At 44.9% G+C, this 51,340-nt stretch overlaps 1 protein-coding gene across 2 annotated transcripts; it reads left to right on the top strand.

The window, feature by feature from the left end:
• The first annotated feature begins 11,990 nt into the window (after nt 1-11,990).
• LOC141271779 (uncharacterized) lies at nt 11,991-50,700 on the top strand. 2 transcript variants are annotated; one of them, XM_073681915.1, is made up of 9 exons: nt 11,991-12,109; nt 12,195-12,308; nt 23,697-23,774; nt 24,255-24,376; nt 24,506-24,685; nt 24,769-24,892; nt 24,976-25,073; nt 27,611-27,698; nt 45,070-50,700. In XM_073681915.1, the coding sequence occupies exons 4-9, from the start codon at nt 24,281-24,283 to the stop codon at nt 46,572-46,574; spliced, it is 2,091 nt and encodes a 696-aa protein (XP_073538016.1). In that variant the 5' UTR covers nt 11,991-12,109; nt 12,195-12,308; nt 23,697-23,774; nt 24,255-24,280; the 3' UTR covers nt 46,575-50,700. The 2 variants fall into 2 exon arrangements, with proteins under 2 accessions (XP_073538016.1, XP_073538015.1); XM_073681914.1 differs by lacking the exon at nt 23,697-23,774.
• The last annotated feature ends 640 nt before the right edge of the window (nt 50,701-51,340 follow it).

Below are 51,340 nucleotides of genomic sequence, written 5' to 3'. Positions count from 1 at the left end.
CCCACATGGGCAGAGAAGGAAGGGTGAGACTGTGTAATGTTGTACCATCTTGGGTATTTGCTGGGACTGTTTTGTGTGTTTATTGTTCGCTTTGTGGTTCAAAAAAGTACTGCCATGCTGTTTTACCCTCACCCTGTGTTAAAAAACCAGACAATGTGAACTGAGGTCTAAGATGGCAGACATACAAGAAACAGAGGCATGTTCACACTAGCAAAAAAGAAGCAAGACAAAAATATATCTCATACCCTACCATAATTATATATAAATGTAAAAAAATAGTTCACTAAGTACCCTATATTTATTATGCAACTTTGCTTTACATTTATATATAATTATGGTAGGGTATGAGATATATTTTTGTCTTGCTTCTTTTTTGCTAGTGTGAACATGCCTCTGTTTCTTGTATGTCTGCCATCTTAGACCTCAGTTCACATTGTCTGGTTTTTTGACTTGTTTGCATTCTGTGCAATTTAAGGGTGTGGCATGCCCTTTGTTGAGCTGATTGGTATATATGTAGCTTACCACGGGCCTAGGTGGTCTGGAGTTGGGACCCGGTCCTATTTGTCTACCCTTTTATATGCATTATTTCAACTTTGATATACAGTAAGGTTTTTAATATAGGCAGTATAGGTACCGTCCCAATTTAGGGTCACCTTGCCGCTGGTGGGACGGCTTGTATACTTTTTTTGATCAAAAATAGTTCACTAAGTACCCTATATTTATTATGCAACTTTGCTTTACATTTATATATAATTATGGTAGGGTATGAGATATATTTTTGTCTTGCTTCTTTTTTGCTAGTGTGAACATGCCTCTGTTTCTTGTATGTCTGCCATCTTAGACCTCAGTTCACATTGTCTGGTTTTTTGACTTGTTTGCATTCTGTGCAATTTAAGGGTGTGGCATGCCCTTTGTTGAGCTGATTGGTATATATGTAGCTTACCACGGGCCTAGGTGGTCTGGAGTTGGGACCCGGTCCTATTTGTCTACCCTTTTATATGCATTATTTCAACTTTGATATACAGTAAGGTTTTTAATATAGGCAGTATAGGTACCGTCCCAATTTAGGGTCACCTTGCCGCTGGTGGGACGGCTTGTATACTTTTTTTGATCAAAAATAGTTCACTAAGTACCCTATATTTATTATGCAACTTTGCTTTACATTTATATATAATTATGGTAGGGTATGAGATATATTTTTGTCTTGCTTCTTTTTTGCTAGTGTGAACATGCCTCTGTTTCTTGTATGTCTGCCATCTTAGACCTCAGTTCACATTGTCTGGTTTTTTGACTTGTTTGCATTCTGTGCAATTTAAGGGTGTGGCATGCCCTTTGTTGAGCTGATTGGTATATATGTAGCTTACCACGGGCCTAGGTGGTCTGGAGTTGGGACCCGGTCCTATTTGTCTACCCTTTTATATGCATTATTTCAACTTTGATATACAGTAAGGTTTTTAATATAGGCAGTATAGGTACCGTCCCAATTTAGGGTCACCTTGCCGCTGGTGGGACGGCTTGTATACTTTTTTTGATCAAAAATAGTTCACTAAGTACCCTATATTTATTATGCAACTTTGCTTTACATTTATATATAATTATGGTAGGGTATGAGATATATTTTTGTCTTGCTTCTTTTTTCCTCACCCTGTGTTGTCTGAGTAGTGTTAAGCCCACGGAAGACCCCGGGTCTTCACAGTATAGAATGGGTGAACAGTTCTACAGACTCGTCCATCTGTGGTTCGCTACAGTCAGTTGGGCACTTGGACAGTTGTTATGCGGGGAGAAGCAAGGGTAATTGGGGTGCCACCTCTGTGGACTGTTCTGTGTGTGATGTTGAGGTGGAGGAAGAAGAGGAGAGGGCAGTGGAAGCAGTGCTTGCCATGCACTGGAGCACCTGCTCTTTCTAGCTCTTATCAACAAGGCATATCGCTGTGTGGCTGCCAAAGAAAGGGAGTGGAGTAGCCCATCCGCTAACAGAAGTTGTCAGTTGTCTTCGGATAGAACATGACAGTGTTAGTTCACTAGCACTTTCACTAACATTACCACCTACCCCACGTATACCTTGAACACCAAGCCTATTCCCCCTTCCACCGCGACCTCTCTTTTTCCCACTCAAAAAAACAAAACAAAATAAGATTTTTTCCGCTGCAACAGCTCTGCACACACCTGAATTTCAGCGGCACTAAATGACAAGGTAAGAAATGACTTGCTGTATAACGTTACTAACAGAAGAAAGTATTTTTTTTGGTGTGGAACTGTGGATGAGGCCTATATAACATACAAGATATTTTCCAAACTATTTCAAACTGAGATGTCCCCTGCTGTATAACGTTACTAACTGAAGAAAGTATTTTTTAGTGTTGATGAGGTCTATATAACATACGAGATATTCTCCAAACTATTTCAAACTGAGATATCCCCTGCTGTATCACATTAGGAACAGCAAAAAATAGATTTTTTTTACTCTGCATACAGCTGAATTTCACTGCCACTAAAGGACTAGGTGGCTTATAGCAGAGCGTAAGACGTTTGCGACAGAAAAAATAATTTTTTGGACTCTGCCTAGCAAGAGAAAAAATCTATTTTTTTACTCTGAAAGCAGCTGAACTTCAACGCCACTAAAATAGTAGATGGCTTTTAGCAGAGTGTATCACGTTTGAGGCACAAAAAAATCTTTGGTGGACTCCGGCAAAAAACAGTAAAAATATTTTTTTTTACTCTGAAAACAGCTGAAGTTCACTGCCACTAACGTAGTAGATGGCTTATAGCAGAGTGTATCACGTTTGTCACGCTAAAAAATATTTTTTGGACTCTGCCTAGCAAGAGAAAAAAATCTTTTTTTTACTCTGAAAACAGCTAAACTTCAACGCTACTAAAATAGTAGGTGGCTTTTAGCAGAGTGTATCACGTTTGCGACACAAAACAATCTTTGGTGGACTCTGGCTAGCAAGAGAAAAAATATATATTTTTTTTACTGTGCATATGTAGCACCCTGAGGATTCGGCTGCTACAGGGGTATTGCACCTCAACCCAGAGGTGTGATATTCCACTCCCGGGTAAGGATGGAGTGTGGAACTGGGCTCGGTAGGCTGCATGCACTACACACATCCCATTTCCGGGGAACAGACCAACGGTACTCCCACTTAGAAATGTGCAGGTACGACCGAGTCTGTTCCTGGCTGGAGTGGGAGGGGGGTGGTACATCCCAAGTAGTGTAGGGGCAGATAGGGGGAGCAGCCTGGGTAAAGATAGGAGCTCATTGGGTGCTGGTCACCTGAGCTCACACATAGAGGGAGTATTTAAGGTGGGCACCATCAAAGATCAGGGTCAGTCTGTCAGAGTCAGTGAGGAGAGCAGAGGAGCAGAGCGGCCTGAGCCAGAGTGAGAGAGGAGAAGAAAGAGAGACCCAGAGGGGGTAAAAAGAAAGGACTCTAAGAACTCAAATTCAATCCCCGGGTGAAGAGTCGGCAATTGGGTACCGGAGCCCAAACTGGTGGGGGCAAAAGCACACCCTAGCCAGAGACCGGAGGCCGTGGGCAGCGTCTGCCACGGCCACCCACCACATCCACCCCGAAGGCAGACCACGTGGAGGGTCAGGGAACCCAAGGCCAAGGGTCTCCCAACAGAAGGCCCGAGGGAGCTGGACCTAGGTGGATCACTAGTGGGGACGGCCAGAGGAAAGGACAGAAGGAGAGCTCAGGGTCACGCTCCGGACTTGCTTGGGGGTTGGCTGGATCCAGGACCTGGTGGACGCAGCACGGCTCGGGTGGTCACTTGAAGCTGGAGTGACCGGAACATCAGCAGTGAGTAAATACCCTAAACTGCACAACCCGACTCTGTCTTCATTTTACATCTACGCTGCACCACCACAACCCCCATCCTCTGCACCTGACCCCCTGAGGCTATACCCCACCCGTTGGGGGTTATACCATCAAAAGCTGCACCAACACCATCAGCCTCAGCGGACCCTGCTGCAGCGGCGGACATAGTGACCGCAATACAACGGGTGGCGTAGTCGACATTAAGAACTTAATAACATCTGTAGGACTGCCACATACAACTGAGTTTGACACCCTGGGCACGGACCGGGTCACAGCCACTCGGAAGACTACAACCCCCATCTGATCCGGCTCCGGGTATTCCCCTAAAGAATATGGCCCAGGGGGCGCGTCACATACAGCTGAATTTCACCCACCAAAAAAATGACAAAGTGGGCTGCTATAGCTTGCACTATCACATTAGCAAATGTAAAAATATTTTTTTTGTGCTCTGCACTGAGAAGCTCTGCAGAGTCTGCATACAGTTCAATTTCAACCCCCCAAAAATTAAAAGATGAGCTGCAAGGGCTTGCTAGCTTTATCACATTAGCAGATGAAAAAATGGATTGAAGACATACTCGTGCATGGAGCACAATACAACCGATGCACAACACAGTTTATTGTCATGGGCCCTGCTCTTTCTGTCAGAATCTCAGTAATTTCACAAGAAAAAAAAATGTGCTGCAACATCGATTTCACAGGTACACGGGACTTATCTACACTATCTGACTTCCACACAAGCGCCCATCTATCTATCTAATTTGATGTGTGAATAAATGACTCTGTTCTCCCAGGAAATCGATCACTGTTTGAGTCTGTGTTGTTATTCACTGCACTAGCATGTATTGGTTTGTGGTTGGTCTATAGAATACGTAAAAGAATAGCTGAGCTGAAGGATTGGATTCCCATAGAAATTCTGCATTGGTTGTGAGCAAAGGTTAGAAGCAAAGGTTAGAAGTCCCTGCTGATCCCTGTTGAGCCACACAAAATTAAAGAGTTAAAATTCCTAGGTAGGATGAGAAAGGGAGAGAGAGGAGGCCATAGCCCTGCAGCTGCCTTGCTTTGAAATTCTGGAATAAGAGCACTATACAATTGTTTTCAGAAGAAGTAAAGAAAAAAGTAAGATGGGAAAACAACCTGCAGAAGGAAGAAGATGGGGATGAAAATAAGGAACGCCTTCGAGTGGTGTTCTAAATGATGTTAAATGGGAAGGAGTTATACACAATAATGGTGGTTGGTTTAAAGATCGCTGTTTGAAGGGCATCACCCAGAGTTGGTTGAAAGTTTTAAAGGATGTGAACAGGGGTGGTTACAAAGAAGTTCGGACGGGCAATAGGTATTGTTATCATGTATATGACCCCCAAAAAATTTATCTGACTGCCACTCCAAGTAGCCTTGTTGCCAGCCCTGCTCCCCAGGTGCCTCCTTTGTTCAATGGACCGTTGGAACTGTGGACTACAGAACCCAAACTGCAGAGATGCTTGCTCTGCCTGTGGTGTTTCCCGACATAAGACGGCAAAAGGTGTATACCCGACAAATACTGGAAGTACTGCCCACATATACCCACTGTACACTAATTCTCATGTCTTAAAAATAGATTCCCCACAGCGTGGACTAGACGTTTCTTCACCCACTGCTACAAAAATGACGGCCCTGGATCAGACAGGACAGCCGGCAGATGACAGAGATGTGAAGGGTGAGACTTCGACCTCTTATGAAATACCCAAACTGGTGTGGGGTAAGGGCGACACAAGGGAGGTTAGGGTGACTGAATACTGTCCATGGAGCCCAGAGGACCAGCTGGCCATGACTTTGAATTTTTTGTGGACCGTTCCAGATATGTCATAGATGGGACTTTCCATACAGGTTATGCAATCACTATGGATCACACAGGCATATAAGCAAGGCCACTTCCAGCACACATGTCAGCACAGGAAGCAGAGTTGAATGCCCTAGCTGAAGGTTGCACACTAGTTACTGATCACACTGCTAACATTCATACAGACAGCAGATTCGGGTTCGGCATAGCACATTACTATGGACTCATGTAGAAGGCTAGATCTTTCCTCACAGCAATGGAAAAACTCATTAAAAATGCAGGCAGTTATGAAACTGATGGAAGCACTGATGAAACCTTGCAAGGTGGCCATTATCAAAGTGAAGGCCCATACATCTGCCAAAATGTCACAGGCCAAGGGTAATGCACTAATAGCCCAGACCTCTCAAACAGCTCAACCAGAGTCAACAGTCCCGATAAGTCTTAGGCTTCTTCTCAAATTTCAGTCAGAATCTGAGGAGGAAGATAGGAAAAAGTGGTCAGACCTGGGAGCAGAGTTCAGGGTAGATGGGCTATGGCAAAAGGAGGGAAAAGCTTGCCTCCCTGAGATGTTGTATCCCCAGATGGCTGCGCTGGTGCATGAACCAACCTACGTTTACAAAACTGCTATGCGCAATCAGGTAAAGACATCCTGGGTAGCCCCTGGATTTGGCACCTTGGTAGCAAAATATGTCCAGTCAAGCCTGGTGTGCGCTCAACACAATGTAGGCCAAGTAGTAAAAACTAAGAAGAGCACACCCAAAAGTCAGTACCCATTCCAAAGGCTACAAATAGACTACATGCAGTTACCTAAAGTAGGTACTTATGAATACGTGTTAGCTTGCATTTACCTGTTTTCAGGATGGGTAGAGGGCGGCATATCTTGTAACCAAGGCTACTGTGAAAAATACTGCTAAGAAAGTCCTGGCATAGGTGTCTGAAAGATATGGGATTCTTGAGGTGATAGAGAGTGATAAGGGTAACTACTTCACTGCAGAGGTCCTACAAGAGATACTGACCTCCTTAGTGGTAGAGCAAGCCTTCGACGCCAATTACCACGCACAGAGCAGTGGTAAGGTGGAGTTGCTGAATGGTAGTTTGAAACTGAAGATACAGAAAGCAATGGTAGAGACAGGGAAGCCCTGGACAGAGTGCATACCACTTTCCTTGCTTTCTGTAAGACACACCCCGAATAAAAAGACAGGATTGACACTCTTTGAGATACTCTTCAGGAGAACAGAGAATACAGGATTGTATTTTCCTCAGGTTCTTACCTTCAAGTATGATGATTTGTTCTGTTATGTGCAAAGTTTAAACAATAAGCTAACATCTCTGCACAAGCAGGTCTTTTCTTCCACTCCGGACCCAAACAGTCTAGAAGGGACTCATGATCTAAACCCTAGATATATGGTTATGGTAAAAAGACACTTGAGGAAATCGCTGGAGCCCAGATACGACGGTCCATACCAAGTTCTGCTGACCACATCCACTTATGTGAAGTTAGAAGGAAGAGCCAATTGGATTCACGTTGTGTTCACTAAGTTGCGTGTTAACAAATATGGCTTATTAAATAGAATACCCATTAAAACATAACATTTATTGAATCATTAAAAAATAGTCAAAAAAGCAGAGAAATATATACTTATCAAGCAAATTAAAAACACAGAAAAACTAAGGGGAGCTTATGGAAGAAAGGTAAATAGAGAGTATGGATTACCCTATTGATGCCCTAAAAGGTTATTCCTTCCTTGCTGCGAAGGTTGGCACCCTAGCTTGGATGCAATGTGGCACCCCCGCTCCTCGACAACTCCCCTTAATAATATCTCATGTATACCCTAGGTAAAGTGTGTAACAATGACCACAAATAATGATAACAGAGGAGATCAAGACCAAATATGTCCAATAAATCCGTATACGTCTGTAGCATTGATATTGCTGTATCACATATCTTGCTCCACAATGTGCGTAAAGAGGAATGTACGACAGACAGGGTATCCCATAAGTACTGTAGTACTCAAAAGAACGGGTGAGAAGAAAACACAGTCAGGGTAATTCATTAATTGATCCCACCAGTGAAATTGTTACGCAGAGATGCTTAACACTTGTTGGCCCTTTTGCCTTCACTCTGTGGTCCAGCTCACCCCAAACCATCTCGATTGGGTTCAGGTCTGGTGACTGTCGAGGCCAGGTCATCTGGCGTAGCACCCCATCACTCTCCCTCTTGGTCAAATAGCCTTTACACACCCTGAAGGTGTGTTTGGGGTTATTGTCCTGTTGAAAAATAAATGATGGTCCAACTAAATGCAAACTCAATGGAATAGCATGCCGCTGCAAGATGCTGTGGTAGCCATGCTGGTTCTATTATGCCTTCAATTTTGAATAAATCCCCAACAGTGTCACCAGCAAAGCACCCCCACACCATCACACCTCCTCCTCCATGCTTCACGGTGGGAACCAGGCATGTAGAGTCCATCCGTTCACCTTTTCTGCGTCCCACAAAGACAAGGTGGTTGGAACCAAAGATCTCAAATTTGGACTCATCAGACCAAATCACAGATTTCCACTGGTCTAATGTCCATTCCTTGTGTTCTTTAGCCCAAACAAGTTTCTTCTGCTTGTTGCCTGTCCTTAGCAATGGTTTCCTAGCAGCTATTTTACCATGAAGGCCTGCTGCACAAAGTCTTCTCTTAACAGTTGTTGTAGAGATGTGTCTGCTGCTAGAACTCTGTGTGGCATTGACCTGGTCTCTAATCTGAGCTGCTGTTAACTTGCGATTTCTGAGGCTGGTGACTCGGATAAACTTATCCTCAGAAGCAGAGGTGACTCTTGGTCTTCCTTTCCTGGGGCGGTCCTCATGTGAGCCAGTTTCTTTGTAGCGCTTGATGGTTTTTGCAACTGCACTTGGGGACACTTTCAAAGTTTTCCCAATTTTTCGAACTGACTGACCTTCATTTCTTAAAGTAATGATGGCCACTCATTTTTCTTTACTTAGCTGCTTTTTTCTTGCCATAATACAAATTCTAACAGTCTATTCAGTAGGACTATCAGCTGTGTATCCACCAGACTTCTGCACAACACAACTGATGGTCCCAACCCCATTTATAAGGCAAGAAATCCCACTTATTAAACCTGACAGGGAACACCTGTGAAGTGAAGACTATTTCCGGTGACTACCTCTTGAAGCTCATCAAGAGAATGCCAAGAGTGTGCAAAGCAGTCATCAAAGCAAAAGGTGGCTACTTTGAAGAACCTAGAATATAAGACATATTTTCAGTTGTTTCACACTTTTTTGTTAAGTATATAATTCCACATGTGTTAATTCATAGTTTTGATGCCTTCAGTGTGAATGTACAATTTTCATAGTCATGAAAATACAGAAAAAATCTTTAAATGAGAAGGTGTGTCCAAACGTTTGGTCTGTACTGTATATCCTTTTATGTATCCAAAACGTATGTGTGAACCCCAGGTCAAATGGTGTTGGAAGCATTAAAAATAATCAGACTTGTCGTGAAAAGGCATACGTTAATCAAAGGGAGGGTATAGTAACCATTACCATAGACAGGGCTGCCACCACTCTACTCTAACCTATTAAACATTTCTTATATTACCCAATATTCTTTTTGATATATTTTTCTTTATGGGAATGTGTCAGATACATTTTTTAAAAATGACTAATAATACCACATACAAGGAACAAATACCGCCACAACATAGCCAAACGACATATTACCATCACATAGTGACTGAATACTACAATACTGAGCATTAATAAAAAAACACAATACTAATATTACCATAAGTGCCATTACACACAGGAGCTCTGAATATAGTATACAGTGTATAGTGTAAGCTTACAGGTAATACAGGGACTCACCAGTGACATTATACATAGGAGCTCTGTATATAGTGTCAATGTACAGGTAATACAGGGACTCACCAGTGACATTATACACAGAACCTCTGTATATAGTATGTAGTGTATAGTGTCAGTGTACGGGTAACACACCGACTCACCAGTGACATCATATACAGGAGCTCTGTATATAGTGTATAGTGTATAGTGTCAGTATACAAATAACACACTGGCTCACCAGTGACGTCTCTAGTTGAAGTCCTTCATCTTCGCTTTTCTCCTTCATCCAGCACAGACCATCACTTCTTCCAGCCAGGTCTCGTCTGCAGAAAATAACACAGTTATCCAGAGCAGTTTCCAGAGCACAGTCCCCAATTTTTCCCCAACTTTTACACTACACCAGATAAAGAAAAAAAGTGACATAGTGCCGCCCTGCACAGTAACAGGACCCCCCTCACTGAAACCAGTTTCCTCAAAGATAAAATACATCCTGCCCCCACGTGTCTCATCACCACCAGCCTGCCCCCATGTGTCTCATCATCACCATCCTGCCCTATGTGTCTCATCAACACCAGCCTAACCCGCGTCTCATCACCACCAGCCTGCCCCCACGCGTCTCATCACCACCAGCCTGCCCCCATGTGTCTCATCACCACTAGCCTGCCCCGTGTTTCATCACCACCAGCCTGCCCCCATGTGTCTCATCACCACCAGCCTGCCCCCATGTGTCTCATCACCATTCTGCCCCACGTGTCTCATCACCATCCTGCCCCCATGTGCCTCATCACCATCCTGCCCCCATGTGCCTCATCACCATCCTGCCCCATGTGCCTCATCATCATCCTGTCCCCATGTGCCTCATCACCATTTTGCCCCCATGTGCCTCATCATTATCCTGCCCCCATGTGTCTCTTCATCATCCTGCCCGCATGTGCCTCGTCATCATCCTGCTCCCATGTGTCTCATCATCATCCTGCCCCCATGTGCCTCATCATCATCCTGCCTCCATGTGTCTCATCATCCTGCCCCCATGGTTCCTTCGTTCCTTGCCACCGCTCCAGCGGTGACTCTCCTCATCCGAGGTGCGGACGCCAACCAGTCACAGGCCGGCAGTGACATCATACGCCAGCGATGTGTGCACTGACGTGAGGCAGCTGCCAGCCTGTGATTGGCTGGCGACTGTTAACTATTGCCTGCGTGCGAGGAAGGAAGTTCAGATCGCTGGGGCCCGGTGAGCAGAGGAGAGGCCCAGTCGGGGCCCCTCTGCTCACCTGGCCCCATACGCCAGTAAGTGCAGTAATGCCCTGATGGCGGCCCTGACCATAGAGCTGGATATAAGCTTAAATTTGTGTACCAATTCTCCGGTAATTCACAAGAGGACCCTTTTCTGGTTGTTGACAAATGTAACATAGTAACGTAGGTTGAATAAAGACCTAGGTCCATCAAGTTCAACCTTTCTCTCCCAATTGTACTCCCCATACCAACACTACACTAACTTACTGGAACTAGGCCTCACAAATAAAAATGGTAATTCATTTGTAACATTACGGCACTATTACAATTACAAATAAACCAGTTTATAATTTTTTAATTAGTTTCATTTTTGTATTACTGTTAGGCTGCGTGCCCACTATGCGTTTTTCAAGCATTTTGCCGCGGAATTTCCGCAGCGAAAACGCTTAAAAAGCGCTTGGTAATACGTGCCCCATGGTCCCCAATGATAATCCGCATGTGCTGTGCACATGCAGCGTAAATTTCCGCTGCGGATTATCATTGCGGAAAAATACGCAGCATGACCATTAATTTTGCGGACACGCAGCGTAATTGCCGCCATTGACTTGCATTGAATCACTTAATATCCGCATGACTACATGTGCACATGCGAATATTAAGCGATTCAAAATGTGCGGATGGTACCCGGGTCTGGAGAAGAGGAGACTCTCCTCCAGACCCGGGTAACATAGTTCCTGTTAAAAAATAGAATTTAAAATAAAAAATATACATTATACTCACCTTCTGATGACGCCCGGTCTCCTGTACGGTGCTTCCTGGTGCGTCCTGGCTCCCCGGCGGCTTGCGATGGTGTAAAAGGACCTTCCATGACGTCATTTAGTCATGTAACAGGTCAAGCGACTGCTGACGTCGGCGGTTGCATGACCTGTCACATGACTAAATGAGATCATGGAAGGCCCTTTTACACCACCGCGAGCCGTACAAGAGACCGGACGCACCGGAGGAGACCGGGGGCCATCAGAAGGTGAGTATAATGTTTTTTTTTATTTTTTACCATTTTTATTCTTTTTTTAACTATTAACTTGGTCCGGTTGCATGGATTTATATAGTGTGACCAAGTTGTATGACACCACCTCCTGATCTGTCTGCCACCCCCTCCTGAGCTGTATGACACCACCTCCTGATCTGTCTGCCACCCCCTCCTGAGCTGTATGACACCACCTCCTGATCTGTCTGCCACCCCCTCCTGAGCTGTATGACACCACCTCCTGATCTGTCTGCCACCCCCTCCTGAGTTGTTTGCCACCTCTCCTGAACCGTACTCCATGTGCTGCTGATACTTGGTTATCTAATGTGTGCAACCAGCTACAGTCAGGTCACAACTTGACAGTGAGTGCAGGGTGACACAATGGATGTTTCTAGCACATTTTGAACAAACCTTTTTGGTATTTTAAAGACGCATTATTTTACTTAGGATCCCACTTTTCCCTTTCTGGAATACTAAGCTGGGAACTGACCTGAAGATAATCTTCTTCACACCAGTTGACATTTCTCCTTCCCTTCAGACTGAACTGACAGGAGTGTGACGGTAAGCCAATATTTCTCCTTTATTCTTACTCTTATCTTTTTAGTCCCCCTAAGGGACTTGAACCTGCAGATGTCTGATCGCTTGGAGAATATACCACAGTATTGCAGTATATAGAATAAATAATGATCTTCAATGTGGCTCATTCTTTGGCAGCACTTTATGGGAGTACAAAGATCACATACCTTAGAGGGGACGAGGGGGCATTTATTGCATTGTGGGACCGTCCATCAGTTAAATAATATATCTGTTAACTTTCACAGTTGCAGCTCTGATATTTCCATTGCTGTAATGATGGCACGTCATCGCTGCTGCTATATTATCAGCACTGGAGAGACAAGTATGTAACAGATGAGAAAAATGGAATTTTCACAGGCTCCTGACAGATTATTTTTTAGCTATAGATAACCCCTTTAATTTAGTTTTTTTGAGACATAAGGGCAATATGTTAAGGTGGTGATGCAGGGGTACGGTTTCTAAAAAGGAACGGGATGTACATCTTTAAATACTTCAGGTCGCCTGAGGTTTTTAGTTCAGTTTTCCAGAAATAATTGAAAAGCAAGTTGGTAACCCTGACCTCACACAGTAGGATCCATGCGTATGATGCCCCTCAAACAGTATGATGCCCCACACACACAGCCAGTTCTATCCACAGTGTTCCCATTCTAAGATGACCTCACCGTTCAACACACACAGTATGATGCCCTCCACACATAGTATAACTCCCCCATATTTCCCCCATGCAAACATCCCCTCATAGCCTCCCCACACACGGTATGAGGTCCCCACAGTGACCAACACAAACACAAACAGCTCTCCAGAAGGTATAATGACCCAACAGTCCCCCACCAAACAATATGGTACTTCTCACACACAAAATGATACCCTCACAGTCCCCCCCCACTGACACAGTATGATGCACTCACACACATCCTGATGTCTCTACAGTCCATCCATTCTAATATACCCCCACATTTCACAACATTCAGTGTGATGCCTCCCACACATAACAGAATGCCTCCGCATTTCCCCCATACAAACATGCCCTCACAGACCCCCACATACAGTATAAGGTCCCTACAGGTCTCCACAAAGTATGATGCCCCCAAAATTCCCCAACACACAGTGTGTTGCCGCGACAGTCCCCCACACAGTATAGTACTTCTCACACATAGTATGATACCTCACAGTCCCCCTACAGACACAGTATGATACCCCCATAATGGTACCCAACATTATGACACTCCCTACACATAGTATGATGACTCCACAGCCCACCACAAACAGTATGATGCCCCTTACACAGTATGATTCCCCCACTGTCTCACCCATACATAGTATGATATTTCTCCCACACAGTATGATGCACCCAAAGTCCCCCAACATACACAGTATGATGCCCCCACAATGCCTCCCACACACAATGATACTCCCCACACACAGTATGATACCCACAGCTGCCTCCCCGCTGTATCTGGGATGGTTGTAAGACATGGTGGATATATGATGGTCTGTTTTTTGGTGGTCTGAACTGTACACTGTAATGGAAGTGTTTGGGATACATAGAATTCCAGAAGCTAAAACTTTATTTTGCCAGATCTGTATTGCAGCTTGTTTTACTTTTTGCTGTGATTTATATTGGAGCAAATTCTGGGTCACCTTTGTACCATGGAATTCCAACCTGGATACAGGAGTCAATATGCAAATATTTGAGCAGAGCTATCGGTGGCAGAAAAGGTTTCAAGCCATTTGTTAGATATTGGGGACATTTTTCAGTCTATTTCATGTAGAAGGGTCGAGTCGAGATCCCGTAACATCTGGGTGACCTATTACAGTGGAGCTTACAGGTTTTAAAATTAAAATAAAGATCTTATCTTATTTTTGAACCTTAATGAAGACACATCAAAATCCAAGATCAAATCATTTTTTCCCCAGTTTTTATGGCACTAGTTGTGCTTTTAGTCCCACTTTTTGGGGGTACATATATTTGACTATGTGATGGGTCCAGGATCGGACTGGGGTGTCTGGAGCCCACAGGGGAAATTGACCCTAGGGGCCCACCCTATAGCTATATGCAAATATCTATTAGCCGTTATCCCCATTATAGTGGAGCATCAACAGTAAAACAGAGGAGGCTCTAGCACATCTACTGTGTGCCACCATAACTGTGATGTACAATTAAGTACTTTAGTTAAAATAAGTTATAATAATGCCACATACAAGGGAGAAATACCGCCACACCATGACCAGACCACATATTATCCACGTGATCGAATAATACCACATACAGGGACAAATACGCCACATCGTGACCAGACCACATATTACCACCACATAGTAACCGAATAAAACTATATACAAGGGACAAATACCACTGTACCTTGACCAGACCACATTATGACCACATAGTGACCGAATAATACCACATACAAACAACAAATGCTTCCACACCATGACCAGACCATATATTACCACATATAATACCACATACAAGGGACAAATACCACTACACCGTGACCAGACCACATATTACCAACACATAGTGACCGAATACTACAATACTGATCATTGAATAAAAACCACAATACTAATAATACTGTTATTACCATCAGTGACATTATACACAGGATTGTATAGTGTACAGTGTAGTGTACAGATAATACAGTGATCACCAGTGACATTATACACAGGGGCTATGTATATAGTTGTGACGAAACATCTTCTAATCTTAATCAGCCAGACATCTAGATTTGTTAAGACAAGAAAAAAAGTATTGTGTTGACTTGTGAATGTACGCTTTTTCTGTGGCTGGTCAAGAAGGACATACTATTATGTGTATAACCCTGAATGTTGACTTCTCTTAGTCTGGAAACAATAATGTTTGTTAATATGCTAATTGCATATTGTACTAAAGCCAGCTAGATGTTGATTTACAAGAGCCCCCATGCTATACCAACTATGTAAATTGATTAAATGTTCAAACAATAAGACCTGAGCCCTGTGGAATAATACCCTCCCTAATCCTTGACCTGTGGATGTGTGCTTGAAAAAAACAATTGTGAACTATTTAAGGAACAAGGCCTCTGTAGCAGGCAGACTTTACAAAGGGAATTAAATATCAGACATTCTTCAGGGCAGCAGATGGATAGCATGGCCCCATCCAGAGAGACACAGATTTGGATTCTACAGGTTTCCAGCCTAAGGGTATATGGCCCTGACTGGCAGGATACAGATCTGCTACATTGACCATCAGATAACTCATGGATACATTTGGGGAAACCATGTAGGGACAATGAGGTCACCTGGCCCTATGGATATGTTGTTTGGGGTTGCCAGGTGGAACCCTCTGGTCGCCTGGAACCTATGGAGACATTCAGAGAAGCCAGATTGTGACCAGCCGGTCATCTGGCCCCATGGAAACTCTCGGAGAAGCCAGGGTGGGACACTCGTGTCGCCTGGCCTTGTACCTCGATGGACTGTCAGCTTTCTAGGGTTTGCCGCTACTTCCTCTCTGTGGGGGCCCACCAAAAGCGGGGGGCCACTGGTTGAGGTAGTTGGCCCCGGAAGTCCCAAAGGTGCAGTTGCACTATTAGTCCCAACGTTGCAGTTGCTCTATTCCCATCAGGCCAGCGAAAGGATGAAACTATGTAATTTTGCACCATCTTGGGTATTTGCTGGAACTGTTCTATGTGTTTATTGTCCGTTTGGTGGTTCAATAAATAATTGCCAAACTGTTTTACCCTCACCCTGTGTTTTCTGACTAGCATTATGCCCATGGAAGACCCCGGGTCTTCACAATAGTGTATATTGTACAGGCAATACAGTGTTCAAAAGTGACATTATACACAAGAGCTCTGTATATAGTGTCAGTGTACAGGTAATACAGTGATGACCAGGGACATTATGCACAGGAGCTCTGTATATAGTGTCAGTGTAGAGGTAATACAGTGATGACCAGTGACATTATACACAGGAGCTCTGTATATAGTGTCAGTGTACAGGTAATACAGGGATCACCACTAACATTATACACAGTAGCTTTGTATATAGTGTCAGTGTACAGGTAATACAGTGATGACCAGTGACATTATACACAGGAGCTCTGTATATAGTGTCAGTGTACAGGTAATACAGGGATCACCACTGACATTATACACAGTAGCTCTGTATATAGTGTCAGTGTACAGGTAATACAGTGATGACCAGGGACATTATGCACAGGAGCTCTGTATATAGTGTCAGTGTACAGGAAATACAGTGATGACCAGTGACATTATACACAGGAGCTCTGTATATAGCGTCAGTGTACAGGTAATACAGGGATCACCACTAACATTATACACAGTAGCTCTGTATATAGTGTCAGTGTACAGGTAATACAGGGATCACCACGGACATTATACACAGTAGCTCTGTATATAGTGTCAGTGTACAGGTAATGCAGTGATCACCAGTGACATTATACAGTACACAGGAGCTCTGTATATACTATATAGTGTATAGTATAAGTGTACATGTAATACATTGACTCACCAGTGAAGTCTCTAGGTGAAGTTCTTCATCTTCGCTTTTCTTCTTCATCTGGCACAGACGCCTTCAGTTCTTTCAGAAAGGACTTGTCTCTGCAAAAAATAAGACACAGTTATCTATAACTGATTGCTTCTAGAGCACACTTCCCACTTTTTCCCCAATTTCTACACTATATCAAATGAAGAAAAAAAGCGACATAGTGCTGCCGTGCACAGTAACAGTATCCTCAAAAGTAAATTATATTACAGCAGTAATGTCCCCTAATAGGCCCCTACAGTAATTATGTCCCCACTTGACACCATTAACTAATAATGTACATACTTTAATTAATAATATCCTCCATCCTGGGCCTATTTGTATCCCCCCCATATCATGGGGTCTTATGTATCACCCCCATATCCCGGGCCCCTATGTACCCCCCCCCCATATCTTGGGCCCCCAAGACCTTTTGACATCACTGCTATACGCTGAGCACTGACATCAGTGCCCGATGCATAGCAGTGACATTCAATGCCCGCTGGCCTACAGGCCCCTGAGGGCCCCACCTTCTTGGCTCACAGACTAGGCCCCTCTTCTATGTGTAGAGCAGGGTAGGCCCCCTGGGCCCCTGCAGAACCCGAATGCCGGGAGAGCTCCTTACTACACCCACAGGGCAGTGAGGCGCAGAGAACACTGGCTGTGTGGCCCCAAGGACCCTCCACAATCAGCAGAGGCCCTCAGGCCCGGCTCCTGGCAGAGCATAATCCTGCTTTGTGAGGAGACAAGGCTTCAGCCTCCCCAAGCTGCCACACAGCACCCCTCCGCGACCGAGCGGGTCCCATTCTTCTCTGCCAGGCCGCTGCTCCCTCCCGGGGCCACGTTCTCTGCTCACAAGCCGTTTCCTCCCCGCTTTCCCCTGATGCACCTAAGTCCATGGTGGCCGCCATCATCCTGAAACGCGTGGCCTTTGGTTGGCCAACGGCCTTGAACCGTTGCTGCTATGCGCCGCATGATGACGTCAGCGCATGGTGCACAGCAGTGACATTCCCGATGGCCATCACGACAGTGGCTGTATGGAAGCGTGCATCCTCTGATAGTCTGGTGGAGGGCCCCCACTATATCCAGCATGGGGGCCCAACAAAGACTCGGGGCCCACCGGAGGATCGTCCGGTGTCCTGGTGGGCCAGTCCGATGCTGGATGGGTCCATATTTATCTCATGTGTATGGGGGGCCTTTTAGACAGCCTCTATTTCATAAAATATTCTGATCAGTTGCTTGGACCATGGGAAGTCACATATTCATTTCTATCTACCTAACAGAGCCCATTTACAGTAGATACAAGCAGTGTCTGTCTAGAGTGAAAGGGCCCACCGGTAACATAATATTCTGTGACCCTCATTCTCACATATATTTATGCTTTTACATAATAGTAAGATGGGTTGTTTGTTAAATAAATGATGAGATGCTGCTTTTGTCTGTACATAGTAAATCAAGTGTATTCTGCCAACTACTGCCCTTATAGGGGGAGTAGGGCCACTTGGGGATTACCCTGTTCTCCCATATGCCAGTCTAAGCCGGGATACAAGTCAGCCAAAGTGGATGATTTCAGCCATAACGAACATTAGTCTCCTGTATCGGAGAAACAAACAATTTCAATCTTTGACCAACCGGTGAACTTTCCTTGTCATCAAAAACAAGGGATCGGCATGCTTGAATTTTTTCTGCTGATCATAAGCATTGGTGGCATCACTGGCTGTGCAAAATCTAATATTCGTTAATGAGGTATGAAATGCATTTTGGACTGTTGACAAATGATAGTTTGTTGGCCAATTTTTATCTAATGCTATGGAGGCCTTTAGAGCTGCCATTTTATCTGAGCATTCACATATCTTTATTAAGCTGAAAATTTAACATTGAATTAGACAACCAGTCAATTTTAGGACATTTAATTTATAAGGTTGACTTTAGACGTCAATGAAACATGATCTAGATATGGACCATGATGTATGGAACAGCCTGCAAGGGTGTTTAGTATAGGTCAGGAGACTCTCGGCCAGCTCAGCCTTTGCGTAGTAGTCAAACTACCTACAAGTGTCTGTGGGATACAATCTTCTGAGAGGATGTCCTTTACCCAACTCCACAAAGGCTAATGGGTTTTTACTAGACGGCCAACTTTGTAACTATGATGTCCACTTCTTCCAAGAGTTATAACTTTTTTTTATTTTCCATTGACAGGGGAGTATGAGGGCTTGTTTTTTTTGGAAGACAACTTGTAGTTCCACTTTACCATAAATGTACTGCAGTACAAATGGTAAAACAAAAAAAATTCAAAGCGCAATGAAATTGTGAAACAAATGCAATTTTGCAATTCTGTGTTAAGGGTGGTGGACTGTGCTATCGCGTTCCTGCCTCTGCAGGTACAAGGTCTTATGAACGCTTCCTTTATAGTATGAAGAATTTTCCACACAATATTCTTTGTCTGTAGTTTACTTCAGGGCTAGTGAGGCACACTGTTTCTCACTACTTCGCGACAACCCAGCTTTAACGCTAGTCTTGATCAGCTATTCTCCTTACTTGCTCAGCCCTAGAATCCTTGCACTCGGGACCCCCACTAGTCCCACATACTCAGTCCTGTTTAGGCCTGTTACCTTCTGCGTTACAAGCTCTACGGTTCATGACTCAGTGTCCCCTCCAAGCAGGGCCGGCGTCAGCACCCGGTTCACCCGGGCAAGTGCTGGGGCCCTGAGCAGGCAGGGGGCCCACTCGTGGTCGGGCACCCTGCCGGGCTATGGCCGGAGGAGAGCGGTGCCAGCGCCCACCCTTATCCCCGCTTGCTTAGGGCCCCGGCAGACGGATACTTACTTCTCCCCGTGCCTCCGCCGCAGATCTGCTGTCTTCCTGCTGTGAGCTCCCTGTGACATCTCAGGTCAGAGGGTGTGGTGATGTCTTTCCACCGCGCCCTCCCCTGAGCCATCACAGGCAGCGCAGAGCGGGAAGACGCCGGTGACGCTGGAGCAGCATCAGCAGGTGAGGAGAAGTGAGGTAAGTATTTGATTTTTTTTTTTTTAATTTATGGAGGCATGGCGCATTATATGGGGGGTGACATCCTGCATGGGGCATTATATGGGGGGGTGACATCCTGCATGGGGCATTATATGGGGGAGGGACATCCTGCATGGGGCATTATATGGGGGGGAGTGACATCCTGCATGGGGCATTATATGAGGGTGACATCCTGCATGGGGCATTATATGGGGGGGAAGGGACATTCTGCATGGGGCATTATATGGGGGGGAAGGACATCCTGCATAGGGCATTATATGGGGGGAGAAGTGACATCCTGCATGGGGCATTATATGAGGGTTGGCATCCTGCATGGGGCATTATATGGGGGGTGACATCCTGCATGGGGCAATATATGGGGGAGAGAAGTGATATCCTGCTTGGGGCATTATATGGGGGAGTGACATCCTGCATGGGGCATTATATGGGGGGGTGACATCCTGCATGGGGCATTATAAGGGGGGGAACAGCCTGAAAAGGGCATTATGTGGGGGGAACAGCCTGCATGGAGCATTATATGGGGGCCAGTATCCTGTATGGAGCATTATAAGGGGACCAGTATCCTGTACGGAGCGTTATATGGAGGCCAGTATCCTGTACGGAGCGTTATATGAGGGCCAGTATCCTGAACGAAGCGTTTTATGCGGGCCAGTATTCCGTATGGAGCGTTATATGGGGGCCAGTATTCTGTATGGAGTGTTATATGGGGGCCAGTATTCTGTATGGAGCATTTTATGGGGGCCAGTATACTGTGTGGAGCGATTCACCGGTTTCTGAGCTATTCTGGAATTTACAATAGATATCACTCATGTAATGTAAGAAGTGAAATCTTTGCATTGTACTATACCTATATTTCTCTGCGGTTTCTGTGCATCATGTGTGCTAAAGGGGCCCACTGAGACTCTTTCGCCAGGGGTCCAGAAAAACCTGTAGCCAGCCCTGCCTCCAAGGACCCATCTCTGGAAGGCCACTCTGTGTCGTCAGTCACTTTTCGTCAGGATCTCACTATCTCTCGTCTTTAGTCTCCTCTGACTCTGGATCACCCCTAAGGCAGCTGTGCTCATATAGCACTTCCAACTCTTTCTAACTAGCCAATTAACTAACAGGAAACAGTCATGCTACATCCTACATTACCTTTCCTATACACAACACCTTCTATTATCACATCCTACTTTATACTTTACTACACAATATGCATAACCATATCACTATATATTACAATTCATATTACACAATATATAAAAGACGCACGACATAATATACACACAACACGATTGGTGTCTTCTATCCTTTGTAGTGTATATAACCCTTACCAAGTTACCGTTCAGTAAAGACTTTATTTTTGAATGGTGGTCTCCCTTATTGAACTGTGGAAAATCTTATCCCGGTGAGCGCACATCACCGGCCACATGCAGCCTGCACGGGCGTAAGGATCTCACAGCACAAGTCCACACACCCAGCCAGGACGCACACTTTCATGTAATGCGCCAAAGCTCTGGAGACGAGTGCCTCCCCTGCAGCTACCGCCCCCGCTCCGCGTTACAGTGTTTTGGGTTTTCTTTTTATACCATTCTTTGTATGGTAAAAATGAGCTTTCACTATGATTCTTCAGGTTAGTAAAATTATGGTGATACCGATCTTGTAAGGTTTTTTAAAATTATTTTAGTGGTTAAAAAAATTCAACTTTGTAAAAAAAAATCTAACCAAATGGTTTGTGTTACCGTGTTCAGAAATCCCTAACTTTTTTTATTTTTTTATGACAATGGACCTGTATAAGGGCTGTATTTTTTTCCCGTGCCGATCATGGTGTTTTAATTGATACCAATTTGGGGTACATGTAACTTTTTGGTCACTTTTTATTGCATTTTTTGGAAGAGGTGCCGCCACTGAAAAACAGAAGTACTGGTATTTTGTATTTTTTCTTTCACTGTAGTTCTTACCATAAAAAGTTAGTTAATCTTATATTTTAAAAGATCAGACTTTTATCTATGATACCAAATTTTTTGTTGTTTATTTTCATTCTGGAGAGTTGTTTCAAATTTTCATGTTTTTTTTTAAAAATGTATATATTTTTAAAAACTTTTTTTATTTCTTAAATTTAGTTTTTTTACTTTCCTTAGGGGATTTGAACCTGCGATCGTTTGATTGCTTCTTTTAACAGTTCTACTGTTTCAAAGCATAGAGTTAAAATGACATGTTTCTATGAATCCTAGGCACAGGCTGTGCTTCATAGAAGGAGTAAGATGGCAGCCGTGGGGACTTTCAGCACGATCCCGAATGCCATGGCAGCCTAGCAGCAACCTGTAATCTCGTCACCGACAGTAGTATCTAAATGGTTAAACAGCAAGCCCCGATCACTTCAGTTAAAGGCAGATGCTGGCGGTATAACACAGCTCCTAAGCAGATGACATCTGCATGACAGCGTGGCAAATCAGGGATGTTCATGGACGGAGCCGATTTTTTTTGGCGCGAACAATTCGGAACCCCAAACACGAATCCGAATTTGAAATGCCGAACAAATTCGCTCAACACTACTCGTGAGCTCACTCCATACTCCAGCACCAGATCAGGCAGAACAGAACTTACTCCTTCATGACAGGGACAACTTTTATATAAAATCAGAAATAAGGCGCACTCTAAATTAGAGGAGTTGTCCAGTGAAAACAAGTTCTCAGCTGTCCACCAGATTGGTGATGTTCTGACCACTGGGATCCGCACTGATCGGCAGAATAAGGAGCTTTTATCCCTGCAAGAATGGAGCAGCAGTGCACATGCTCGACCACCGCTCCATTCACTCTCCATTCACTCTCTATGCGGCTGCCGAGTGTTGCGGTCAGCTTTTTTCAGCGACCCGATAGAGAATGAATGGAGGAACGGTCATACATCCACTATATAATAAAGGTGGCCCTTGGGGGTAAAAATTCCCCGATTTGCCAAATCGATCCTAGTGATCGGACTACCACCGATCAGTAAGTTATCAGCATGGGTAGGTGATAATTTGTTTTCAACAGAAAGCACCTTTCAGTGTTCACTTTAAAATACCGATAAAGGGTATGTTCACACATGTTGGATTTTTTTTACGCAACAAATCTGCAGCAAAATGATCTATGGCAGGAAATCAGTTGTGTCAAAAACGCAGGTATTGCTGCGCTTTTTGTACGTTTATTCAGCGTTTTTTTCACTGTCTTTATTTATTTAAGTTTCTGTGAAAAAAATAACCCCATTCTATTTTGCCATCAAAAACGCTGATGCAAATTTTGGTGCGTTTTAGATGCGTTTTTTAAAGCTTTTTTTTTCACCACCCATTACTTCCTATGGGTGAAAAAAACGCTGAAAGAAGTGACAGGCTCTATTTTCCAAACATTCAACCAAGGCACAAAATACGCAACAACAAAAAAACATGATGTGTGAACAGAGAATTCTTGTTTCTCATATAATTTGCTGGTACTGCAAAACACAGCTGAAAATTTACAGAAGAATCTGCAGCTGAAAAGCACAACATGTGTGAACATAGCCTAAACGATCAGAACTTGTCAAGTGAAAACTCTGTTTCTGTTGAGTATAGACATATAGCACAGTCTGCTTTTTATTTAGGTAAAAGGCAAAAACCAGATTGAAGTGACCTGGATCTGATCCTGTTGATCCTTCTTGCTCTTTATATTTACTTAGTAGTTAATGGGTAGCCTCACCGAATCATGCTGTCATGAGAAAGCAGAACTCTCCTGGTTTTTTGTTGTAGCCTAATTTTCTATTATAGGAATTAGTATTTAAATTGAATTTATGAAATCCTTATCACACCTTCTATGAGATTATCTCCAGAGAGAACAAGAGGACCGGTTGATGAAATTCCCACAGCCGGATAATTCTCTCCCTCAACATCTTCTGATACAAATCCAAGTGAGTATTCTAATTTAATGCACATTAGTCTTCATTTGATCCAAAGATACTGGAGTTTCGGCCAACTTTAGCCTAGGAATTATCTGATCATTGGTTCCCAGCCACTGCAGTGTTATTTTGTCACCCAATTCTTTCACAAGTTCTTGACGGGGTAAGCTGTCCATGTATATTTGATATTTCTGTCTGTAAGGCTTCATAAAATCATAAAAATATTAAAACTCACAATAATGATTCCACACCACTCCCATTCCAATGATTCCCCCACCAGTCTTTGTACCTCTGTAACTCCCGGGGAATCCAGACAAGAGTCCAAAGCAATGACCAGCATAACCTATGATTGCGTAAAAGAGCTGCTTTTGTAAGATATTCAACTCGTGATCAAGTCCATAATAAAAGAGAGAATTTAACATCTTATTATCTCCAGTAATTGTATTATTACACAGGATTCTTTATGAGTTTCCTCATCTTCTTCATATTCAGGTCCCTACAATATCAGACCAATTTTCATGATTTACCAATCTAGTATGGATATGGACAGAGACAAGATGGCGGAGAGGATATTACACCTCACCCTAGAGATCCTCTTCCGGCTTACTGGAGAGGTGAGAGATTCTGATGACGTCACATTACATCATTCTTATCTATGGGAATAACAGATGAACAGAACTGGAGAGGTGAGGACTCTGGAAATGTCTGTAGTGAGATTTATTAATGTGTCTCTCCATAACCAGGATTACACACTAGTGAAGAAGACCTCTAGTGAGCACTGTCAGGACCCTGTGTCTGAGGGATGGGGAAGACCCCTGAGCCCAATCACGGAGCCTCCACCTCACCCCCTGATACATGAGGACATCCATGACCAGAAGATCCTAGAACTCACCTACAAGATGATTGAGCTGCTCACTGGAGAGGTGACGCTGCTGGGAATGCTGGGACATTATACAGTAACGCTATGAAGGGATCGGGGGGATGATGGTATCATTGTATGTGTCAGATTCCTATAAGGTGTCAGGATGTCGCCGTCTATTTCTCCATGGAGGAGTGGGAGTATTTAGAAGGACACAAAGATCTGTACAAGGACATCATGATGGAGGTTCCTCAGCCCCTCACATCACCAGGTAATAGACAGGACTAAATGTACATGGCCTATAATTATCTGTATGTAAAGAATGAATTCAGTCCCTGTATGTGTTTCCTCCAGATCTATCCAGTAAGAGGACAACACCAGAGAGATGTCCCCGTCCTCTTCTTCCACAGGACTGTAATCAAGAAAATCCCAGTGTTCCTCAGGATCATCAGGTAGATGGACAGAAGGTGTCATGAGATCTTCCCTATGATGTGTAGACGGCTGTGAAGGTCTCATGCTCAGTCTTGTTTTATCCAGAAGTATTATACACTGAATGGCCACTTTATTAGAGACACTTTCTCTACTATAATTGGAGGTTCCCTGTATGTCTATTAGACCTGTGATCCCAGAGTGCAGCATCTATTGATCAGTTTTCAGTGTTCAAGTTTAAGAGTTTTTTCTTATTTTAGAATAGGATAAGTCAACTGAATATTAAATAAGGGGTTAATAGACACCAGTCTCCATAGTATTGTGGCTGGCTGGTTGGCTCAGCTGTGACAGGAACTTCCCGGTGGTGTAAAAGCCGACAAATATTCAAGCAAATGAGAAGAAAATAGAAAGGCAGCAACTCATTGATCCTGTTGCAATTAAAAGTCCTTTAATCTGGAAAAATTGGACCTGTAGAAGTACCACACAGGGCGAAATGGCGGTTGTTCTCTTCCCCTCTCCCCGCACTGCTCACTCTTGCCTTGCGATGAACCGCTTGTTGGATTAGCAGTTTTTCTGGATTAAAGGACTTTTAATTGCAACAGGATCGGTGAGTTGCTGCCTTTCTATTTTCTTCTCATTTGTTAGAATAGGATAATCATTTGATAGAAGTGACTTCAAACTAGGCATGGTCGTGGTTGCTAGATCAAAACTCGGCCAGTATTTCAAAACTGTTAGATTTTTATGTGCAATGGTGTCAAGAGCATAATGAGAATGGTGTGATCATAAAAATGATTCAACTTGTTGAGGAGAATGTTATGATTCATTCTGAGGCGGTGCACAGTCATACACGTTGCAACTGAATACAACTCTGGTGCTTCAACTAAAGTGTCGAAATGCAACCGGATTCAGAATAGTCAGATGTATCCAGAATTCTGTTGTACCATTCTGATCAGAAGTTCAAAGATGAACCTTTCCTTTCAGATATCACTATTAAGGCTAGTTGACATGAACTAATTGGGTGCGGAACGTTTAATGTGCACACCCTGGGTTCTCTGATGACTTTGAATGGAGTTTGCACACTAACGTTTATCTAATCATTGTGTTTGACCAATCTAATCCCTTCATGGCTGCTGTTTACTTTATGAATAAACAACAAGGGTCTTAAGCCCCTGTCACACTAAGTGAGATCGCTAGCGAGATCGCTGCTGAGTCACAAGTTTTGTGAGGCAACAGCGACCTCAGCAGCGATCTCGCTACGTTTGACACTTAGCAGCGACCAGGCCCCTGCTTTGAGATCGCTGGTCGTGTCGGAAAGGTCTGGACATTTCTTTGATCGTTGAGGCCCCGCTGGGTAGCATGTATCGGTGTGTTTGACACCTTACCGACGACCTTGTTAACGACTCAGACACAGAAACACATAGGCGTGCATCGTTATACAGATCATTACGGGTCGCCGCATCGTTGCTGCGTCGTTGGGAAGATCTGACTGTTTGACATCTCACCAGTGACCACATAGCGACGCAGTAACGATCCCTGACAGGTCGTATCGTTGTCGGGATCGCTGTAGCGTCGCTTAGTGTGACGGGGCCTTTATAGTCATGGATTGCTTCCAGGAACATGACAATGAGCTTTCCGTGGTCCCCTTAATTCTATAATGCATCTTTGAGATGAGGTAGAACGGGTTCTTCACAACATCTCAGTATTGCCATCCAATGTCTGGGTTTGCTAGAAGCAATCCTGTTGGCATGGGCAAACATTCCTGCAGAAGGATTTCAACACCTAATGGAATATATGCCATGACAAATTGCTGTGGTTCTAAAGACCACCGGAAATCCCACAAGATGGGAGCCTCTAGGAATGAATGTGGCCATTCAGCGTATGTTTTATACTTGAAGATGTCGTTAGACTTTTTCTGGTTCTCCTCACAAGAGATGTAGATACTTCTGTTTAGAGAGCCAACAGGTTGGATTTCTCCCGGAAATCTGCAGCTACTTGATAATGCTAAAATGATTTCATGCGACTTATTTAAACGTGTTGTCCACTACTAGGACAACCCCTACTCGATCTGGTGCCAATAAAATAAAAACACTTATACTTGCCTCCCGTGCTGATGCCATTTCAGCTGTGTTGGCACTCGCGTTCCCAGAAGATCAATAGGAAGTGAGAGAGCAGCCGCTGCCCTGACTTCCTCTTGATGTTTGATTTGTGCGAAGACAGGGCCAGTGACGCCAGCTCTGGGTTCGCGTCTCATAACAACTGCATGAGAGCCCCGGGAACGTGAGTGCCGACACTGCTGGAATGGCACCAGCATGAGAGGTAAGTGTTTTTATTTTATTGGTGCCAAACATTCAGATCGAGAAGGGTTTGTCCTAGTAGGGGACAACCGCTTTAGTGTAAAGAAAGAAAATGAAAGAACAGTCCTGATGGAGAAAGAAGCTGATTTCTTTGATAAGATATATTACAAGGTTCCTTATTTTCATGCGTAGTATTGATTTATTGAATAAAACATAAAATAACGGTTACCTTTTAAGTGTCATGATTTTTATCACATTCATTTCAGGGTAAATTTAGGAAGAACACAAGGGCTACAAAAGGAAATATGAGGCATAATAAGGGGTGTGAAGGGGATATTCCTACAGAAAATCTAGGTGAGTAGTAACCTAACCACAGCATGCTGACCAGCGTCACAAAATCTTCTTATTCACTTGATTGGACAATTATATGTTACATTTTTGTAGGTTTTTTTACATTATTATCTTAGTCTCTAGGATCAAAAGAACAAGATAATAAGGTGTCCTCTAACACACTCACTTCATATACATAATGTATCATTATTAGTGATAAGCGAGCATGCTCGCCACTGCTCGGTACTCGCCCAAGCATCTCACTGCTTGACATGTTCGGCGAGTATTTCCAGGTTGCTCGGTCGGGAGCTCGAGTCCCCGCCCTGCATGTTTGGCGCACTTTAGAGAGTCAATGATTATGTAAGGATTGTCTGCCACGCACTGTAATGCCATAGCCATGTTGGTTGTGGTATTACAGTGATTGGCTGGCCGCATAGCGTCCTCGGGTCTATATAAGACCTGGCGCCGCTATGCTTGTCACAGTCTAACTCGGAAAGAGGTTGAGTAGGGATAGATGCTGCTGAGCTAGGGACAGAATTGGCGGTGTAATAGTTAGATATAGGTATTCCACACCAGGATACACATCCATCTGAACTAACAGTCTTTCCCGGAGCCGGATCTCTGTGTAATGCTGGGGGTTGTAGTCTCTGTGGCGATGACCCGGTCCCGTGGCTCAGGGTGGTCAAACCAGTGGCGGATCTGTTTACTTGGTTTTTAATGTTTAAATGTCCGACTACGCCACCCGTGGATTGCGGTCACTGAGAACCGCCGCTGCGGGGCAGACCACTGAGGCTGATGTTGGGTGCGCAGCAGAGGGTAGTATAACTCCCCACGGGAGGAGTATAGCCTCAGGGCAGCATGTGTAGATGGTGAGGGTTGTGGTGCATGGACGCAGCAGAAATGACTCAGAGTCCGTGCAGTGCAGTTCAGGGTCTTTACTGTTGGTAGTGAAGAAGGCCCTGCCGGGAGTACTGGCTAACATTAGAGGCCTGGTCAGTCTGTGAGCGAGCAAGAGTCCCCCTGGCCAGGTGGAGGTGTAGGCCTTCCCGTCTGACTGCACTCTTCTTGGCTACCCTGCTGTAGTCGTGTAGTAGCCCACGTCCCTGAGTGTACCGTGTGGTGCTCACCCGTATGGCTGGTGACTTGGGGCCTTCGGTACCTTCTGCTCCTTGATGGCGGTGCCGGTCCCTTGCGTGTGACTGAGCCTCCGGGCTTTCTATGGCCAGAGGACCTGAAATCCCCTGCCAGGTGGTTTCTGCTGCTGGATGTGAATATCCTCACAGCCTCGGACTCCGGTGTCCGGTTCTCTGCGTCTTCTGCCAGGACGAGCTCTCTGCTCCTGTCCCTGGCCTTCAGCTCCTGGCTCCTACAGAGCTCCTTGCTGCTGCTCTGTCTCTCTCTCTGGAACTAGACTCTCTAACCCTGCCCCAGATCCAGTTTATAAAGGGCAAGTTCCTCCCCTCCCTGGACTGGGGCAGGAGGCGTTGCATGCAAATGTGTTCCTGACCAGGAAAACCCATGCTCGCTCTAAGACATGGTATTTCTACCACTGTGGCAACCAGACCCCCTGGGGTGCCACATTCCCCCCTGGTAAATTTTAGTACTCCGGGACTAAACACATTTTATGAAACATACATAACAGGGTATAAATAATAACACAACAACATATGTACAAGGAGTTCAGTCTTTATAGGTCACGGCACTTCCGTAACCAGGTGTTCATGTCACCCAAGATGCATTTTGAGGGACCCATCCCAAACCCTCCACGTAGACCCTGGGGTGGCTACAGGGCATAGATGATCCGGCGTTGGACCACGTCTTCAGCAACCTCCACGGGTTTTTGTTCTGTGGTCTGGCACAAAAGGGGCACTGAACAGGTGCAACTATTTACAAGGTACAGTTCCGGTTATTCATTGTCCATAACCTGTCAGTCCATAAACCCTGTCGGGTAACTTGAGAAACATAATTAGTATTCAGGTAACAAACATAAAACATTTCAACAGTGGCAATATACAGGTATATATATCACATTTAAATTCTCCAGCGAGCGGGCTTCTGACCTCTAGTGCTCCTGGTGGACCTACGTAACACACTATCTGGTGGTGTTCTTTCTGGGTCCCCTGTTTCCACCCCTTGTGTAGTGGGCTCGCTAGTGTCTGCACTACAGGTGTTTGGAGATGTTACGGGTAGGTTGGGCAGCTTTCTGCGTACTCTTTGGCTTACTACGCGCACGGCAGGCTCACTACTAGCAGAGGGTTGATTCTCCTGGGCTGCTGGTATGGAATCTTCTGCCTCCGGGGCCGGTTGCTCTCCCAACACTACTTGCTCTTCTGTAGGCCCTTGAGGGGCTGGCTGGAGAAAGGTAAGGACGGGTACCACAATAGCGTTGTTAATTTGTGTCCAGGACCGGGGAAATTGTCCGAGTACTGCACTGACCATTTCTTTCCTTTCCTCTGCGGGTTGAGGGCTATCTTGGTCTTCATCAGTGGTTTGCAGCTGCTCGGGACACTTCTTCAGGTGGTCTCTGGAGACAGTGGCTGTGGTCTCTCCTCCATCCTTACTGATAATGCATACTTTCGGATTTTCATGACTTGAGGGCAGTACTGTGTACGGGTCTTTCTCCCACTGGTCGTCCAACTTATGGAGCCGCCTCTTCCTCTTCAAGACCTGCTCTCCAGGTGCCAGGGGAACAGCGGGAGCATGCTGGTTGTAAGTCCTCTCTTGCCTTTCTCTTGCTTGAGACAGACTTCTCTCAACACTCTCCTTCACTTTCCGGTACTGCTGCTGCCTTTCTGTATCCCAGTCTGCCTCTGGCGAGGTGTCCTCGGGTGTCAGGACTCCAATATTCAGGTCAATAGGCAGCTTACCAGATCTTGCTCTTATTAGGTAAGCCAGGGTGCAGTTGGTGGAATTTACTGGGATGTGGTTATACAAGTCCACCAGATCAGGCAGTTTTTCAGGCCACAGACTGCATTCTTCCAGGGGCAACGTTTTCAGCAAGTCTATCACCACCTGGTTCATCTTCTCACACAATCCATTGGTTTGGGGGTGATAGGGCATTGTCCTTATCTTCTTGCAGCCATACAGGTTGCAGAACTCCTGGAAGACCTCCGCTTCGAAGGCTGGACCTTGGTCCGTCAACACTTGCTCCGGATACCCGTGTGGACGGCAGAAGTGCTGCTGGAAGACTCTAGCGGCTGTCTGAGCTGTTAAGTCCTTGACAGGGACCACCACCTGGAACCGGGAGTAGTGGTCTACGATGGTGAGGGCGTAGACGTACCCGGACCTACTTGGAGCCAGCTTCACATGGTCCAGGGCTACCAGTTCTAGTGGCTGCTTGGTGATGATGGGCTGCAGGGGAGTCTTCTGGCTGGCACGCTCCTTTCTTCTCAGGTTGCACGGGCCGCAGTCTCTGCACCATCTCTCAATGGCCCCTCTTATGCCTACCCATAAGAACCGTTCTCACAACAGGAACTCCAACTTCTTCCATCCAAAGTGCCCTGCTCCGTCGTGGTCCCTCCAGGACCATAGCCGCGTCTCGTCTCGGGACCACTACCTGCCAGGTCAGCTCATGTGTCCGGGAGTTGACAATTCTCCGGCACAGCTTCCCCTTGTAGAGAAACAGTTTACTCTTCTCCTTCCACAGCTGTTTGGTCTCTTCCGGAGCGTCTGGGTCAAGGCGGGCATCAGCCTGTGTCAGCATCTCTTTTACCAGGCGAACGGCTGGGTCACTGTCTTGCGTCTCCGCCCAACTGTAGTGGGGTAAGGGATTGAATGTGGCAGAGTGCTTGTCCCTTACACAGTGGGAATACTGGGTAATCCCATGACGGTGGAACGCAGGGAGTTCAATCTCCTCCAGTTCTTCTGGATCTTCCCCTCCGTCCGGCAAGTTCGGCATCCTGGACAGGGCGTCTGCGTTGGCATTTGTGCGTCCCGCCCGGTATTTGATGGTAAACTCATAGTTGGACAGCCGGGCCATCCATCTTTGCTCCAGGGCACCAAGTCTTGCAGTGTCCAGGTGTGTCAATGGGTTGTTGTCCGTGTACACAGTGAACTTGGCAGAGGCAAGGTAATGTTTGAAACGTTCCGTCACTGCCCACACCACTGCCAGGAACTCTAGCTTGAAGGAGCTATAATTCTCAGGGTTTCTCTCTGTGGGCCGTAGTTTTCGGCTGGCGTAAGAAATTACCCGTTCTCTGCCCTGCTGAATCTGGGATAGTACGGCTCCCAGCCCCACGTTACTGGCGTCTGTGTGGAGGATGAAAGGCTGGCCGTAATCAGGGTAAGCCAGGATCTTATCCCCTGTGAGGGCCATCTTCAGCTGGCGGAAAGACTCCTCTTCCAGCTTGTCCCACCTGAAGGGCGGCTTCTGATTCTTGGTCTTTGACTGACCCAACAGGAGGTTTTGCATAGGGGCCGCCATTTTGGTGAACCCGGGCATGAATCTTCGGTAGTAGCCTACCAACCCGAGGAACTGCCGCACTTCCTTTGTGCTGGAGGGTCTTGGCCAGTCCTTAATCACGGTGATCTTATCAGGGTCTGGAGCTACTCCGTCAGCACTCACCACGTGTCCCAGGTACTGTACCTTTGGTTTCAGTAGATGACACTGGGAGGGTTTCACCTTTAGGCCGTAGCCTGCCAGGGCGTCAAACACCTCTGCCAGGTGTTTCAGATGGTCCTCATATGTTTTGGAATACACGATGACATCGTCCAGGTATAGCAGGACCGTCTCGAAATTCCTTTGCCCCAGACAGCACTCCATTAACCGCTGGAAGGTTCCTGGTGCGTTGCCGAGCCCGAACGGCATACAGTTGAATTCGCTGAGACCCATCGGGGTGGTGAACGCGGTCTTCTCCTTGTCTGCCTCTGCTACAGGAACCTGCCAGTACCCGCTAGTAAGATCCAAAGTGGAGAAGAAGTTAGCAGACTTTAATGCAGCTAAAGATTCCTCTATCCTAGGTAACGGGTACGCATCTTTGTGTGTGATACGGTTGACCTTCCTGTAATCTACACACATTCTCATGGTGCCATCTTTCTTTTTCACAAGAACTAGTGGAGCTGCCCAGGGGCTACAGCTGTCCCTGATTACCCCAGCCTTCTTCATTTCTCGCAACATTCCCTTGGCATTCTGATAGTGTGCAGGGGGTACAGGTCGGTATCTTTCCTTTATTGGTGGATGGTTTCCCGTGGGAATGTGGTGTTCTACCCCCTTTACTTGCCCAAAGTCTAGCGGGTGTTTGCTAAAGACTCTTTCGTACTCCTGCACCACCCGGTAGACCCCCTGTTTTTGATGTGAGGGAGTGGAGTCGGTGCCCACATGCAGCTTCTGGCACCAGTCCTCCATTTGTTTCTTGGAGCTGTTACCCTCCTCTGGTTGAGATGGAGGCAAGGGTTCCACGGCCTTTACAGAGTTTTGGTTAACGGTGAACAATTTGGCTAGAGTGGCATACCGGGGCAAGTATACCTCTCTTTCCCCTATGTTTAGGATGCGGACGGCTACCCTCCCATTGCGTACATCAACCACCCCCCGTGCTGTCAAAATGGTGGGCCTACTGTCTGAGTAGAAGGGTTCTACCATGGCTTGGTAGTCTCTTCCTCTTAACCCAATTGCAGTCCGGCACCAGATCATCATCTCACTCTTTGGGGGCATGGCGATAGGGAACGGGTCACTCATCCTAACACTACCAATCTCACCACTAGACAGTTCTACCTGTTGCCTTTTCATCAGGGCTCTGATCTCTTTTCGTAGGACACGCTGCTGGCTGGAGCTGGCGTTCATCGCAACCTGCTGTAATATGACAATTATCTCTGCAAGACAATTTTCAATAACATTAGTACCCAAGGTTATCTTAGGGTGGCTTTCACGACAGTCAATGTCCACAATAATCAGTCCTTGCGCTGGCAGTTCAACTTTACCAATTTTTATGGTCACCTACTTGAATCCCACCTGCGGCACGGGCTGACCATTGCTTGCGATGATGCTCAAATCGTCATCTGGATAGCGGGTAATATCTAAGTCATTCCAGTACCGCTTAAAGAGCACATAGGGGATGGTGGTTACCTGTGACCCGGTGTCCAGTAGTGCACTCATAGGAATGCCATCCAGCACCACAGGCAAGACCGGTCGTCCCCCTACGTACTTATCACGCCAGCTTGATGGGCCTGATGGTCTTATGTCTGGGGTCGGCCCTCTGCCCCAGGTTGGGCCCGTTTAAATGACAGTACCTTGCCATATGTACTGGTTGGTTGCAGCGGCGGCAGATGGGTTGTCCGTCCTGGTCATAGCGGTCGCTGGGCCTTCCTCTGGACGATGGGATCCTCCTCCGTCGGCTCCAAGGGACGTCCTCCGGACTGGAAGCCAGCTGGATCTTTCCTGGGGGGACACCTGTAAAGATTGCACAGTTCTGGTTAGCGCGGCAACGCTTTTGGTCAGCTCTTGGACCTGATGGTGCAGGTCTGCAGCCGGGGCTTTGTCCAAAGCCTGTGCATCAGCTCCCACAGGCTCTGCAGACAAGGGCGCTGCCTCCTGGTGATAGGTGATAGCAGGGCACCTGTGGGTCACCGCGCCACCTGGTGCCGGTTCTTGGAGCACCCTGATGGCCCTGTCTTTAAACTGCGCAAAGTCCAAATCAGGGTTCTGCAAGGCCATTACACGCAACTGGATTCGGTGGGCGCTGGACTGTAGACCCTCAATGAACTGTTCAGTCAACAGCTTATCCTCATTCCGCACGCTGTCAGGGTCTGCCTGCTTAATGGCTCTCAGGGCCTCCTGCAAATTCAAAGCATAGTCCCGTATACTGTCTTGTGCCCGCTGTTTGCATCCATAAAATTTTAGTTTAATCTCTGCTGAGGTGCGGGTATCAAAAGTGTCCTTTAGACGGGCCAGTATTTCCTTTACAGTCCCCTTCTCCCTGGCTGACCAGGACTTCACTTCTCTTTGGGCTGCTCCGATTAACTGGCCTATCAGGATGCTCATTTTTTGTTCCTCGGACAGGGGATATACTTTGAATAGGCTATACAGTCTCTCTTTAAAGTCGCTCAGGGTATGCGACTCCCCTGAGTACTGGGGTAACCATGCCGCTCCGGGGATATATGGCATAGTGAACGGCATCACTGCGGCAGCAGCCGCGCTGGCGGTGGGAGCTCCCTTCATTCCAGGTATCTTCCTCCCCCCTGGTTAACCGCGGCCTACCTTCCGTTGCTTCTTCTCCGTAGGCCGCGGCTCCGCAGGTGATCGTCGGGGTCGAGGACCTTGTGTCGCGCGCTGGTGACGTCGGCGTCCGCTGGGCTTCTTCCAGGACCTTGCGCAGCGTCAGTGCGTAAGGCGGGGCTTCAGCTCTCGCGCACTTTTGGCGTCCACGCCACTCTTCTTCCCACGCGGCGTCCCAGAAATGGTGCCCAATGGCGGGAAAATGGCGGCGGATGGCGGGAAAACGGCTGCGGATGGCGGGAAACTTCACCACGGTAAATATCACAGTCTTTCTTCAGGCACGCAGTACCCGGTGGTTGCGGGCACGAAATCCTGCTCACTATGCCAAAGTTAACGCGCCCCCTGGGCCGTGTGTGGGGGAATACCCGGAGCTGGGTCTCTGTGTAATGCTGGGGGTTGTAGTCTCCATGGCGGCGACCCGGTCCCGTGGCTCAGGGTGATCAAACCAGTGGCGGATCTGTTTACTTGGTTTTTAATGTTTAAATGTCCGACTACGCCACCCGTGGATTGCGGTCACTGAGAACCGCCGCTGTGGGGCAGACCGCTGAGGCTGATGTTGGGTGCGCAGCAGAGGGTAGTATAACTCCCCACGGGAGGAGTATAGCCTCAGGGCAGCGTGTGTAGATGGTGAGGGTTGTGGTGCATGGGCGCAGCAGAAATGACTCAGAGTCCGTGCAGTGCAGTTCAGGGTCTTTACTGTTGGTAGTGAAGAAGGCCCTGCCGGGAGTACTGGCTAACATTAGAGGCCTGGTCAGTCTGTGAGCGAGCAAGAGTCCCCCTGGCCAGGTGGAGGTGTAGGCCTTCCCGTCTGACTGCACTCTTCTTGGCTACCCTGCTGTAGTTGTGTAGTAGCCCACGTCCCTGAGTGTACCGAGTGGTGCTCACCCGTATGGCTGGTGACTTGGGGCCTTTGGTACCTTCCGCTCCTCGATGGCGGTGCCGGTCCCTTGCGTGTGACTGAGCCTCTGGGCTTTCTATGGCCAGAGGACCTGAAATCCCCTGCCAGGTGGTTTCTGCTGCTGGATGTGAATATCCTTACAATCTCGGATTCCGGTGTCCGGTTCTCTGCGTCTTCTGCCAGGACGAGCTCTTTGCTCCAGTCCCTGGCCTTCAGCTCCTGGCTCCTACAGAGCTCCTTGCTGCTGCTCTGTCCCTCTGTCTGGAACTAGACTCTCTAACCCCGCCCCAGATCCAGTTTATAAAGGGCAGGTTCCTCCCCTCCCTGGACTGGGGCAGGAGGCATTGCATGCAAATGTGCTCTTGACCAGGAAAACCCATGCTCGCTCTAAGACATGGTATTTCTACCACTGTGGCAACCAGATTCCCTGGGGTGCCACAATAGCAGGAGTTAGGCATGCAGTCAGGGTTTGTGGCAGTGTATACAGCACAATAGTGTGCATTGCACGTTCTGTCTGCTCCTGCTGTTACAGATATCCGTAGACATAGCCCCAGATATCAGGGGCCAGTACTAATTTTTTTTTATATTAATCCTGATTATTTGCTTAAAAGGCAATCCAGAATACACCATTGTACTGCTCCATTTGCTTGTTAGCAGAATGCAGCCAGATTTTTTTTATTTTATTCGCATTACTGTATTGTGGAAGCAGAGAAACTTTTTTTCAATGATCAGACGTGATCCCATATGACTACCGCAATAATACAGAAATTTTGTGGAGCTTGCCAAATATTACACTCCATTTAAAGTGTGCCAGCTGTGTTTTGTTGAACCAATTGAGATTTGGTTGCTGACAAATACCATACTATTAGGCGACTGCCTGAAACCATGGCCATCAGACGTGATTCCATATGACTGCCGTAATAATACAGAAATTTTTGTGGAGCGTGCCAGATATCACACTACATTTAAAGTATTGCAGTTGTGGGTTCAAACCTATTCACAGTTGTTCGCTGACAAATAGCATATCTGTGAACAATGTTGTCAGAGTATCACACCACTTTTACGGACTGACAATAAAAAAATACAAAAAACAAGCTAGCATGGAAAAAATGTGAAGAAACATTCTTTCCAGGGTAATGACTTGTATATAAGGCCAAAGAAATAATAAAAAAAAAGTTATGGACTGTGGAAGACATTTATGTGACCCTAATGAACACTCATCTATAGCTGGTGATGATACCACCTAGCAGCAGCACCTGCCCTATTGTAAATGCATCTTACAGCGTTATCGATAGGGAATAAAATAGATTTAAAACATTTTTGGGCAGCACGCAGTATAAGGCAATAATACCTGGCTGGATCGGTGTAATACGCTATCCATACTGCGATACCTCACCCGTAAAAGAATTTCAGATAAGACAATTAATATTCTAGAATATAGAACCTATTTGAATTGTCCTTACCATTATTAAGGAGTGGGTCTCCTATACTGTTATTGCATATGCATCAATTTCAAGGACTGGCAAAAATTAGGATGCACTCCAATACACATTTGAAGAGACGTAAAAAAAATTTAAATAAATTTAAAACACTGTAGGATCTTTAGAATAAAAATCAGATTCGCCAATGTAACCTCAATGTAGTCACATTGTTCAGCTCCAGCACCTACTCCTCCTCATCCTCCTGTTTGGCCTCCATCTCCCAAATGACCACATCAGTCACAAGCTGGAAGCACTGCAGCACTGCCTCAGACAAGCGGCAACAGGCTGTGCTGAAGATTATATGGTTATGCTTAGGTGTCAAACCGCACACTGCTGCAGAGTTGTCGAAAGCTGTAACAAAGCAGGTATATCTGTGGCTCTCACTGCTGAACATACAGCCAGGCATGGTCGTTTGTGACAATGTCCGGAGCCTGGTGGTGGAGAAATGACAGCCGGAGTAGATACGGTTTCCCTCTATGCCAGTCCTTTCACTGAGCTAAAGAATATGGCTGTGGTAAAATACAACTGTCATTTAGAAATAGTGTCAGATTGAAGAACATTTTGCCCACCAGAGGATTTGATTCTGAGTGCCCACCTTTCTCCTATGCCAAAGAGCCCCATAGCAGTTGCAAGGTTTGCGCTATGAACTCTCCTGAAGGAGAAGCCAGGGTACACCGGAGGAGTCTCCAGTTCTCTGGTGGGCCGGTCCAATGCTGCTGAGAAGCAGCCCTGGGTAAGAAAAGTCTGTGGGAAGGTTCCCGGACACTCTATGGCTGCTTTTTTTTTTACTGTGGACTGGCTCCTGCAATCTATAAGATTGCAATCTATAAGCTCCCTTCAAAGGCTCCCAATTACCCAACGTATCCAGTTCAAACTACTAACGCTACAAAGCCATCCATAACCTTTCTCCTCCATACTTCTCTGAACTAATCACTCCCAATATATTCCCTTATGCAATCTCTGGTCTAACATGCTGGAGAAACTTGCACCTACTGCCACTCAGTATCTTCAGCTCGTTTGTGAGAAATTAATGTATTTGGGCAGCCACTCATTCTATCAAATAAAATTCCTAAGAAGGAAATTGTGGATGGCTTCCCTACTGGTACTGGGGGCACTGCTAATACCATGGTGTCGTGCCATAGTTCACTGGAAATATTCCAGACTGGTTGGAGCAATGCTGATTCCCACAGAAAAGTACCAGCAACAAGCTAAGGAGATGGTGGCCTCTATCATCATGAATAATTTGCTGGTTGACTAGGAGACCGACTACTGGTGCTGTCTACCTTCTGAATATTGTGTTGAAGCTTGATTGACCTAGGGCCCGCAATCCTATGCGTCAGGAAGACTTATTACATCTCAGGGTCCCACTGGGTCCTGGCTTCCATAATATTAACCCAGTGAAATGCATCAGTGAGATGTACCGTCCCTGGCCACATTCATTTGTCCTGGGCAGGGTACGGGTAATGTTCTGGGACCCGTGTTTGTATAAGGCGGGGATGACACCAGGAGATATAGTGGCGGCTGGGGACCAAGTACCGAGGGCCAGCCGCTGCCATGAGGTTGTGGCAAGCTTCTGCCTCCACGAGTGTAAAAGGCAAAATTTCTAGTGCAAGCAGTCCAGAAATGTGGCAGTTTAGTATTGCGGCCTGTGGGTGGGTGGCTGGCTGCATATTTTCGCTTGCATTCCAAGGACTGGGGTAGGGAAAACTGAACGCTGCGCTGGGACAATGACGTGGACGGTGATGGTTGCAAGTCTGCAACGACAAGTGCTGGGTGGGAGGCATCTTCGCATAACCGTTGAAAGCAATGTAAAAGTGCAAAAACGCATCAAAAACGCTACGTGTGAACATAGCCCAAGGTGTGGAGGAGCATTTTTTGTTTTTGTTTATTTATTTTACCTTATATACAAGTCATTACCCTGGAAAGGATGTTCCTTAACATTTTTCCCAGGAAAATCCTTTTTGGTTTCGTTTTTGTATGTTTTATTGTGAGTCCGTAAAAGTGGCGTAATACTCTAACAACGTTTTTCACAGCAGTGACCTGGGAGTCAGAAATGCTTCCAGGAGTTTTTCCCATGCTGTTCCCATGTAATTTCTGCATTGTTCCCATCAATTTTGGCAATTTTTAGGCCGCTTGCAGACATCCGGGGGGGCCGCCGGAAAAATGCTCGAGTTCCCCATAGACTTACATTGGGCTCGTTGCTCGGGCCGAGTATTCCAATGTGATCGACCCGAGCATCGAGCACCCGAGCATTTGAGTGCTCGTTCATCACTAATCATTATTTATATTAATGGGATAAAACAATTCCTACACAAAACCACAACAGTCGCTGTCGTACCCACATACAGTAATTGTGCAGACACCGGCATCTCTTCTGTTTATTGAAATGATGGGCCCAATGCTCATTATTTAGGTCATGATGGGGCAAGTAATAATATAAGAGTTCAGACAACTGGACTCTATGTAATAAATAATACTCATAAGGTGATGTTAATATCCACTCTTCAACACTGAAATGACAACACCAAGAAGGAAAAGTCGTAAAATTCTGGAAATCACTGGATGGACAGACATGTCAGTGATCTGCAAATTAAGAAAAAATGGAAACAAAATCCACAAAACATCTGAATTCATTTAGCACGAGCTCCCAGGCAGAAATCTCTGTACTCAGTGTCTAGGGTGCAATAAATGAGATTATTAATGGTCATCTGAGGAAGGCTGTGCCACGCTGAATGTAGTTGGGCAAATCATCAACAGCCACTGCTGGCAGCTACCTTTGCAAGTGCGGATACCTTGATAGAAGACAAGTCTGGAGACGCTGCAGGCCATGGTAGCACGTTTAGGCCTGACATTGTAGTACTGAAAAATGACTCCTAGGAAACTTTCATGCTCCTTCAAGTTGGCCACTTTATGGCATTGCAAAAGTGGTCTCCAGATCAATCTCCGACTATCATTGCATCCAAGATGAAAGCAGCACCTCCCATCTCTGAGCATTTGAATCCCTCTTTTTCTGCAGCTCCGCCGGCTTAGTGTGCTCAAGGGCCCCGACATCCACCTAGAGGTTTCCAGGGCCGACAGACAGATTAGCAAGGAACAGTTCTATGGTAATCCACTGCCCCTAATAACAGGCTCATGTTGTCCCTAGCAGCCTATTGCCTGTCACTACTGCTGATACTTCTCACTACTTTCCCAACTGAACTCGAGACTTCCTGAACTTGGCACTAACTCTCAGTTCCCCTTCCCCAATCTGGACCGGCCATTAACCCTCACACTGTGTCTATGCCTGCTTTGTTACTAGGCAAACTTCACCTTTCACCTACATTCTAGACAGTGACATCTTGTGTTAGTACTGCAGCCCACAGGGAAATTAACACTTACCACAAAGAAACATCAGGAACAAAACATTATTCACATCCTACATATTCTATACCACAGTAGCATTGATGTCTTCAAGGGGGAACACGGCAGCTTGTCCACCTCCTTACATTCATTCCAGGTACACTAATAACTTGGTGTTACATTGATTTGGTCTTGGAATCAGTGGCGTGGCCATTTCTCCATAGTGTCCCAAGAGCTGTTTTTCAGCACGACAACACCATGCCGCTTGTCGCTCTTGCTACTGTAAGCATCCTGCTTGGACTAAATGTGTTACCATGTCTTGCACATCTGGGACATCATTAACTTTTTAAGGGGAATCTGCCCACAGGATTTCACCTCCCAAAATGTTTATATGCGCATGTAGTTCTTTCAAAGGCAAGTGCAGCAATACCTTTACATGGCCAGTCCGTTCCTCCATTACTGAGAAAATCAGCATTTGAATTGCAATAAGCTATGGTAGATCTGAAGTCTCTATGACTCCAGGTCTATTCCCCTCCCAGCCCTACTTTCTCCTGTCTGATGGCTCCTTGGTCTGAAGTCATGCAGCATAGAGGCTGTCAGTCATACATGAGTAGGCAGCGCTGGAAGGGGACTAGAGCTGTAGAGAGAGATTAATTCAAAACGTTGGAGGACTGGACCGACCATGCAAAGCTATTGGTGGACTTGTCTTTTAAAGAGCTACATGTGCATATAAACAGGTTGGGGGTGAAATCCTGATTACAGATTGGACCACAGATTTTTTCATTTTTTACCGACATAGACATAGTGTGAGGGCTTGTTTTTTGCAGGACGAGTTGTAGTTTTGAATGTCACCATTTATTTTACAATTCATTGTCTTTTTGTTTTTACAGCATTCATTGTGCTGTAAAACTGACCTGGAAATGTGATTGTCCAGTTCAGGATGATTACGGTAATACCAAACGTAGTGGTGAAAAAAATAATCATAATATTGTAAAATTCTTTATTTTTAACATTATTCTTTTTAGTTCCCATCAGGGCTGTGGAGTCGGTAAGCCAAACCTGCAACTCATCACTTTCCATGCCACAGACTCCACGACCCCGACTCCCTCATACATGGCCCATTTTCACAATCTTAAACTGACTAGATCAACTTTTTGCGACCATGCAAAACAAGAGACACTCACAAATCACTTAACCATCTGCTCACTCTCTCTATTCTCCTTCTCCAAGTCACAAGAGAGAACTTTCCTAACTCCTGCCCTTCTTGTAATAGTAACCATTACTGCTAGACTCAGAAACCTTGCGAATCTCATTAATGTTCCTTGCATGCCTTCTGTCCAGGGCTGTGGAGTCAGTAAGCCAAACCTCCGACTCCTCAATTTCAATGACTCCGACTCCCTCATACATGGCTCATATTTAAGGGATAAATTTACTCTAGCACAGATTCATCTCAGCTAAAAGTCTAGACCCTTACATCAGGAATAGGACAGACATTTATAGGAGATTTCATAACTTTCCCAAATTCATATGAAAAAAATATTCCCCACAAACTGAATTGAACTACTGTACCCAATTTATTATATATTTTAGGAGTCAGAGTTTGTCCATTTTATATCGACTCCACCAAAATGGACACCGACTCCACGACTCCGACTCCACAGCCCTGGTTCCCATAGGGGACTTGCACTGAGAAGGGGCAACATCCCGAAACACTGCAACATGACATTCCGGTTTGACTTTTTTCTTAAGTAATGTGACAAAACTCATTAAAGGGTTGATATTGACTTTTAGGATTGCTACATCCAATAGGTGGCGCTAGTCCTTTTCCTCTCTGAAGAGGCAATTTGCATATTTAACCTCATCCACAACATGCCAAGACTGTAACTGTGCAGATTTCTGCACATGGCTCTCATACTTCTTACTGAATAAATTGAGATGTTTTGAAAATGTGGTTTCTATTTTTTCATCATTTGCAGATGATTATTGCCAGACTTATAGAACTGGTCCTGTTTTGGCTTTCATCCTAAGTCATATGGCAAGGCTTGTTAAAGGGTCGATATTGACTTTTAGGATAGCTACTTCCAATAGGTGGCACTAGAGTCCAAGTCCTCATCCTATCTGAAGAGGAATTGGCATATTTAATTTCTCAAAGGAGCATTACATGGCTTTTAATTCTCCTCACTCTGACATGCCAAGCTTGTCATGTAATTTTCCACAAGGAGAAATGTTACCCTTACATCCCTGACTTTCCAGGATAACGGTGACGCTTCTATCTTTATTGGATATTGTAACCAATTGAGGATGTTGACTAATGCTCACTGACGCATAGAGGATGCTGACTCATGCGCACTGACCCATAGAAGATGTTGACTCATGCGCACTGACCCATTGAGGATGCTGACCCATGCACTGACCCATAAAGCATGATGACTCATGCACACTGAACCATAGAGGATGATGACTCATGTCCACTGACCCATAGAGGATGCTGACTCAAGCACACTGACCTGTAGATGATGCTGACTCATGCATACTGACCCACCGAGGATGTTGACAAATGTGCACTAACCCATAGAAAATGCTGACTCATGTGCATTGAGCCATAGGGAATGCTGACTCATGCTCAGTGACCAACAGAGGATGCTGACTCATGCCCACTGACCCATAGAGGATGCTGACTCATGCCCAGTGACCCATAGAGGATGCTGACTCATGCCCACTGACCCATAGAGGATACTGATTCACGCACAGTGAACCATTGAGGATGCTACTCATGCGCAGTGACCTGTAGAGTATGCTGACACGTGCGCAGTTAAGAGGGTACAGCAGCGACCGCTCTGATATGTTTTTGTGTATGAACTGTTTTAATGTTAATATAAATAACGATATAAGATAAATATGAATTTGCTGTGTATTTCGATAAATGTTGAGCACAACTTTTATAATGTTTATGGATTTAATCGCTGATAATTGGTTATGTCGTGGAACCATTGTTATTGATTGGTGTTTTAAAGGGAATCTGTCACCACTTTGGAGTTATCAGACCTCTACTATGGGCATACAGGGTGTAGAAAAGTAAATCTATACATAGCTGTATGGCCCATAGTACAGGTTTGATTGCAGAGAAAAGCGCTTTAATCAATTCTATTTTGTACAGGCTTGGCATCCGGGGGACGCCAAGAAATCCCCGCCTATGTGCTTATTATTCCCCCAAACCCCCACCTATATGCTTACTTATCATATTCCCCCCTTCCCCTGCTCGTCACAGGGCCCTGTGCTCCCTGACTTTCCAGACATGAGCAGAGCGCCACTCACATAGAGCGCGCTTTGCTTCCTCCGGCCCAGTGACAGTGACTCGCCGGCGTCTGCGCAATAGAAACCTGCGGAGCAGAGCACAGAGAGACTGGGCCGGGATGAAGCAAAGCGTGCTCTATTTGAGCGGCGCTCTGCGCATGCCCAGGAACTCAGGGAGCACAGTGCACGTTACAAGGCCCTGTGACGTGCAGGGGAGGGGGGGAATATGACAATTAGGAATATAGGAGGGGATTTGGGGGAATAATAAGCACATAGGCGGGGATTGCTTGCTGTCCACCGGACGCCAAACCTGTGCAAAATAGAATTGATTAAAGCGCTTTTCACTGCAATCAGACCTCTACTATGGGCCATACAGGTAAGTATGGATTTACTTTTCTATACCCTGTATGGCCATAGTAGAGGTCTGTTAGGTCCCAGGGGATGACAGATTCCCTTTAAAACACACTTAGCTATTTACTGTGGCTGGTATAGCAAATGTTGTGTGCTTGACAAAGACCTGATTAGGGTCCAAACGTCGCTTTTTGCACATGAAGGAGAAATAAGTGGTATTTTTTTCCAACCTGTGGACAGATGTCAATGCTTTTTTAATACATTGTGGATGAAAATCATGTGAGATTCCTGGGTATGGTGGATTGTTGCATTGGTTACGGAGATAAGGCTTTCATAATTATAATTTATTCTCAATTTGTATTATTTTAGTTGTGGAAAATAAGAAAAAAATATAGATTTTTTTTGTTAAATTCATGTGCTAATAAACTTGCTCCAAAGCCATGGCTTACAGTATTTGTATATGACCATGCTGCTTCACTCTCTGCCCTCATCTCTGCTAGAGTGCATGTAGCTTTCCAGGAAGATATGAGACAGACATCACCTAATAGCAGTCACCTACAAAACCCTTTATGAGCCTCTCTTAAACATTTCACTAAAAAGATTGGATACAGTAACACTAAATCAAGAATCTATGAATAATCGGGGTTCAACAGAGCTATGAAAAACTAAAAGAGCAGATTCTTTTAGTCTGTGCTATGGCGTCTACTATTACCACCACTGTTGATCACTGAATTTTACTATAAAATATATATTACTATCATTAATAATAATATTTCAAGGCATTGTTATTGAGTTTTCATAAGTTCAGTTTTATCTTGACAGATGATGGCACCAGGAGCTCAGAAGCACATCTAATACATTTGGATTGTGAATCAGACGATCTTGGCATCACATCAAATATACATGAAGAACATGCTATTCTCCCAGATACACCTAAAGCTGTTCACAACAAAAAGCTATCATCTTATCCTTTTCAACAGGCTCGATCTACTGATTCATCACATACTGTTAAGCAAAATAAAAAAAAAAGAATGGCTGTTAAACATCGTAATCACAAAGGGAAGACACCATATTCATGTTCAGAATGTGGGAAATGTTTTACAGCTAAGCCAAATCTTGATAAACATGAAAAAAGACACATTAGGGAGAAAACATTTTTTTGTTCAGAATGCGAGAAATGTTTTTATGAGAAATCACAACTTGTTAGTCACCAGAGAATTCACACAGGGGTGAAGCCATATTCATGTTTAGAATGTGGTAAATCTTTTCACAAGAAAGCACATCTTGTTGGACATCAGAGATCTCACACAGGGGAGAAGCCACATTCTTGTTCAGAATGTGGGAAATGTTTTTGTTACAGATCACAGCTTGTTACACATCAGAGAACTCACACAGGGGTGAAGCCATATTCATGTTCAGAATGTGGGAAATGTTTTTGTAGGAGATCAGAACTTGTTACACATCAGAGAACTCACACAGGGGTGAAGCCATATTCATGTTCAGAATGTGGGAAATGTTTTACTAGGAGATTAGAACTTGTTATACATCAGAGAACGCACACAGGGGTGAAGCCATATTCATGTTCAGAATGTGGGAAATGTTTTTGTAGGAGATCAGAACTTGTTACACATCAGAGAACGCACACAGGGGTGAAGCCATTTTCATGTTCAGAATGTGAGAAATGTTTTTGTAGTAGATCAGAACTTGTTACACATCAGAGAACTCACACAGGGGTGAAGCCATATTCATGTTCAGAATGTGGAAAATGTTTTACAGAGAGATCACATCTTGTTAGACATGAGAAAACTCACACAGGGGAGAAGTCATATTCATGTTCAGAATGTGGGAAATGTTTTGCTGCGAAAACAACTCTTGTTGTACACGAGAGAAGTCATACAGGGGAGAAGCCATTTTCATGCCCAGAATGTGGGAAAGGTTTTACAGAAAACTCTCAACTTGTAAAACATCAGAAAATTCACAAAAGCAATATACCATTTTTATGTTCAGAATGTGGGAAATGCTTTGTGTTGAAATCACAACTTGATAGACATCTAAGAATTCATACAGGGGAGAAACCATTTTCATGTTCAGACTGTGAGAAATGTTTTCTAGAGAAATCAGCTCTTGTTAGACATCAGAGAACTCACACAGGGGAGAAGCCGTTTTCATGTCCAGAATGTGGGAAATGTTTTTCAGTGCAATCGCATCATGGTAGACATCAGAGAATTCACAAAAGGAGAGAGGCATTTTCATGTCCACAGTGTGAGAACTGTTTTATCTACAAATCACATCTTCTTAAACATCAAAAAACTCATAAAGGAGAGTAGCTAAGGAGAAAAGGAAACAGTTTAGAGCACAATATGTATGCAATTAACAATAAACATTTGCTATCACCGCTCACCTCTCCGGACCCTCTGTTCCTCACTGTCGCCAGTCCGGTCCTTATCGTATTTTGGGATCACTCAAAAATCCATGTCTCACTCTGGAGTTTTTGGGTTTGATAGAATTGGAAAGGTTCTCCGCATGTGCCTGCAAAGGTCACAGTGCATGCCACGATCCCCCATGTACCATGACCTTTGCGGGTGCATGGGAAGATGCCTCCTAGGTCTATCAAACCCAGAATCCCCAGCTTATAATGTGAAAGGTCCAGGAATTTCTGCGTGACCCATGGCGAGATGAAGGTGTGATGGGGACTGGACAGGTGACTGTGAGAAGCAGAGGGGAGATGTGAGCGGTGAGTATAAAGATTTTTTTTTATTTTCTAACATTTTGCTGGCCTGTTTATGGTTCATAAAAATGGTGGCCGTTGGTTGCCATATTGCTAAATCTGCAGAGAAGCGAATTACAAAATAAAAATAAAAAAATCGGCATTTTGGTGAATGCAGATTCTTGTAAAAATTTGAGGGGACGTGTATTCCACTCAAATTTGTTTGCTCATATCTAAGTTGAATAGTTTTGAATGCACCTGTACATCAAAAGGGAATCTGTCAGCAGGAAATAACTGTTTCAACCAAGCTCGGGGAACCTTAGGTGTGTTCAAACAGTTCAGGGCACTTACCCCCTCAACTTGTTTTGCATCTATCTTCACCTTTTTCCTTGATTGACACCTCTGGATTTACAGGAGCCAGAGGAAACCGGAGAGTAGGAGGTGAGGTGCTCCGAACTGTTTGGTGATGCCTTCTAGATGCCACTATCAATAGTGAAAGTGGCATCTAGATGGTTAACCCCATCATTATCCAACAATCACAAGCACCTAATAGCATAATACAGTAATCTCCGAGGCCAGGTAACTGCCTCAGGTTCAGCCAGCTACAGTGTCCATCAGCAGGGTCTAACAGGGCAAGTGTCAGTGGAAAACTGACAGCTCTCATGCATTTTAGTGCATACATATGACAATACATTCAGGGTTGTAGTTTTGAACCCCTTCATGACATATGACGTATATTTACGTCATATGTCGTGTTGCTGACTTTGATGCGGGCTCCGACGCTGAGCCCGCATCTACCCCACACATGATGGCTGATTTAATCAGCTGTCATGTGCCTTTAACAGCTGCGGATGGAGCAGTCTGAATCTCTGACAGTGGGATTTAACACAACGCCAGCTGCCACCCAACAGTTCCCCTGTCACGTTATCGCAGGTCGCCAATGGGTTGTCATGACAGCCAGGGGTTTGCAAAAGGCCCCCCATGCCTGTCATTATGATGCTTCTGTGAACGCCAGAAAAAGTTTTAAAAAATATTAACCTCTTCATGACCGATGACGTATAGGTACATAATCGGTCGTGTCCTTGCCTTTGATGCGGGCTCCGGCATTGAGCTCGCATTTTTTCCTGCACAAGACAGCCAATCTGATCAGCTGACATGTGCCTCTAACAGACGCGGGTGGATTCATGATGCAATAACAGGTGAGCAAAACATCGTATCTACCCCAAAATAGTATCAATTAAAACAGCAGCTCAGCGCGCAAACAATAAGCCCTCACCCGGCCCCAGATCCAAAAAATGGAGACGATACGATGGCTTCATTTTTTTTCTTACAAACGTTGGATTTTTTTCACCACTTAAATAAAAAAGAACCTATACATATTTGGTATCTGCGAACTCGCATGACCTGCAGAATGACCTGCAGAATCATAATGGCAGGTCAGTTTTATCATATAGTGAACATGGTAAATAAAAAACCCAAAAACCAATAGTGGAATTGCTCCTTTTTTGCAATTTTACCGCACTTGGATTTTTTCCCCATTTTCTAGTACACTATATGGTAAAATCAATGGGGTCGTTCAAAAGTACAACTTGTCCCTCAAAAGACAAGCCCTCATATGGCCATATTGACACAAAAATATAAAAGTTATGCTTCTCTGTAGAAGGGAAGCAAAAAACAAAAACGAAAAATGGTCCGGGGGGTAAGGGGTTAAAATTATATCACTTTTGGGAGTTTTCCAATATGTACAAGTGCTTCTCACTAAATTAGAATATCATCAAAAAGTTAATTTATTTCAGTTCTTCAATACAAAAAGTGAAACTCATATATTATATAGAGTCATTACAAACAGAGTGATCGATTTCAAGTGTTTATTTCTGTTAATGTTGATGATTATGGCTTACAGCCAATGAAAACACAAAAGTCATTATCTCAGTAAATTAGAATACTTTATAACACCAGCTTGAAAAATGATTTTAAAATCCGAAATGTTGGCCTACTGAAATGTATGTTCAGTAAATGCACTCAATACTTGGTCGGGGCTCCTTTTGCATCAATTTTTACTTTCATCTGAAAACAACACCTTGGACCACTGAGCAACAGTCCAGGTCTTTTTCTCCTTGGCCCAGGTAAGACGCTTCTGGCGTTGTCTATTGGTCATGAGTGGCTTGACACAAGGAATGCGACACTTGTAGCCCATGTCCTGGATACGTCTATGTGTGGTGGCTCTTGAAGCAATGACTCCAGCAGCAGTCCACTCCTTCTGAATCTCCCCCAAATTTTTGAATGGCCTTTTCTTAACAATCCTTTCATGGCTGCGGTTATCCCGGTTGCTTGTGCACCTTTTTCTACCACACTTTTTCCTTCCACTCAACATTCCATTAATATGCTTGGATACAGCACTTTGCAGGTGTTTTTTTGTTAATTATTCTAATTTACTGAGATAATGTTGATGTAAAGTAGACATATGGAAGATGGAATTTCTTAACCGTATTAGTGAGCATAAGTAGCTGCTATAAGGTCATAAATAAATTTAATGTTTGAAAATACCAAACTTTTTATAATTTTCACAAAATTTCTGATAATTTCATGAATATACACTAATTTAATTGACCTAAATGGACCACTTACATAAAGTACAATGTCTCAGAATCATTGGAAAATGTAGAAGTGTTCCATAGTTACTACCACATAAAGTGACACTGGTCAAAATTGAAAAATACTTCCTTTAATAACAAGGGCCTATGTAAAAAAAATAGTTTCAACAATTTCAAAAAATTAAAAAATTTAAAGTACTATGGTTTTATAAACAATATATACCGTATATCTTTTTTTTAATGGTATAAAATATAAAAAATAATTGTAAAAGTTTTGATAGCTGCTGAAATTTGCCATGAAAACCATGTGTACTTCTAGCTCGCATTACAACTGCTGTAAATGTGGGCGGGATCTACTCGCATATGTCTGATGTCACTTCTTCCCTCCCTATCTCGGCGTTTGGAAAAGGATAAGGGAGGATGAAGTTTAGGATCACAATGTAGAGCCAATCTGATGATAACTGCAATGTAAAAGTGACATGTGGACAGTGTTAACGAGGACATCTGGCACCATCGATTCTGTTTGTTGGCGCTGCGCTGCTCACGGTATCACACATGATAGGGTTAGATACACAGACTAAGTCAAACATGCTAAGATTAGATACACAACTCAGCAGACTGTTGGCGCTGCACTGCTCACTGTATTACACATAATAGGTTGGATAAACACACTGTATAACATGATAGGATTAGATACACAACTCAGCAGACCGTTGGCGCTGCACTGCTCACTGTATTACACATAATAGGTTGGATACACACACTGTATAACATGATAGGATTAGATACACAACTCAGCAGACTGTTGGCGCTGCACTGCTCACTGTATTACACCTAATAGTTTGGATACACACTGTATAACATGATAGGATTAGATACACAACTCAGCAGACTGTTGGCGCTGCACTGCTCACTGTATTACACATAATAGGTTGGATACACACACTGTATAACATGATAGGATTAGATACACAACTCAGCAGACTGTTGGCGCTGCACTGCTCACTGTATTACACATAATAGGTTGGATACACACTGTGTAACATGATAGGATTAGATACACAACTCAGCAGACTGTTGGCGCTGCACTGCTCACTGTATTACACATAATAGGTTGGATACACACACTGTATAACATGATAGGATTAGATACACAACTCAACAGACTGTTGGCGCTGCACTGCTCACTGTATTACACATAATAGGTTGGATACACACACTGTATAACATGATAGTCTGCTGAGTCATGTATCTAATCCTATCACACATGATGGGATTAGATGCATGGTTCTGCTCAGTCAGTGTAATGCCTCATTCAGAAGTCTATAATGCAGGGATGTCTGAATGAGGCTTTATAGCTGCATATGCAAAGCCCTTCAGACTTCTGATGCACTTTGCAGATGCAACAGTAAAGCCTCATTCAGACATGTCTACATTACAGATATCTGAATGAGGCATTGCACTGAGTGAGCAGAGTAGCGTGATGATTCCTCTGCTGCATTTTTAACACTGTGGTGACAGAGGCAGTGAGTGCAGATCAGCATCTTGACATTGTAATATTAATATCAGGTTACCGAGCTGTTCTCACCACTGGAAGACGTTACTGCTACAGCACTGCTCTGCTCTTACTGCTCAGTCCATCCTTGTGGCGGTAACTTCTTCCAGGGGTGATAACAGCTCATTAGCCTGGTATAAGCAATACAATACCAGAATCCCTGAACCAGTGCCCACCGCTTGTGCCCGGACCTCCTGTCATCGCTCGCTGCTGAAAAGTGTGTGATTGGTGACCGAG

This window comes from Phyllobates terribilis, unplaced genomic scaffold (assembly GCF_046119375.1).
Source record: "Phyllobates terribilis strain yellow unplaced genomic scaffold, ASM4611937v1 Scaffold_5__5_contigs__length_657084704, whole genome shotgun sequence".
NCBI classification, from domain to species: domain Eukaryota; kingdom Metazoa; phylum Chordata; class Amphibia; order Anura; family Dendrobatidae; genus Phyllobates; species Phyllobates terribilis.
This window is presented reverse-complemented; position numbering and strand designations above follow the sequence as displayed.

Excerpts from the sequence above, each read along its gene's own strand:
- LOC141271779 (XM_073681914.1), top strand. The coding sequence starts at position 24,281 with ATGATTTACCAATCTAGTATGGATATGGACAGAGACAAGATGGCGGAG. Across the intron at positions 24,377-24,505 it reads TCTTCCGGCTTACTGGAGAG|GATTACACACTAGTGAAGAA; the intron begins GTGAGAGATTCT and ends CTCCATAACCAG. Across the intron at positions 24,686-24,768 it reads TTGAGCTGCTCACTGGAGAG|ATTCCTATAAGGTGTCAGGA; the intron begins GTGACGCTGCTG and ends TGTATGTGTCAG.